The sequence below is a fragment of the Glandiceps talaboti genome, chromosome 7, assembly GCF_964340395.1.
Source record: "Glandiceps talaboti chromosome 7, keGlaTala1.1, whole genome shotgun sequence".
Taxonomy (NCBI): Eukaryota; Metazoa; Hemichordata; class Enteropneusta; family Spengelidae; genus Glandiceps; species Glandiceps talaboti.
The window spans coordinates 3,399,060-3,471,148 of NC_135555.1; the positions used below are offsets into that span (position 1 = coordinate 3,399,060).

At 35.6% G+C, this 72,089-nt stretch overlaps 6 protein-coding genes across 8 annotated transcripts in view; 2 read left to right on the forward strand and 4 right to left on the reverse strand.

The window, feature by feature from the left end:
* Positions 1-7,556: 7,556 nt before the first annotated feature.
* LOC144438194 (origin recognition complex subunit 6-like) lies at positions 7,557-11,931 on the reverse strand. Its single transcript, XM_078127238.1, has 7 exons — positions 11,867-11,931; positions 10,826-10,964; positions 10,264-10,427; positions 9,642-9,743; positions 9,008-9,120; positions 8,539-8,607; positions 7,557-7,669 (listed from the first exon to the last, which is right to left on the reverse strand). Exons 1-7 carry the CDS (start codon positions 11,929-11,931, stop codon positions 7,557-7,559), a joined length of 765 nt encoding a protein of 254 aa, XP_077983364.1.
* A 196-nt stretch (positions 11,932-12,127) lies between these two features.
* LOC144438191 (vacuolar protein sorting-associated protein 35-like) lies at positions 12,128-26,064 on the forward strand. Its single transcript, XM_078127234.1, has 17 exons — positions 12,128-12,151; positions 14,169-14,270; positions 14,525-14,621; positions 14,943-15,066; positions 15,783-15,959; positions 16,544-16,757; positions 17,043-17,126; positions 17,849-17,958; positions 18,328-18,424; positions 18,809-18,957; positions 19,792-20,065; positions 20,524-20,613; positions 21,133-21,255; positions 21,774-21,953; positions 22,440-22,679; positions 23,134-23,277; positions 24,230-26,064. Exons 1-17 carry the CDS (start codon positions 12,149-12,151, stop codon positions 24,407-24,409), a joined length of 2,388 nt encoding a protein of 795 aa, XP_077983360.1. The 5' UTR covers positions 12,128-12,148; the 3' UTR covers positions 24,410-26,064.
* A 1,138-nt stretch (positions 26,065-27,202) lies between these two features.
* Positions 27,203-42,371, forward strand: LOC144438193 (choline/ethanolaminephosphotransferase 1-like). The gene is made up of 9 exons (XM_078127237.1): positions 27,203-27,335; positions 28,624-28,864; positions 29,485-29,632; positions 36,421-36,556; positions 37,785-37,869; positions 38,467-38,589; positions 40,363-40,518; positions 41,092-41,217; positions 41,683-42,371. Exons 2-9 carry the CDS (start codon positions 28,637-28,639, stop codon positions 41,794-41,796), a joined length of 1,116 nt encoding a protein of 371 aa, XP_077983363.1. The 5' UTR covers positions 27,203-27,335; positions 28,624-28,636; the 3' UTR covers positions 41,797-42,371.
* Positions 42,372-44,710: 2,339 nt separating this feature from the next.
* Positions 44,711-46,882, reverse strand: LOC144438320 (uncharacterized). Its single transcript, XM_078127385.1, has 3 exons — positions 46,745-46,882; positions 45,531-45,647; positions 44,711-45,059 (listed from the first exon to the last, which is right to left on the reverse strand). The coding sequence occupies exons 1-3, from the start codon at positions 46,799-46,801 to the stop codon at positions 44,880-44,882; spliced, it is 354 nt and encodes a 117-aa protein (XP_077983511.1). The 5' UTR covers positions 46,802-46,882; the 3' UTR covers positions 44,711-44,879.
* Positions 46,883-49,180: 2,298 nt separating this feature from the next.
* On the reverse strand, positions 49,181-61,029 carry LOC144437721 (uncharacterized). 3 transcript variants are annotated; one of them, XM_078126728.1, is made up of 4 exons: positions 60,849-61,029; positions 57,732-57,860; positions 51,935-51,989; positions 49,181-51,297 (listed from the first exon to the last, which is right to left on the reverse strand). In XM_078126728.1, exons 1-4 carry the CDS (start codon positions 60,982-60,984, stop codon positions 49,848-49,850), a joined length of 1,770 nt encoding a protein of 589 aa, XP_077982854.1. In that variant the 5' UTR covers positions 60,985-61,029; the 3' UTR covers positions 49,181-49,847. The 3 variants fall into 3 exon arrangements, with proteins under 3 accessions (XP_077982854.1, XP_077982856.1, XP_077982855.1); XM_078126730.1 differs by lacking the exon at positions 60,849-61,029 and adding an exon at positions 58,123-58,217; XM_078126729.1 differs by lacking the exon at positions 60,849-61,029 and adding an exon at positions 57,962-57,981 and having other exon boundaries at positions 57,732-57,888.
* An 8,578-nt stretch (positions 61,030-69,607) lies between these two features.
* LOC144437176 (CCR4-NOT transcription complex subunit 10-like) overlaps positions 69,608-72,089 on the reverse strand; it is a 15,111-nt gene continuing 12,629 nt past the window's right edge. The window contains exon 14 of the mRNA XM_078126057.1: positions 69,608-71,502. Within this exon, the coding sequence (XP_077982183.1) occupies positions 71,354-71,502 (149 nt within the window). The 3' untranslated portion in view covers positions 69,608-71,353. The remainder of the gene's footprint in view (positions 71,503-72,089) is intronic.

Sequence of the window (72,089 nt, forward strand, 5' to 3'; positions counted from 1 at the left end):
AGATGTAACTATCTTTTTCTTTTTTGTTTGCCATGTTTTACTTTCTATGGTAACTAACCTGTAATTGTCTGCATGCTAAAATAGCCACGAGATGTATATTACACAATTTAAGTGCAGAGGCTTGCTTGAAAGTGTTGTTCACCAGAACCTACTCAAGCCTGTATGTATGTATGTGTTAAGTCAGATAGGCAAGTCTCTGGGCTATTAACATTTACACATTAAATTCTGCATATTATAGTTTCATACAAATATACTCCTGTGTTATAAAAGCTTTAATAGCTCAGTTCAACTTTGCCAGAATTAACTATAGACAAGATCCAGTAAAGCTGGAAATTTACACTAAAGACATATTTTGCTTATTTCTCTGGAAAACAAAAAATGCAAAAATAAGTAGTGAATGGAATGCCTTCATGTACATGAACACAATGTACTAGTCTGATTAGTGAAAATAAGTAGTGACTAAAATGCCTTCTTGTACATGAACACAATGTACCTGTCTGGTAATTAGTAAATATTAATCTTTCACAACTAACTGGTGAAGACTGTAAAATAGCAAAAAGATTTAGTTGCAAAAATATGTAGGTTTACAGTAACATTCAATACTGCAATACCATGTACATCAAATGAAGCCTTAAGGCTGTGTCAATCATAATACAGTTAGTCTTTTATAGTGTTGATAATAATACAGATAGAGTTGGTTAACTAATAACATCTGGAGTAAATAATCACAAAAACAACTTGAATCTTTTCACCAGTTTCATATCTCAGAAGATTTTTGAAAGAAGTTTTACCTGAATGACTATACTAGTACTAGCATATAATTTTAGTCTGTTGCCAAGATTCTATTTTGACAATTAATTCACAGATTGACACCTGTGGATCATTGTAGTGTGGAGCCGTGTTGTGTGATTTAGTTCACAAGGCCCTATTTTTTGAATTCTGAAATTCTAAGCTTTCAAAGTTATAATCCAGGTATAACATACCTGATATTTCAAACCACAGATAAATATGACGATGGGAATGGACTGACAGTTAATGCCAAGAGAAGACACAGAGACGATCATATGCTGCTGAAGTTGGGAGGGGGGTGTCATTAAAGTGTGGAGGGACTGTCTCTGTCATCTGGTAATCATCAAATTATCATTCATCTGTGTCCTTGGTCCAATGAATTAATTAATTACACTAGAGCACATCTTGCCTCTGTAAAATATTTCACAAGGATTGAACACAGGTCTTTTAACCACCAAAGGTAGCCTGTAATTGCAACACTTATGAGAGATCCAATGCTGTGGTATTAGATAAGAGTTCAGTAATTGACAAATATTAGTCTTCAAGTTTATACTTAGAAGAACAAATACCACAGTTAAACAATTTTACATCTGTTGGTTTAATGAACCAAAACTCATACATAAACAGCCTGTCATTGATGGCATTATTGATCAAATGATAATTGGTGTTCAGTAATTATGTATATTAACAATCTTCTTGCACATGCCTACACAAATAGGGTTATAAAACAGAAAATTCATGTTTAAGGTATATTCCAATTGAGGGTGCCAAAACAAAAACTGCAACACAGAGCAGTTTTTCATCAAATAATAACTTTAGGTCAAGCAAGTCAAATTTCTGGCAGACAAAAACATACAATGTGTATTTTTAATTCAATACAGCGGTATTTGAAGTGTTTGAAATTTTCAGTATTTTTTTCCCTTTCTTTTATAAAGAAATCTGTGGAGACACCTATAATGTGGCACTTTCAATTATTACATAGGTACCATAGATTACTTGCACTGGTGTGCACACAAACTAATGGTATTTTCACTGTAGTGCAATACTGAAAACATTATTGCATACCTGCATGCAAATGATATAAAAATGTGGACGCAATCGTTCGCTACATATGAAAGCATGTGATCGCACTGTATGATTTTTTTTTATTTTTATGGAAATTTGCCATTTCAGATAAACGTATGTAATAATAACAGAAGCCATGCCACGTGAGTTCCAGTGTGGGTACTCACAGATATTAGCAATCTGGGTTGCAGTGTTTTCTGCTGCACTTTCACTTGCTACGCTCGTGAAAGAACATGCGCAGAGAATACTGCAAGCACTCATGCAAATGTCCTGAGCACGCCACACTTGCACTCACGTGTCATTGGGTTCCGTCATATTATGTACCATTAGATGTGATAAGATTTTTATTTTGGAAATTTTCTGCGATCCAAATAAAAAAATCATTGAATGTGTTAGAACCCTATGAGGCCTACGACATTGTAACAGCTTTACAGAACTTCTTGTGCTATAATGTTTACATTTCTTTTATGTGTGTAATTGTAGCTCCACTCCATTGAACAATTATTCCAATTATAGAGTTGCTTTGTTCAAAATGGCAGGTTTCCCAAAGTGCATGTGTCAAGTCATCAAAGTAGAAAACCTGTAATGGTATGATATGTTCCACTTACGTTCCAATCAGTATCAATGTATTCATGCTCCGGTAAACATACTAAATATCAAAAATGCAACAACAAAAAGACCCTCATTCCCAGTTAGCCTGCCACTTTCCTAACAATACTAGAAACGATGCCACTTTGCTGACCAAGTAAAGTTGTAGTGCTTTTCAGAACTGTATCCCTGTTGAATCAGTTTGAAATTAGACAGCCCTTTCAGAGTCTGTTTTGCAACAATACATGATAATACTACGTCATGTTAAATGCCCTTTGCATGGTAGTCTTTTCAACAGTCTTTTCATATAAAGAATAGATCAAAATTATACTTAATGAACTCCTTATGCAAGACATTCTTCGTATAGTGTATTTATACTAATAAAATATATTGCATATTATTCAGTACATTACAAGTAGCATTTTAACACTAATTGAACATATCTTACTTCAGTTTATTGCATGCAATGTTTGAAGTTACCCCAGAAACACAGATACAGAGTGTAGGTGAGGTTTTTTTTATACTTATATTGATGTTAAGTATATAACTTATAAGCCTGTCGGTTATATTTCTGAAACAGGAGCTCTCCACTCTTGTAAGCTCTAAATGTATGTACAAATCTTTGGAATAACACAAACTATCAAGATTCTCATGTTAAAAAGTCCAAAAGATAAAATATTGAATACAATTATGATCCTTTTACTTTTAGCACTCATTTTAATAGTGTACAGTTTTGTTTTATTGTATGTTACCATTTTTTGAAATTTTGGGACAGGGACCAATTGGATGTGAATGTGGTTTTTAGTGATGAAAGTGTATCATATTGCCTAATAAATTTTAGTTCACATTTCATTTTCACATTATTAATGTGAATTCTTCTGATAATTGAATTAGCTCAGTAAATCACACAGTTAAGTAATTATATTACTTTACTGGTGAGGTAGCTGCAAGTCAAATGTGTGTTGTGTGAGTTATATCTCAAAGTCATGTATTTTGTTGCAGTCCACATTATGTCCTTCACTTGATGAACCACTCTAGCTCTAAAGGTAAATCTGAACAAATTCTCATGGTTAGCTGGAACTAACCTCACAAATCAAGTCGTAATTTTAAAGGAAATGTTCCGAATTTTACCAAATTCCCTTCTCTGTTGCCATGGCTCTAAAAACCTGACAAAGGCAATAACACAATGTTTTAAGGGTGCTATTATTATAAGTACAATCTACCCTGAGCTTCCTATCTACTTTACCAGGGTTGCTCACCCAAAAAATCAAGTTTTGCAAGTTTTCTCCCCTCCTGTTTACAGGGGTCTCAAATTTTAGCAAATACACTGTAACATATTAGATACTCAAAATTTATGAATCTGTGACGAATTTTAGCATTTCATATAATAAGGGAGGCATGAGATTCTTAGGATCTGCATGTACAATTTTCATGATTTACCAGGTTTTTCCATCTAAAAAAATATACAACTACATAAATTTCACCAAATTTTCACTCTAACATCACAGAGTTTTAGAACCATTAGGGGGGGAAAGGTGCTGATATGTTGACTATGCATGCTTTGCTGTTACTTGGTAACACCTAGCAACTGTTTTCAAAATACAAATAAATAATTCCTAGCTATACATCTCCTAACCTAAACGTGAAAGAACCCCAATGTTCGATACAGTATGTACTTTCTACAAGTAAAGAAATGCATGTATAAGGACTTCATTGCGAAACTTCTGATTCTTTTAAAAACTACAATGAGCATGATAAACGAACATGTGCTCTTCTTACTGTTCAAAATCATACAGAAGTATCGTAAGTTTTGCAATGAAACTGCCTAAAGTATACATTTGCACTTTTGAACGAGTACAAATTTCCATTATTAATAAATGTGGGCTTTTTTCATGTTATTAATGGAGATGCATTTATCAGAACTTTATATCAAAACAAATGAATGAAGCACATTGACAACAAAAGTATGCTTTTTATAAATTTTAAGATTATTTCAATGAAAAAATTTTGTTTGTTGGAGAAGCATTTAACAAATACTGGTATTTAAGAAATGATATACTAGTACAAGTTACTGTTAATATAATTTAAAACAAAGAAAAAGTAAATTCTCGTAAAATTTCGGTCTATTGCAGAGTTTTTTGTGTATTGACAGTATATATCCATGATAACGTACAAACCTGAGGACAGAGCGAGAGTATCTTCAGACAAAGACGGTGCTAAGCATTGTAACGTTGTATACTACTTGTAGCAGACGACATTTGCCGCTCTAAAACCCCTACTCGTCAGATGCCAAATTATAATGAAATGTGACTATTAGTTTCACGGGACCTTTAAAATATTTACAAATTCACAGAAAGTCTGTTTACAGTAGAAGTATCGTATAATCGACAAGGCTGGAATACTTGGCAAGTAACACAGAGTAATTTCGCGTGGTGTTCAGACACAGCCAAAATGGCTTTTCTGTTACGGCTGTATTAAACTTTTAATATTCTTAGTCTTACTGAAAACGTCATTGATAGTGGGTTAAAATATTCATTCTACATCGACAACTAAATGTGACAAAATAAAAGCGAACAAAGAGTCAAATCACACCACATCGTGAAATGTAGTCCTAAATTTGTGTCATTCATACTCACCGTTGTTCCGAATTTTGGCGCGATCATGGCTGGCGGAACATCCCATGTCGGAATTTCGGTTACTTTTAGCAACAATATTTTCTGACGATCTGTTTTCTTCACAAGTATCAATGGCTCTATGTTTAAACAAAGATGACACAGAAACTGTACATCGCCCAGGTGGTCTCTTGGTAGTTGTTTAAACGGAAGAAATTTGGGTTCGTATCGATCAGGCATATGCGCGGCCAGTCATCATCATCATCGCCTGGCCGTTGGAAGACCAAAGAAACAACACAAAATATTTGGACGGCTCTACTTTGAAACGTGCTCTTAAATTTAAGTTTCGAGTCGTTTTTCACGTAATCTCCATTTCTCCATGTACGTATACTCAACTAAATACGGTTAGCACTGGTCTGGGAAGACAAAAAGTTACGTCCCATTTCCAAGATGTTTTTCTGCCGAATTGATTTTTGTAGATCAGATTTAACGCATGCGCATAAAAGTTCAGGAAAAGAGAATCGATTACCGGAAGAGTTGCCAGGGAAACACGGGAAGCTATGCTGAAGGATGCCTGGCACCTGACATCGCAAATTAATTTGCAAACTATACCCATTCCTAATGGCTAGGACGACAACGAAGGCTTCTAATAATTGAGAATGAATACGTGTATTTACAGTGGATAGACGGAGCCTCCAGCACAAACCTGGCAAACATTTTACACACACACATCACTTATATCGAGATTATAGCTTTTATTGTCCACATATTTTTGAAGAAAATTTGTGTGAATAACAGCATAGAAGGGGAAGTAGTATAAATGAAATCAGTAGATTTTCAACACATCAACATTGTTATTTGATGGAATTTTTGACAGATTTTACAGGCCCATAATCAATGTAGAAAGACAGAACTGTTGATTGCCTGCCATGGAATTCACCTACTCTGACACGATTTCACTTTAGAGGGTTCAACACATAATTGTGCAAGTAGTTTTATTTTTGTCGTTGCTGTCTTTTGATGTTCCGCTTTTGTTTGCTTATTTCCACTCCTCTATACTCTCACCAAACACTGTCTACAGGCATAGGTTTTTCTCCCTCAAAATTATCCACAGCAAATATTTTTCTTTCCAATTTTTTAAAAGCATATTCTTGTGAAATGCTTTACGGTATTTTCAACTACCATCCACTTGAGACTCCCCTCCCCTTCAAAAACTACCCAAAAAGACATGTATCAAATGTTGTCTATATTTTGGTAGCAAGTCCTGAATCAATTTGATTAAATCATACAATTTTTGATATTGTACACACAGAGCTTTAGTTAACAGTATCACATGAGTTTACTTGATATTGTGTTAAGTGTCATTGTTTTGAATTCTTACATTGAGAAACCATGTGTTGAACTAAATTTGACATGACTGATATACTCAGTAAACATTTGCCTGAGATTACACAGATCTGGGTTCACATGACTCTTCAACTTTATGTGCCACAAGATGAATTTAACTTGTTGACAAAAACGTTCAAATAGGCCTACATGTAGTTCCTTTCATGTCAGTTGTTTAAATTGATACTGACTAAGTACACACACACACACTACTAGATTCAACAAGCTATCAACAACAATCAACATACTTTTCTCTGAAATGCATGAACCCAGTACATAACAATAACTATAGTCTGGCGCCCTCTGGTGTTAGTAACATACCTTTATACATTTTCTTCTCCTGGCAGATGAAACAAGGGGTGCTGGCAGGATAAAAGCCTTGTTTAAAGCTGTTAGCAAGTCTGTTCAAGACACTGGAGCAATGACTACACTAGCTCTCATAGGTAGACAAAAGTTAGCACTCTCATAGCTCCAGCAGCTTTCAGATGAAACAAGGGGTGCTGGCAAGATAAAAGATGTTTTCAAAAGTCTGTCCTCGACGCTGGAGCAATGACTACACTAACTCTCATAGGTAGACAAAAGTTAGCACTCTCACAGCTCCAGCAGCTTTCAGATGAAACAAGGGGTGCTGGCAAGATAAAAGCTGTTTTTAAAGGTCTGTTCAAGACACTGGAGCAATGACTACACTAGCTCTCATAGGTAGACAAAAGTTAGCATTCTCATAGCTCCAGCAGCTTTCATCCTAAACTCACCCAAGGTTCAGCTATGTATCACACAACACTAAAACTACAAACAAAAACATGTAATATACACAACACAACAAATTACATATATCATTACTTTTCATTATAAATAAGTCTATAAAAGTTTTATTTCAATATAACTCCTGACACTAAAATCACAACAATAAAATAGTAAAATTTGAAAATTCCATTTTATAAAGAGCAGGAAAACACTACAAGCTTAATTAAAAATTCTCTAAATCTCTTAAAATCAAAATCGTTATTTTCTCAAAAGTAGAATTAGTAGAATGATTTGGCATGAGGACGTGAACAAATGAATGAAATTTCAGAAGTATACATAATTATTATGGATAAAAACATTTCTAGAATTGTATCATGAGGTTGCTGCAGTAGCACTTTCTAATATTTTTCTTTTCCAGTCTTCAAAATCGTCATCTTTCGATTTCTTCCTAGGTGATCTACTTTCCTCAGCAACCTTATCTGTTTCTTCTCCTGAAATGATACAATTAGGTGTATTGTGTTATGCCCCCCATGCACATAGCAGTATTACAATACCATATCATTACACTCTCTCACTGGCTTTGCTAGATTGTCCATTTCTACATTTATTTTGTTTGTGCTGAGTCTTCTGTATAAAATGATGACTGAGCACCTAGACTCTCTCACAGCCCTTGGAGCTTCGCTTTACTAAAATTAAAGCTAAATGAATTATTATGTGTGTACCGATACCAGCTATATAACCATACTCGAATATCCTTGTACTGTGCGCCCTCATCGACCATGATAGAGATAACCATTCGTTGACGTGTGACTGTGGCGCTCCTTGTTTTCTGCTTCGCGAAAACAAGAAGCATCGCAGTCACACGTCAACGAATAGTTATCTCTATGTGGTCGATGAGGGCGCACAGTACAAGGATATTTGAGTACGGTCATGGAGTACGTTATGGAGATGGTATCGGTACAAACAAAATAATTCAGTTAGTGTTAATTTTAGTAAAACGAAGGTCCGAGGACTGTGAGAGAGTCTAGGTGCTCACCATACTAGAGGATTGGACAAGTTGCTCAGTGAAACTATGTGATGTAAAAACAAGCAATTTAATGAAGCCAGCGGTGGCTATGAGATTTGTTGGAAACGACAAGTGATTTGTTGGAAACACATCTGTCTAAATTCCAAGTGATAGAAGATACTCTGTGTCTCAAGAAACTTTGATTTTTATAAAGACAATATACAGTTCCACTTAATTTTTCTGTCTTGTGAATTTCTTTTATTAGTAATATTGACTCAAGGTCAAAGGTCAAGGAATCTGACTTCCTTCTGAAATGGAATTACATTTTTAAAGTTGTATAGGTATTACCTTCAATAGACTTGTCCAAATCGTCCAACCAATGATGTTGTCTTTTACCATTTAGAACTTTTTTACTTTCTGAAAATAACATTTTAAAAAATGGTCAAATAAATACAAGCAGAAATTGTACTTTAAAGATTATTAGAAAGGATGTCATAAATAACTAGTGAAGATTTAAAATGAGAAAAACATTCACTTTCACTTGTCCATTGTACAAATGTACATTTTCACTCTGAGAATAGCCTACTTTTTATATCAAAGTATGAGTTATCAGAACATTTACACTGTAGTACTTTACAAGCAGTGTTGTTATTATGAACAGACAGACAGACAGACAGACAGACAGTGTATGAATAAAATAGAGCTGGATGGATGAATGAATGAATGAATGAATGAATGAATGAATGAATGAATGAATGAATGAATGAATGGACTGATGGATGGATGGATGAAATGGATGAATATAGGCATACAGTACCTAACAGTTTCTTTGTATGTATTTCCATTGCTGCTGATAACTTGTCAAAGGTACTTCTTTTAACTCCAGCAATTCCTACTAATTTGCTCTTGTCAATTTTAGTTTTAGAACACCTGAAAGACAATTAAATCAAATACTTTTATTTCTCATCTGTTATTTCCTCCAATGAAAATGTCAAATCTTCTACTCTATTAAAATTATCACACAATAAATCATAGAGATACACTAGCACCTAGTAAAGTAATGTAAAAAATGTTACATTAATGGTTTCTGTTTATTTTAATAGTCACAGATACACTAGCATTGCTATCACATTATAATGTACAATATTGGTTTTTGTTTATGTCAATCCTACTATCTCCACGGTAGTATCATTTGTAGAGCAATGAGTTCAGTCAGATGAAAAGATTTAAAATACAATTAGATACATCATTTCCAAATATTTTTTCATTCACCAGAGGAAAATACAAGTCACATAGTGGATCTTGTCACTATGAATAGATGTAGTGATAAAACCTTTATGTATAGAAACATTCTGTAAAGTACAATGACGTAACATAGAATGACCATTAAATGCCGTATTTTCTGTTTGAATGTGTACAACTTGGTTTGCGTATAATACATTGATTTTTACCTGCATGCCGTATAAATGGCAGCTGATGGGTACATTGGATTACTCATATCTATTGAGTCATCTTCATCTTTTAGTTGCATCTTCTGTAACTCTGTCTCATATCTGAAATAATAAAATTCACACAAAAAATAAAATGCTGAAAATACAGAGGATGTGTCTACAATATTGAACTTGTTGCTATTTTAGCCAAGAAAACTAATAGTGATCAGTGGTGCTGTAGACACTTTTCTTATCAAGGTATGAAGAGTAGAAAGTTAGAAAACCAACATTGAAAAATTACTAGTGTTAACTTGACTGTATCACTTATTACCCTAGAGACATGCAAAATTTGTATAACCAAATGTGTATTTACAAATTAACTAATATTTTCTGCTTTTAAAAGTTTAATATTAAATATTATCTTTACGTTGTTTTATCCCTAAGGAAACACCGGAATTACATCGTAAAGTTCCTGTTGTAATGGAACATTTTAGGGAATGATAGCCTTCTGGTGTATGGGAAAAATGCATGGCCATGAACAGCCGTATAGTGCAATCGTTATAGTAGACTTTCATCAAAGGATTCACAATACAAACATTGTCTGGTGTAGTTTTAAAATTCAAATGAATAAAGTAAAACTTACATTTTAAGGGTCTGCTGTGCCAATGATGTTGCCTGAACACAACCAAACTGAACAGCTAAATCTCTTACTGTCAGTTTAGGCTGTAGATCTAATGCATTTTCAAGGGTCTTCAAAGTCAGGTTGTATGTTTTCTTTTGAATTCCAGATAACTTGATAGCAATGTCCTGAATAAAACAAAGTAAAATCCATAAATTGTGAAAAATTGGTTAACTTGTCATTTACATGAATGAGTCACAAATATTACAAACATGAAGCTTGTAGCAATAGATGAATGCTAGAAATATTACAACTGCTGTACTTTAGTTTCCAGTCAGTAACAGGGCATATAGTAATATGTGTCAAATGTCTAGCTCTGAAGTTTGTATGCAACACAGTAACACCTGAGGCTGTGATCTGAGTTTGCCACTGGGGGATGAAATATACTCCAGTATTAACCAAACGACATTAACTAGCCTTACAGAAGAAGAAAGTTACAGTTTCTGAAACTTTTATGAAATTATCCATGATTGAACAAAAGAATGATGGTAGATGTACCTAATCTTGAACATAATATCATAACTACCTTGTGTATAGGTTGGTCTAAACTTGAAGCTGCGAGCTCTAAGCACATGACTGCTTTACAAGATCCAGTCATATTCATTGCTGCAAAATTACTGGAACTCAGACGAATTTCACACAATCTCATCAGTTCTTGTGCCTTCCTGTAACAAGACATTGAGAGATCTTGTCTTTTGATAAAAATCAACAAACAGTTCTATTTTATACCTTCGAAATTATTTCTAGTTTTTTCTATCTCTAATGACCAAAGAAATGATATGACTGAGTCCATGTACCTGAAGACTTGGTATAGTTTGGTTTGATGCATAATATCATTAGTTATCATATTGTCATTTGATATCAACCAATCAATCAATCAAATGATAATATCCATTAACCCATTCATTGATCAATTACTTGAATGATTTATTGATAAATTACATATAAGTATAGTCAATCAATGTTTACAACAGCTAAATTTCTTTAGCATAAGTAAAGAAAGCTCAGCATGTTTAGTTTACAGGTGAAAAACTCAACATATACCCACTGTTACAGAATCATAAAACACACCGAGATGCAGTACAAATATAAACATTGGTCACTTTGTATGCTGATGTCCAGCAATAATCAGGTGGTTTGGTTTGGTGTTTGTTGTTGTTGTTGTTTTGTTTTTTTGTTTTTTGGGGGGTATTTATTTATTTATAGTTTTATACATGATACATAGTCATTGTGTAATGTCATCTATTGTTTACCTGTTGCAATGCATGACATGAAAGATTATGTGTCTGGAGGCCTGGGGTTTTCATTTTTCTTCTTTTTTGTGCGTTTATTTTTAGATCTTTATTTTGTAATGAAACGGCTCGATTCTGACTCTAATTACGTAATCCCGTCCGTTTTAGAAAACAACTGCGATAATCAAGTTTAAGGGCAATTTGTGAGTACATTGAAGTTATGTAGGTCATGATCTGGAAACCAGGAAAAGCATCACAAGTACACGACAATTTCAACTTCAAGGACAATATCGACAAATTATAGTTGCAATCGAATGCTCAATTGATACACCCACCTCAATATTTTACTGGAACGTATACCAAGCTTTGGAGCGAGACCTTGTAAGACTTTAGCGTCCATCTCTTAGAACTTAGAAAAAAGAGCTCTGTACAGCAACACCCAGAAACTATTTTCGACGTCAAAATGTCAAGAAATGGAGAATAATGTGATCTGTTCGCGCCAATATGACGTATTGTCTGATTGACCAATCATTGATGCGGGTTGATCGTAACCCGGAAGTAATGATAAACCAATCATAAATAACTTCTGAAAAGTCTGTCACGTGAAAGGAAAGAAAATGGTGAGTACCCTAATCGTCAGTTTTTTTCTGATTTTTTGACAATCACAAACTGATCAAGTCTTCAACAGAAGATCACATATCCCCAGACTTATGCAACTGATATATTTAGTTGTAAAAATGTAGTTTGTAGTATGGTGTTGGGTTCTAGGTTGCTCTGTCCCCTCCCCTCTCGCTGAGCATGAAATCCAATATGGCGGCGGTATGGCTTCTGGATGTTGTCGTCGTCATTCATAGTAATTACTGTTACTTTTTACGATAACCCACATATCCCGTCATCACGAAGAATCGATGTATAACATTCGTAGTTATCATAAATATTTTCCAGCAAAGAACGTTTGTCTTTACCTGTTATAATCAATGGTTACAAGAACGTAAAATAGTGCATCCGTTGGTTGACCGACCGGTGACATCGATTGGGGTCGTGAGGTGTTTCCAACTGTAATTATTTCTTAGTTAACAATAACATTTCTGACATCTCCATTTTAGTAGAATATAAGCGTTGGGTCACGCCTTAAGTTTACTTTGTTGTCGTCTACGATTATTTATTATCAGGGTGTCGTATTAATTCAATATATGTCACATGACAGACCAAATCAAAGTGAAAATACACAATCTGTAATAACAACTAATATGAATACGTGTATACAGTTAGTACATGCATTATGTTTTTCATTGTAAAAGAATATTGTATGTTTCCATCAATTTTACAAAAAGTGTTCCAGTGGAAAATGTCAATTCATTGTACAATCATTACAGGTACATGTTATTATGATTGTTAGCATTTCAAAAAATTGGAAATCTTTCCTTCCAAACAGAATTATCATGGTAATTGTGTTCCTTCAATATTGACATCACAAATTATACTGTCTGTCAGCCATGACTGCCCCCCCCCCTCCAACTCCACCTCTCCCCATCATATCTGATCCTTCACAATCACTATTCTATGTTCTTTTATCTTGCACACATGGTGAACTTTTCCTGTAAGTAGCTCATATCTATAATCTATCTTGACTTTCTGTCTGGTGTATGGTGTATTGTACATGCCTGATGAATACTGGTTCTAAACACATTCTTTAAAAAAAAAAGCAAACATGCAACATCCTTCAATGTATAAACTATGATGGATTAATCGATATACATATGATGTACATCAACATACATGTACTTGCATGTATATATCCATCCATTCATATACGTACATATGCATATGCACACACACACACACACATGCATGTGTACCCTTGTTTCGTACACTTTATTCTCTAATTTAATCTTGCAAAGTTGCATATCTTCAAGCATAGTCTATATGGACATTATGTCAATAGCATTTGCCCATTTGATTTGATCTTGCAACATAATGTCATTATAATTATGGTAACTATTTTTGGTTCAAGAAAGTTTATTTTGGTTATTTTCTGAAGAAAAAAATTAAAACATCATGGGTTACAGTTGCTTTGAATTGAAGTTTCTAGATAATCCTCACTTAATTAGAGGGAGGGGTTTCATTGAATCGCCTTTCTAGTCTCAGGGACATGTGTTATAATCTGTATGAGTAATTTATGCTAAAGTCTTCATGTTGTCTCTCAGTTATGTAGGAGGGAATATGATATATGTTATTTTCATTACAATAGCAGACTGCTATTAAACATCAAAACCCAGTTCAATACTACTCTGCATTAAACAATAAGAAAAAACTGAATTTCAAGTTTTAAAAAAAGTGATGATGTAACACATTTGAAAAAGAAGATAATTTGCTGTTCAGACACCACCTTAAGTAATTCTTTACACTGTTAAGTAAAAACATACTTTGATTTCCGACAGTAAATCTTGAATATTGATCTTCATACAAAAATAAGTGATAGTTTTGCAAATGAAAATCTTTGAGAGAAAGATGATGTTTTTCTGTTTGTTGTGTACTAAAGTTTCATACTACTGACTGATAAGGCTCTGGTAACTAGGGTTCATGTACCCACTAACCACCTTGAATAAAAACACAGCTTTTGATTGATATTTTCAGCCACAGACACACCAACTGTCTCCTCAGGAGGAGCAAGAAAAGCTCCTGGATGAGGCAATGCAAGTTGTTAAAGTCCAGTCATTTCAGATGAAAAGATGTCTGGTAAGTTGAAATTTATAGATATGTCCAAATTATTGTATTGCTCTTCTGTACTTTAAAATTATTAGGCACTCTTGCCAGTAGATATCCAATCTTGCTTATTCATCATTTTTATTTGAGATACTAACCAAACTGTTAAAAGATGGAGAATATATTGTTCATGATTTCAAGAGTCAGTCATTTCTAATTTAGCCCAGTGACCTACTGTATCTTTTAATTATTTGAACCCATGCATGACTGGTTTCTCTAATCCACAGGATAAAGCTAAACTGATGGATGGACTGAAACATGCCTCTAATATGTTGAGTGAGTTGAGGACATCATTGTTGTCACCCAAAAGTTACTATGAACTTTGTATCCTTTCATCTATGGTCTCACTCAGATAAAAAGATAATCAGAAGTGTTATTGTTATCTATCTGTACAAAGTAATCCAATTTGATCCATGGTACCCACTTGTGTGAAACTTTGTTGATAACACACACACACACACACACACACACACACACACACACACTTTGAATTCAGCCATGCATGTTATCAGAAAATCACACAAATATGACCCTGAACCCTGATTGCCTTTTGAGTCAAATAAATTACCTACTTGTTGAATAGTCTATGAATGGTAAGTGTAAACTAATATGGATGTTTGAGCTCCTTGACTGATAACTTGATAGACATGGCAATCTGTGATGAACTACGGCACTTAGAACAATACTTGTATGATGAGTTCCAGAAGGGCCATAAAGTGGCAGATTTATATGAACTGGTGCAGTATGCAGGGAATATTATACCAAGGATGTAAGTACTCTCAACAATTATGTCCTTCTAACAGTTATAAGATGATCAAGAAACTCTGTGGTTGGGATGTGAAGGCTAATTTAAAAACTACCTTATTATTTACCTGTACACACATTCAGTCTTGGTAATGTTTCATGTAGAAACACATAGGATAGAGACAAGTGAAGCTTATTCCACAGACAACATTCACAAAAAAGTAGTATCAGCACATAAATTTCAAATTTTGGCAATCTAATCAGATGAAAATCTTAAATCTGTGAACGTAGCTAGAGATGGTTGAATAATGATGATGATGGAAGGCCTTATAGTTTATGATAGATGCATTTATTGTTTAACCGTTTCTTACTGATTTCGTTGCATGTAAATGTTGATGTATTTTTGACATGAAATATCTGATTCTATTACAGTAAACAAACATGCAGTAGAATTGACCAGAACACCTACAACTAGAATGATAAAATATGAGTTATCACAAATTGAATATTTGATATGTTTTTGTTTGTACAGGAAATCTGAGTGTTATATGAATTTTGTTATTATTTGTTTATTCATAACTAATGGTCACTGGTCAAAATGTATATAGTAAATAAACTAAACAGATCCCTAGAAAATAAAATATGTAAAGATAAGAACAAAAAAAGAAAATTCACATGTCAGAGTTTCTACCATAGTTGTAGCTTCTCTTAATTTTGAGATTTTTTTGTTGATTGTACTAGGTATCTGTTGGTAACAGTAGGAGTGGTGTATATCAAAACCCATGATGCAAACAGAAAAGATATTATTAAAGATATGGTTGAGATGTGTAGAGGTGTTCAACATCCTCTGAGAGGACTCTTCCTGCGTAATTATTTGTTACAGTGTACAAGGAATATACTACCAGATTGTGAGGACCCGTAAGTACAAATAACTAGAACACCTTATTTTCCCACTGACTCTCAGAGATGCTTTACAGTGAATAAGTCTTTAGAGGAACTGTAAAATTGTGTGATGGATTACAATGATTCACCCAAAGTACAACCAATATATGTTAAATACAATTGGAATGTTTATTTATTTGTTTTGTTTCTGTTGTTTGTTTTTGTGTTATTTTGGGGGTAGGTAATTACGATTGGGGTATATATAAGGACAACAAACCCAACAGTTTCAATTCTTACAATGAGATATCACACACCTGTTGCAGGGTTACTTATAAGTTTTGAATTCAACTTTGACATCTTGTTTGGGTTTTAAGACATGATTTGAGTTATAAGAAAGTTACATAATGAATTATTTGTACATTTTGCGTCATTGATGGTTGATATTTCATGCCCATATTCAGTGATTACCTTGGCATACTCAAGTAAGCAGAACTCCTTATAGATTTTCATATGATATTCAAATAATTTGGAAACTGTCCAGTACCATACTGTACTGCGCGAAATGACTGACAGGAATGATATGGCTGTTAATATAGTTTATCGTCATCTTTGTCTTCCAGTGAGGAAATTGGAGGTAACATTAAGGATTCCATTGATTTTATTCTGCTGAACTTCTCTGAGATGAATAAACTGTGGGTGAGAATGCAACATCAAGGACACACACGTGATAGAGAAAAGAGAGAGAAAGAAAGAATGGAATTAAGGATTCTGGTGGGCACTAATCTCGTACGACTTAGTCAGCTGGATTCTATGACACAGGAATTCTACAAAAAGGCAAGTAATAATACAGTACAATTTAGAATTGAAATCAAAAGATCAAGAAGACTTGCTTCAAGAAATTTACATAAATTTGAAGACATTCAGAGATATTGGTCTATAGATTCAACAGTTATATTGCTAAAACAACATTTGTCAAATCTCAGTGTGAATGGTATCTAATGAAGATGGTAGCTCTATCACTCTCTCCTTATCTTTTAAATCGAAGTAATCAGCCTACAAACATAAGTGTAACCACAACAATAATTATATTACATGTTTTCATATACTATTTTACTGCAGAATGTCCTCCCAGGGGTGTTAGAACAAGTCGTCAGTTGCCGTGACTACATTGCACAAGAATATCTGATGGAGTGTATCATACAGGTGAAGTAAACAATTCATAGCTCTGTGTGTTTTGACCAACACAATTACATTTGTACCATGCAATAAACAATTCAACTAGAGAGTTAAGATAGTGGCTTGTCAGGGTTTAAGACAAGGATAGACACTGTACAGTACATTGATTGTATTTGGATTGCATCACAGTCAACCAATGGTCCACTCTTCTACATGTCCTCCAATCTAAAATAAAGTATCAACTTATGTACATACCGGTCTCTTGTATCAACATTTGACATTACAAAGGAGAAGAATAGACATATCTATGTAATAGATAAGTTGCTGTCAGTGGCCAAGAGACTTTGGATTCTTCCTTCAACCATAGTTTCCATCTAAGTTGCTAATGTGGCGTTTTGTTGACATCCTCTGGTACTACTTTAAATGGAGGGGGGGGGGGGGGCTATTTCTTCTGTCATGCTCATCAATAATATACTCATTGTATTTAAAAAGCAATATTTATTTATTATTTATTTATTTAGTACACATAATATATCCCATGGGATTATTAAAGGTACAGTAAAATGAAATAAAGAAAAAGATAAACAGAATTGAGCTACACAACAAAAACTATTGATAAAACACAGACTAAATATACCATGCTGACCATTTCGTGTAAGAATACAGACATGAACGTACAACATGCTTTAAAATAATCCTTCTTCCATCCCGTCTTCAATTCTGAACACATGTTTATTTGACATTTGTAGGTGTTTCCAGATGAATTCCACCTACAAACACTCAACAATTTTCTGAGAGCTTGTGCCGAACTCCATAAACAAGTCAATGTTAAAAATATAATCATTGCGTTGATTGACAGGTAAGTTGAATACACTTTAGGAAAATTTCAAAACTATTTTAATATTTTAAAATGCCTTAAAGGGGAATACCATTCAACGAAATAAAGGTGTTTTCATAAAATTATGGTTCTGTAGAGTCATTTCATGATTTTACATCACAGAATTTTTATTCAATTACCAAGAAACACAAAATTGAAAGTCTTTTTTCACCTCTATTCTTTAACATATGGAGGGCTCTGTGGTAAAGCGACCATATTATAGTTGAGAGGACTACCTTCTTTAAATAAGTTAAATAAATTAGATAAATTATTTTCTACTTCATTTTCCTCTGATGAGCAAAGAGTGATAGTCAAAGGCTAGTTGAACAAATGTTTTTATCTCTTCCATAGGCTTGCCATGTTTGCACACCGTGATGATGGTACAGGTATCCCCAATGACATCAAACTGTTTGACATCTTTTCACAGCAAGTGGCTACAGTTATTCAGGTAAGTCATCTACTGAACTGTTGTCATAATATACACTTATTGTAGAGTATATATTTACACTAGAATCCCCCCCCCCCACATACATACCTGCACATGCATGCATACACACATATCTTGTCATACTCGAAACCCCAATATACACACATGTGTGTGTATTGTCATTCAATAAGCCCAACATGCACACACACACACACACACACACACACACCCAGCCAGCCAGCCATCCAGCTATCTATCCCTGAAAGAGACATGCACACATCACCACCACTATCTTCACCTCTCGAGATCTGATATTGTTGACATCTTTTGAGTGTCGTATCTAACATGCTTTAGTAATAGATGGCTAGAAATCATAATATATTTTGAAATATCTCTTGTTGACAGGCCAGGGAAGATATGCCAACTGAAGACATTGTATCTTTACAAGTATCTCTGATAAATCTGGCATTGAAATGCTATCCAGACAGAGTAGACTATGTGGATAAAGTATTGGAAACTACAGTTGACATCTTCAATAGGCTCAATCTTCAACGGTGAGTATGTTTATTGCTGTATATCGCCCTCTAGTGGCTAATCATGTCATTTAAGTCTCATAGCTATCCGAAAGCTACTAGATGACAGCATGTGAGCTATCAAAAGTGATTAAGCAAAATAATTTAGTGATGAGATTAAATTCCTAAGTCTCCTAAAAAGAAGACAAGTTAACCCTTCTGAAAAGAAGACAAGTTAATACTGTTGTGTGATGTCATAGTGTACTCGACTATACCCAAAACTTAGGAATTTTTGTACAGTGTATGATTCTACTAAACCCCAAATCAAACTCTCTAGCTTGATAACAAAGGCATACAACTCTGTTGACAAGATTGTACAAGGCCTTGTAGCCATTCCTGCCGACATGCTATTTTCATTTAACACTAGACCATCTAGGCAATCACATTCAAAGGCAATTAAAATACCTATGTGTAAAACTGAAACAAGCAAACATTCATTCATACCATTAACTATTGTAGACTGGAATCAGTTACTGGAAAACATTGTCACTAGCAACACAACAGAACAATTTAAGACTGCACTAGCAGCCCACAGGGACTAATGACTGAGCGCACTCACTTACCCTGGAAAAATTTTGCTCAGTAGTGAGCAAGTTTCCAGTATTTATACAGATACAGATACAGATTTGATCTGGGTCCACAAAATAACTCAAATGTGAAGATCAAATGTTCTCCGTTCAACAAAGTTACAAATAGCTGATGTCTCAGGAGTTAGTTAAGTGCCAGAAATCCTACTTGGTCAGAAAAGGTCCAAATGGCAAACTACTTCATACTACAGCATTACTGACACAACATTCCGTCTGTCATCTTTCACAGCTTGGAAAGCAGCAGTGCTGTTAACAAGGAACTAGCCAGACTTCTGAAGATACCGGTTGATGTCTACAACAATCTCCTGACTGTTCTTCAGTTAGATCATTTCTCACCTCTCTTTGAGTACTTTGACTATGAGTCCAGGAAGTCTATGACGGCATATGTCATCAATAATGCATTAGATAACAACATGTATATTCCAACTCAGAAACAAGTAGATGCTATACTGACGTTGGTGTCACCGTTAATTCAGGATCAAAACGATCAACCACAGGAGGAGGTAAGGCAGTATTTTGACTAGGATAAAATAATACAGGGGCACTGAATCCCATGATGTCTGATCACCCTATGTATACGTTGATGATGTCACATAAAAAACATTTAGTTATTGTCAAAATAGTATCAAAATAATATCACTAGACTCTAAATAGCCATCATTTTGATATCCAGAGAAGGAACTTCAACCTTCATGACATTTTACATGTAGGACTACTTAGGACACCATCTTTATGATAATATTATGTAATTATGACCACCTTGACCTGACAGAGTTTGGCATAGTTAGATAAGTAAATACTAGTTGTGGAAACTATTTATTTGTCAACCTATACTGAGTGGTCTTTTTACAAACTCCTGTTGTGTTTTCAATTCCTGTTACTGACTTCAGATGTTATTAAAGGTACTGAGAATTCATAAGAGTCCCTGATTAATTGTGTCATGATCTTTCCTGACCAATAGGAGGATCCTGAAGATTTTGCAGAGGAACAAACCATGATGGGAAGATTTATTAATTTGTTGTTTTCAGAAGACCCAGACCAACAATACCTGGTAAGTTATCAGTTGACGGCATGTGTAAACAAAGACAGTGTTATAATCTTGCTAATTTTACTCTAAACTTTTCTAAACTTGACACATGTTAAGATTGCTGAACACCAGAATGTTACAGGAATACTTGAATTTGATGGTGTACATTCTGATCCGAGCCAGGGGTAATAATTGTAAAGTGCTTTGAGCATGGCGTGGGAAAGCGCTATATAAGAACCCAACATTATTATTATTATTTATTATTATTATTACTTTGCACCATAGAGGTGGAACTGAAGTTTTGGTAACTTGAGCGTTCTACCATAAGTATGTAAGTTTGATAACTTGAGAGTTTTACTATATGTAAGCTTCGATAACGTTAAAGTTTTACCATAGATATGTAAGCTTGATGTTGTATTGTTGTAGGTACAATCTCAGCTTGTATCAATGAAACAATTTTTTTTTATATGTTAATTAGTAGTTGTGATACTTCTACGTTGAAATCGCTGTAGTATGTCTAACATTTTTACCGTTAATTTGCAGATTTTAACATCAGCCAGGAATCATTTTGGTAATGGTGGTAACAAGAGGATAAAATATACTTTACCTCCCTTGGTTTTCAATGCATTTAAACTATCATACAGGTATAAAGAAGTAGGAGAAGAGGTAAGTAAAGGGTATAGAGTGTGGTTTATGAATGCCGAGTTGTATTTCCTACTAATACCACATGTACCACCTTTGTGGTGATGACCTGATGATAATTGTAGTAGTCATAGTAGTAGTAGCAGTAGTAGCAGTAGTAGTAGTAGCAGCAGCAGCAGCAGCAGCAGCAGCAGCAGCAGTAGCAGCAGTAGTAGTAGTAGTAGTAGTAGTAGTAGTAGTAGTAGTAGTCATAGCAGCAGTACCGATAATAGTTATGAATCTTGTTTTTGAAGCGACTATGTAGTTTTCGTCTGAATCACTGAGACATCATCAGCGAAATCTGGTCAAACTTGACTAGGTTTCCATTCCCTGTACAGTAATTTTGGGAAAGAATTCCTGTGAAATACCCTTTGATCTCTGATAGATTTACCTGTTTAAAGCCAGTAAGACTAGAGAATGTATTCCTGTATAAGAAAGATTATAACTTGTGTAAACAGTATTGTTATTTTTTAATTGGTCATTATGTCTTTATATTTCTATAGGATGATAAATGGGAGAAGAAATGCCAAAAAATCTTTAAATTTTGTCACCAAACCATTGGTGCTTTGATAAAAGCAGAGTATGCCGAGTTGTCACTGAGATTGTTCCTACAGGGAGGTCTTGCAGCTGGTGAAATTGGTTTTGAAAATCATGAAACTGTTGCGTATGAGTTCATGTCACAGGTACGGTACACAGAAAATATCATTCTGTGGGTTAGAGTATTCACATTTTTTAAAATAAGAAAATCATAAAATCTGAATTTGCTATGTTTAAAAACTCTACTGTGCTACCTCAAGAATTGTTAAAACATTAGTTTATGAAAGATTGAGCTTAAATTGCAAACTATTTTGCACTTCGTCATCCATGTAATTATTACCCAGTTATCATCATGTACTCAGGTGCCCTGTAGTGTTACAAATGAGATATTCATAAACAGATATTTAAACGATTTTGAAGTATGGTGGCCCATAACTTTTTATGCTTGAACCAGTGTTAGATACCTCATGTCACTCCACCCTTACCGACCTCTCTATTCATGAAAGGGGGTGACTGATCTGTAAGGGCGTCCCGTCATGGCACACCATACAGACTATACCTACCTGGAATAAAATCCAATTTGTTTATATAAGTTATAGACTAAATAAAGACATGTTGTTTTTTTCCCTCAGGCATTTTCTTTGTATGAGGATGAAATCAGTGACTCTAAAGCCCAACTAGCAGCTATCACACTTATCATTGCCACGTTTGAAAGAATGAGTTGTTTTGGTGAAGAGAATCATGAACCACTACGTACACAGTGTGCACTAGCAGCTTCTAAACTATTGAAAAAACCTGACCAATGTAGGGGTGTCAGTGTCTGTTCACATCTTTTCTGGTCTGGTAAAACTGTGGAAAGTGATGGCAAAGAGGCGAGTACAAATTCCAATGAATTCAGATTATAATAATATACAACATATTCCTTTTCTTTTGTTTTCACATTGTGAGTTATTACTAGTATTTATCCTGCTTGTTTTAATAACGCTAACAATTTAGGCATCAGTTTTAATAAAAACAAATGTCTGTTTGTGTAATGCTGAGTTGATAACTCTGATGCAAAAAAAAATCATACCTATAAGTTAAAGAGTTCGATAAAAATGCATGTCAATATAAAAGTGAACATGTCTGAAACTTTTGGAAACCCATAAGTCGAGTTTTGTTGAGACCATTCACTTTTCATTTGTTAGATATATTATGTAGTAATTCCACAATTTGACAAAAGGTACAAGGGAGAGAGTGATATTGTATTGAAGGTGCCATAAGATTTGACCTTAAAGCTGTAGGTCATGGCAATGACATTCGTGTATCATGTTTTTCTAACTGTAGATAAGAGACGGCAAGAGAGTGATGGAATGTTTAAAAAAATCTCTTCGTATTGCCAACCAGTGTATGGATAATTCAGTGCAAGTTCAGTTGTTTGTAGAAATTCTTAACAGATATATTTACTTCTATGAAAGAGGCAACGATCAGGTGAGTGGGATTGATGTTATCTATAACCAAGACAATATCAAAAAGTATCAAGTCTTGTCATGATGACGTCCTTAAATATGTTCATCAAGTCGGTAAAACATAGTAACAATTAGTCCTTATATCACAACCAGGGTTCTTATTACTTATGAGTAACATTTCACCAGTTCAAACTGCCTGTTCTACTCAAACTCGCTGTTCGAACTTTAATTTAAACCCTCACTATGGCAAAGATATTTGGATGACACCTTGGAGGAAATAAAGAAAGGGGAAGTGGACAATTTATCGTTACATCTCAACTAAATGATTCAACTAACAGCATTAAAATTCATGGATGAGCTCAAATGAGACGGGCAGACTCCATTCAAGACACAGTCATATTACTGGTGAATTGCAAGAAAACACTGATAGACTAGTATGTAAACTTCACATGATACCATCCATTAGATCAGAAACTGTGAATCATCAGAATGCTGGCAATTCTACTCCATAGTTATGGCTACTGGGCCTTTTCAATGATTGTACATATTTGGCATGTATGGGAATTAGCAAGTATTTCAAATATGAGCTAATAGTAATACAAGAAAAATGAAGGACCTGTGTATTGGAGACTCAGCGATGAGACACGTACCAACCTGTTTCATGTTAGTGTTAACTGGCGCTGTTTGATAGAACCATGCAGAAACCAATAAGAAACTACACATTCTACATTTTGTGTAAATGAAATAAACCATTTAAGCACACAGCAAATAGATGCAGAAACATGGATGCCAATGTTTTGATGTCTGCATTGTGGTATATCTTTTAGACAAAATGCATTCATTCAATATTGCTACCTTAAAGTGTAGCAGTTCCTTACTAGTTTCTGCATGGTTGTATTAAACAGAACCAGTGAACACTAAAATGAAACAGGCTGTATATTTTACCTTGACAATGTGCTTCCATCCTGTTACAGGTAACAATTCAAGTTCTCAATCAACTCATAGAAAAGATCCGTGATGATCTTCCCAACCTTGATGGCAATGAAGAAACAGAACAGATCAACAAACACTTCCAGAATACAATAGAACACCTTCGAATGAAACAGGAATCACCAGAACCCGATGGACCAACATATGAAGGCCTCGTCATGTAGCAATCTTGTACATATGTAGCAAAAAAAACCAGACAAATAGCTATCTAGAATTCAAGCTTACTTTTTTTTGTGTTTATATATCAGTTTTTAAGTTAGGTGCTAATGGTATGATCTATAATAGTGAACCCAGGATGTAGAATTTTAGATTTATTTTACTACTTGCATTATACTTCAGAAATTGGCATTTCCAGAATATTGGAAAAATATGATAAATTAGGACTTGGCATTTTTAGATAATGGGGGAAAAAATAACAAATTATACCTGTTATTTCCAAATAATGGGGGAAAATAACAAATTATAAATTGGACTTTTCCTGATAAAGAGAAAAAATAAATTGTGATGTGGCATTTTGAGAGAATGGAAAAAGTACTCTCTTTGCTTTGCTCTTGCTGATCTCAAGTTTACAGTTTCCATCCTATAGAAATCCCACCACCATTGAGCAAAAACAACAATCATAAAAATGTTTGTTTAGACATATGTGATTAGTACAATGTAATATCAACCAAGCTATAATCTTAATGATAAAATGAGATCTTTACCATGTGTTTAGACAGCCATTATGTCATGTAGTTGCTGTATAGATTATTTCAAGCCAGAGACATATAAAGAAAACAATGTTGTGGTTATATCATTACCAACTAATTTATCATTAGGATAATCATTTCCATTTGTCAGTTAAAACTGACTTTTCATGTCTTGTCAAGCAGATTCAGCAGTGACAACAACATGAAGTTGAGTAGGCTGATAGGATCTCTGCGTAGAAATAAGAAAGAGAGTGTGTATGGCATAATTAAGTTTCAGAAATTTGTAATTTATTCAACTGGAAAAGTGAAGTCCAGATATAAAGTGAAGGAAACCATGTCAGAGACTATGTTATTATAATAGCCACACCCCTCATTTCATTATTATAAAATCAGACAATTATCTCTATGGTTGTCTGTGTTATAACCTACTAGCCACACTGTTTACTTTACTGTGTGATTTTAATCCTAAGCACTAACACAATACTTCTTGTACTCCAAGTTGTGTGAAATGGAAATTACACTAACGTTTCTTTTGTTCTGTCAGTACTTATAGTATGGCACTATTATGCATTACTTGTCTCTCTCTATTAGAAATGGGTATGTACAGGTTTGTTTATTTCGCCACACACGTTTTGTGAAATGTTCAATGCCTCTAGTTCAGGAAAAGATTGGTATGAACTTGGTGCAGTATTGTTCTTGACCATGATTATCATTTACTGAACGTGACAACGTTCCTGAATATTAATACATGTAGTATTAAAGTGTATTGTATTATTTTCAAACAGTCGTATACAATTAAATATGAATGTAGTATGCTGACGAGTTGTGATATTTTTTCTAAAAACCCAGATTTCAAATATTATCAAATGATCTAAAAGAGTGTCCACATTTCTAAATCCAATTTGAGATGATTGTTAATTTGCCAAAGTTACATAAAAAGGCATGTTAGAATACTTGCATTGTATCAGCTCCAAGTCAGACTAATGAAAAATAAAATAACAAAGCACGTTAGAATATTTTCATAGTATTGACTACAAGTCATAGAAATTGTATTATTATGCTCTTCTTCCCTCTCTCCCTCTCTCTCATCAATGTATGTGCCACCCCTAATGTGTGGATTATATCAATCTCATGAAATAAAAAATGAAAAGTGAAATATCTTGTTTTAATGCGAGATTTATTTTCCTTAAAAACCCTGTATACTGGACTACTGTGACTATGATAGCCTGTATACTGGACTGACTGTGATTATGATAGCCTGTGTACTGGACTGACTATGATAGCCTGTGTATTGGACTGTGACCATATCCTTCATCCAATCTCAAGATCTCTCTTAAGTCGAGTGCTGTCCTTCATCCAATCTCGAGATCTCTCTTTAGTCTAGTCCTTCATCCAATCTCAAGATTTCTCTTTAGTCTAGTGCTATCCTTCATCCAATCTCAAGATCTCTCTTTAGTCTAGCGTTATCCTCCTTCAAATCTCAGCTACCAAAGTGTACAGCTGGCCGAGTAGCATATACATACATTTATATTCCACCCAGATACACGTATTCCTGTAAAATCCAGGTGTACCTGCTTGTAGGACTTCATAGATATGCATACATGTGTCATGAATACTGCCATAGAGGGCGGTGTACAAGCCTACCGATGACCTTGATCCCCGCCTTGGTCAATTGTTTGCGTTACATGTACATAAAATGACAACGATTGTCCTAGTATGTATGTTGTATGATGCTATGTATTGTCTCAGTTTTAGTGTAACAGGTACTTGGACGACGTAACACCCAGTTTGCTTCCTTCTGCAACAACCAAATCGTGACAAGTTACTGCATACTGGTTAGTGGTAAGATGTCCGTCTCATACTACAGTAGTTACACGTACACGTGGTGTCGACTAGCTGCAATAATTGTAGCGTCTTGTTGCGGTTTTGTGGGTTTTTTCGTCTGTTTTGGTGACTTTTTAAGTTTTAGTGTTTAACCCGCACTAAAACTTAAAAAGTCACCAAAACAGACGAAAAAACCCACAGAACCGCAACAAGACGCTACAATTATTGCAGCTAGGTGTCGACATATTGTGACGCTGACAGTTTAAAATGTACATATTGTAATTTAGACTAGTCTAGTTTGACGGCCCTCTATGGCAGTATTACGGTGAAAGTATGAAGTCAACGTAATACGATCCGTCAGGAAATAGACTTTTGAACTTGTCATTTTTTATAGGAGCTTGCACACACGACGATGGATCTGTAGCGGAGAGCGACCTGGCGAACCCGCTACAGTACTGCATCTACTTCCTATTTTGCCAGCTCTGTTAGTATTTTGCTAGCTCTGTAGTGTTACTAATGACATATAAGGATATAATATACGGAGAAACAACGACTGGATCTTGCAGGCTACATATGTGTATGTAAATGATTGAAAATTCTGTGTGCGCATAATGAGCCATGGGAATATAATGATCCATGATTTAACTTGGGAGTGATCCATGATTTAAGTGAAAACATCATTTACCAATGACAATATTTATAGCAGAAAGATGTTCCTTATGATTTGCATGTTTAACTTTTTATTATCCAAGTACTTACTAGTACTGTGATTGTCCAATCACAATCTTCATCTCCCTCAGGGTCGGAGGTAGTCTGTAAGATACAGACATTCATTCCATGCTATCAGCCACTGCCACTTCTGCACTCACCAGCATCAGTACTATTCTATGGGATTATGCCTGGTTACTGATGTTGGAAATTACATGGTTAAATTGGGTAGATTAGTACTGTTGTGGTTAAGAAGCCTGATAGGGCTGAACAACATGACATATCTTACAGTCTAGGTTGGATGCATTATTTTTGTAGGTGTATAATTGCCACATTTATCACAACACAGTGGACTAGCCATTTGACATCACCAGTTGCACTTGATAGAGGGTCTGACCACATTTTCACCCAAACTTACTCTAAATGTAACTCCATAGCTTGGTCGCAAGTTACAAGATGTTCCAGCAAACTACAGCTTCACCAGGAACTCAAATGTTCAACTTTGATATTCTTGAGGATTCTCGGTAAACCAACATGTCACTAACAAGTAATTCAATGGTCATATTATCAGTCAAGGGGATGTCAGCAGGTCAAAGGTCATTGTAGGGACAGTGCACAGTGAATTATAAATATCTAACTTGGTGACAACAACAAAATGTATTTATGAAGATACTATGGATAATTATGCAATACAGTGTCCTGTCTGTATTTACCTTGGTCATTTAATTACTGTAACATCCCAGCAGACACAGATAGTATTTTGGCTCCAAAAAAAGGCGATGAAACTTATTTCCATCATGAATTATCTGTAAGTCTAGCATAAATTTAAGTGGAAATCTGTGCGGAGAAATAGTGAAAGTACCTGAGACAATCATCTTCGTTGTTTTTTTTTCGTATAACTGTCTTTTTGTCTATAACATTCTGATAAACAAATCTATGGGTAAGGTTGCTATGTTTGTTAACTTTTAGAACATGTAATTTGTGGTAGCTAGGAGGATAACTGACAAAAAAATACATAATTTTCTGTGCATGCAAAAATAGATATTTCTTGAGTATGTCTGAAGAATCATAATTTATTTTATCCTTCTACAACAATGGTAATTTTAGTATGTTCTCTATTTCACAAGTTTATGTAAACCTATTTTTTCCATTTACAGAAAAATACCAGCAATGTATCAGATTCTCACCATAGCACAACTCAAACAGTTGGATAGATATGAGCATAATGCAGCCGGAAAAACATTCCTTGAGAACGTTTTCCTGGATCATTACTGGAATTGGTTGGTCAAAAAAGTGCCACTGTGGCTATCTCCTAACCTTATGACTCTCCTTGGCTTAGTTCTGAATATTTTCATTGTCACTGTTATGCTGCACTTCTGTCCTACTGGTACAGAACAGGTAATTTACATATTAATAATATTCAAATCATAGTAATCTTATAGATTCTTTACTTTATGGCATCCATTCAATGATTTGTGTCATATTATCTCATTTTAGCCCAAAAAGGTAAATTCATTTCATTAGAATTTGGGGTTTTAGTGTAATTCAGAAAGAGAATTTTGTGTTTGGTTGTTTTATACTTATGGAAAATTTACACCTCAAATCCCTCTCCCCTTCCCCCTAAAAAATAATAATAATAATAAAATGTAATTGAAGAATACCTGGTCTTCAAACGCAATATGTCTTCACATTATCTTCCATGTACATCCCTCCGTAGTCACCATTTTAAGGTAAATTTAATGTGAGCATAATGTGATGTAATGCAATATGATGTGGTGCAATATAAATTAATAATAATATGCTGTAATGTTATGTAATTTGAATTTGAATTTAAATTTATTTAGTAAAAGTTTATACAAGTACTATTAAAATACAAGGTATATGAAATCACAGCAGATAAAACAAAAGTATTTTTAAAAACACATTTGAATGTAGTCCTCGTATTTGACCTTTAAGGAAAGGAGAATTGAAGTTTGGTGTATTTATTTTTAACATTGTGTCTTGTTGATCTTGTACAGGCACCTCGGTGGGCTTATCTGGTCTGCTTTGTTGCATATTTTGCATTTCAAAGTCTGGATGGAATAGATGGTAAACAAGCAAGGAGAACAAATACGTCATCAGCACTGGGTGAATTGTTAGACCATGGTTGTGATACATTTAGCTTGAGTAAGTTTGCCAAGTGTTTTACTACCCTACCACCCCTAACTACATGTAATAATCTAACCCATCCAGATACTGATGATAAGACTATACCAAGTACGATATGACATGGGGTAAAGGGTAAGGTTGTGTAAAGGCTACAAGAACCATAGTGCAATGTCATGCAATCATTATTTGAAAATTTAGTTGTTCTAGAAAAAATATTCTTTCTTGGTAGTGTCTTAGCCCACTTCTCTTTCACATGGCATTTAGTTGAATTATTTTGATTCTTACATAAGTACTCACTCCCTGAAAAAAATAAAGCTACACTGGACCACATTTCAATGAGAAATGGCACCAGGGATGTTCACCTTGTGCAGGGGCATATGGGTTTTCGTGTGAAATGCATGTTAATTTTATGAAACATATATGGTTACGTTCATTATAGGACCACATATAAAAAAATACATGTTGGCAATTTTTATCTTCAAAATTAGTCTGAGGGGGCTAAAATAAAATTTGGCCCCAAGACCCTATTCTTAACCATTGGTTAAGCAATGAAAACCCATGAATCCATGATTATAGTCAACTTCCATTGATATGGCCTTAGCAACAGCCAACAATGCCAGTATATTTTGCAAAGATAACAACATTTTTGGTTAGTCAGGCAAAAAAAAATATCAAAACATGTATGCAAATATGCCTATCAACAAGACCATGTCCATAGCAACAGTCAGAACTTTATGTATATTGTAAAGATAACAACAGTAATTGGTAGGTATATGTAAGGGCAGCCTTAATTCTGTTTCTCATGACCCAAACGACCCTAAATGTCTTCAATCAGATGAAAACAATTAAATTGACGCCCTCTATGGCAGGGTTAGGAAACCCATGAGTGCGTATCTGAAAGAAAATTATTGTTTATCGCTGAAATTTGGGCAAATTCAATAAAACAAACAGTTCAAATGTTCCTTCTGACTTTACTTGCCATTTCTAAGTCATTCAGAATGTTAAAATATGATTATAAATTGAAAATATCACCAACAAGTACTCATAAACTTACCATTTTTTAAAAAAAATTATTTTTAATTTTTAACAGACTCACAGACCAATCAATTTAAAGGTTTTTACATAGAATTAAGGGCCATATGTGGATAAACATACAAAAATGGACAATGTTACATATGCCTGGCCCTAGCAACAAGGCCACACCCATAGCAACTTCCAAATGAGGATATATATTACAAAGATAATAACAGGGATGGTTAGGCAAGTGGATAAACATTTTAAAGGGACATACATATGTGTCTAGTAATAAGACCATGCCAATAACAACAGTAAAATTGTGTATATGTGAAAAATAACAATTGGGATGGATATATATATAGGCAAGTGGATGAACATTCAAATCTTAACACAGAGATGCCTAGCAACAAGACCGTGTCCATAACAACAACCAAATGGATAAGGGTGTAGATGTACAATTCAAAGATAACAACATGGACGGTTAGGCATTCGGAGTAACGCTTTACAAGTTAATACATACACTGTGGAGTTGTACTACAACTAAAGTTGTGTATAAATTATTTACACATTTGTAAAGTCAAAATCTAGGTCATTCAATAGTGACACCAGGCTGTATATATACTATATTAGTTTCTACAAATGAACTTCAGTCTACCAAGTGATCTCTTATACAAATCTATGACTGTTTAAATACCGGTATGTATGGAACTTTAGAAAATGAAACATTGTATAAATTTAATGACGTGTGTGTATCTTAAATTTGTATTTTCCAAATCTATAATTAAAAATAGCACCAATGGCATTGTAGCGTTTTTAAATGTTTATCCACACATCTGATCCATGCTATGTATAGGTGTTCATTTGCAGAATGTTTATCCAGTTACCTATCCAACCCTATTGTTATCCTTTGCAATATTAATGAGTTATTTACATAATTAATGGTTTTGCAGTAATTAGGCTATATCTTAAGAATGCACACTTTAAATTAAATGTAATTTAGTACATACATTAATGATAACAAGGTGCATGTGTCATCAAGTTTGAGAATACCGTATAGCTTGTAATTGTAATTAGTTATTTGCATAATTAGTGATTTTCAGTAATTAGGCTAGATCTTAAGAATGCACACTTAAAGATGCACTCATCCTCTGGTGTTATATGGATGTGTGAGCTGATTAAAAATATGCACTTCTGATCGCAATAGATATATTACTTAATCGATAAAATAGAGAAAATATCATTGTATACTAGTAGTAGTACATGTATATTTTTGCATGTCATACCTCTCAGTATCGAAACAATAAACGGTTCATGCATATATTCGGAACAGGTAACCTGTGGGGGTCAGCTATGAAACAGTGATGCGAAGCCCAGGGTTAGTCGAATCTCCACTAAATCTACACCAAGCTGTACGACATTAATACACATACAATTACTGAAATTTAACTAGCAAATTACATTTACCATCTGTGAAACAAGTGAATATATCCATCGCCCTTTTGTAATAAAACTTGACGAATCTCATAGGGTGAACAGATTACACTAACCTAGATCGTGGTGGTGTCTGTGGATGGTAGGCTGGTAGCCTGAATGAGAATGAATGGGTACTCTTAGGTAGGTTTTATTTAAGTAGACGTGGTAACAAGGACAAAAATAGTTGACAAAACAACTACTTGAGTGGTAGACCTGATTGATATTTTTTTTCAAAATTATTGCCTAGTATTAAATTGATTTTACTGACACGAAAGAAGAGATTCAGTTGAGGTTAACTATACGAAAAGTCAAATTTACCCACCTTTACCCAACCTTTACCCTACCTGTGACCCACCTAACTACCATCTCTGTCAAGGGATACTACGAGACAAAGTGATACTTCTGACTCCACAGTCCCAGGGGAGAGGTCACCGGAGGTGAATTAAGTCAAAGGTGTCACTTCGTCTCATACTCACCACATTTACACATCCTCTGCTAAAGATTTACCCCGGTGGAGCGTATAGTGAACTAAACTCTAGTGAAAGTTACAGTGGGTTGAAAATACAGCAAACTCAACTTTTACAGAAGAGGATATGAACAATGAGTTCCAAAGCTACATTTTATTTATTGATGTAGTAACTAATGGATATGCAATATCATGTCTGGTAGCGCAGAATTTTTCTTTCGACAAGGCGTGAAGGAGCAACAATGCAAAGTTTTGCCTTTACTGAGGCATTCAGTTTACACCTGGTATAAACATATTTTTGATCAATAGCATAGCATCAATTGAATCATAACTATACAAAGTTATGTATTCGAGTGAATAGACCCAATTATTCTTATTTAAAACTATCGTCTAGTCTCTCACTCACGCCATTATGTCGTATGCATTGTCTACATTTCTACTAGTATAGCTATTTGGTTGGCATTACATGTCAATTCATAGGAACAACATGAATAGACGTGTTCTCCACTGTTACATTTGATTACGTTATTTCTTCGAAATTCTAAAATAAAACAGAATAAAGGACAATGTAGTATAAAATAAAGATGATAAATTCAGTATCTGAAGAATATCTTTTATAATATTTCAAAGGAACAATATGAATATATGCATATTTAGTTTAGTTATTCAGCGTGAAGGCACTCTTACATTCGATTATGCAACGAACTTCCTCTTGGTCAGTCATGAATAAAGGTTGAAAGTAACAGCAGAGACACATTCTAATGTACCACCCAACCCCAACCACCAACCCACCAGAAAAAAGTATCTTAAATCAAATTTTATTGCGCTGTTAGCTATTATTCCACGTGTTTTAGTACTCAAAGAAAATCTGACATTCAAATCCTCGATGTAAACAACATGGAATGTACCCTTCTACATCTTTTGGTAATTCTCATACACAAATAACCTTCATTGCTGGGAATAAGTAGTCACATGCCAACTTCATGACTAAGTCTATCTCATTTTGACACCATTGCAAAGTGGGAAATTAATAAGCACTCATGAAATGCCTTTAACAACGATTCATTTACTTTTTAACATGATATTTCTACAGAACATAGAGGGAGAACTGCATACAGAACAAATAACAAAAACGTTTTAAAGTAGCTGCCATATTGAATTTTTCCATTGCTCTAGAAAGTATCTCAATTGGTCAAAAGTGGGGGTGAAACATTCTGAAGGTTTCTAAAGGTGTTTTACTGAGTGATGTTTCTTTTCTATCTAATATTTGCAGGAGGTCCAAATTATGTAACTTGTATGCTAATATTGAGAGGTAAAATTTCAAATTTTGTGTAGACCTAAACGTGGACTCTATATCCTGTGTAGAATGTACCTGTCCAGAATTCAATATTACATGTGTAGATACGTATTAAAACCAGATGCCAGATCTGAAAAGGAATATTTTTAATGTGTGTATGTACACTTGATAACAAGCCACACCAATATGCCGAAATTGGTCAAAAGGACAGATAATTTGGCAAGGGTCGTTCTATGCAATAAATGAATGCCTTTATTTTTTTACGATGCATGTACCCATGAATGTACATGGGCAAGGAAGCCACTGAGGCTTTTATTAGACCCCTTACTGTTCTGAGGTGTTATCAATGCACACTTTAAAATGATTAATTGATGTAGTCACAATAACCCTTTCTGGTAAACTGTTCCAAATGTCTATAACATATTGACTGGAAAAATATTTACGTATATCCAATCTGGATTAAAATAATTACTAAGTAATCACAATGATTTAATTGGTGTAGTAATAACAATAACCCTTTCTCGTAAACTGTTCCAAATGTTTACAACATGTTGACTGAAAATATATTTTGGTATATCCAATCTGGATCAGTCTTTAAATCATTTCAATCTATATCCCCTTGTTGTCGAAGTAGATACTTTGATAAATACAGCTGGATCAAGGAGAATGTGTAAATGGAAAAGTTTATACACTTCCAGCTTCAGACTCGGTGACCAAGTACTTTTTGAGATATAAGTTTTTGACCAAAAATCAACATTTTTACACCTAATTTGCATATCACTCATGGAATCATGGTATGCTTAATATTTCTTTGTCCATACATCCCTAGATACATTCCCATTAAATTTCAGCCCAATCTGCTCAGTAGTTTTGGAATTATAGATTTTTAACCAAAAAGACACATTTTTAGCCCTAATTTGCATATCACTGATGGAATCATCCCGTCATGGACAAATCTTACTTTACATCCCCTTAAGAATGTTCCCACCAAATTTCGCACCAATCTGCCCAGTAGTTTCTGAGTTTAAGTTTTTTGACCAAAAATCACATTTTTTGACCAAAATCACACATCTGTGATGCGATCATTTTGATTTGAACAATTTCCCAACTAGACACCCAAGGTAATGGACCCACCAAATATCATGGCAATCGGTTCAGCAGTTTTTGAGTTTAAGTTGTTTACACACATACACACACACACACACACACACACACAGACAGACAGACAGACAGACAGACAGACAGACGCCGGGCGATCCCTATAGCACTACTGAACCTCAGTTCAGTTGTGCTAATAAAAACCAACCAGAGTATTCATAGTAACTGAAATAATTCATGGTTGGCGTACATTTTTGAAAGAATAGCAATCAGCAACATCAAACAATACAGGAAATCAAATAAACCGGAAGCATCATACATAACATGCAAATGATATGCAAATAAAGAAGCCAGAATTTATAATATTGTGATTAAAATGCAAAATTATATAACAGTCTACAAGTTTATAGTCTACAGGATACCCATAAGTACATTTATACAGATATAAAGTAATCGTACAGTTCACATATTTTAATTTGCCATCAATATACAGAAAAACCATGATTTTACATCATTTATGAAATTGCTGCAAACATTACCCTTAATATTGAAATAAAAATTGCCAACATATATTTTTTAATTGCTCAGATGATGGGGAACACAATGAGATATGTTGGCAAAAATTAACATGAATTTCACACGAAACCCAAAAATCTGCCATATGCCCCCGCACCGGTAGTGACAAATATGCACGTTACTGGTACTCTCTTATATATTGCCCTCTGGTATTCATGCTCTGAGATTGTGTAGGGATGGTTTGACAACTCTAACCTTTTTGGAGCAAAGTTGTGATAGTGTACTGTAAACCTAGATATTTTCACCACTAGAGAATTTTGCACAACTACATTCTTCGACATTTTCAAATACTAATTTTTATGAATTGCTAAGCCAAGTGCACTGTTTATCAACAAAAGAGGTGTTTTAGTCACTACTTATTTTCATATTTTTTTTTCCAGCAAAATAAGTGAAAGTAAATCTTTAGTGAATATGTCCAGGTTTACAGGTATATTTACAGATATTATTTGCCAAAAATTACTATGTATGAGTATGACATTGGAAGATATAGGGGAAATGAAATTCTACTATATATACATATCGTCATTAGGACTACATATACATATTGTCAAGACAGTGATGCTTTTCACAGTGTGTTGTTGCTTAGCTGAACATGAGACTACAAACTTATCAATCATTGAGTTCTGGTCTTTATTACTTGAACAAGATGATCTTTTTTCTTAAACCATATAATACCAGTGTCATTGCATATCATCTCCCATATCCTGCTAAGTATTGGTGCATATTTTGGATACTGATGTACAGGCCCTTACATTGAAAGAAAGGAAAACTTGAATATGTAACCCTGAATATACAGACCCTTAAACGTATATTTCTGACATATTCTTGACAATGCATACTGGGAAATTCTATTGTGACCTTCAACCCCTTTCTTTTCAGTTACAGCTACAATATCTGCATGTCTGGCACTACAGTTAGGATCCTTCAGTTATGTTATTGTTATTATGTATGGTGTCTTTGAACAATTTTTTTCACGATGGCAAAATGTCGTCACTGGAACCAGAGAATTTGGCCTGTAAGTGTGATTTCTTTAATTAGTAACAGCAGCAAGAGGAAGTGATCAACTTATCTTTTCACATTTGTGAACACACTAAAGCATGACAAAATTAAGTGTGAAAAACAAGGACTTTCAGAGGTAGACGTAGACTAAATGACTGAACAAGATTTGTTTATCTAAATTCTGCACATCATTATGTATTTTGATATTTTAGTCAATGATCCTGATAGTGGTCTGAATTTAATGAATGTTATCAAATTCATTCCATACAATTGTTAGCTTTGAACGCCAACCTATGTAATCTATATGATTGTTAGCTTTGAACTCTGTGCTCTACCGTACGACTGTCAGCTTTGAACGCCAACCTATGTAATCTATATGATTGTTAGCTTTGAACTCTGTGCTCTACCGTACGACTGTCAGCTTTGAACGCCAACCTATGTAATCTATATGATTGTTAGCTTTGAACTCTGTGCTCTACCGTACGACTGTCAGCTTTGAACTCCAACCTGTGTAATCTATATGATTGTTAGCTTTGAACTCTGTGCTCTACCGTACGACTGTCAGCTTTGAACTCCAACCTGTGTAGTCCATGCCATTGTTAGCTTTGAACTCCAAGCTCTACCGTACGACTGTTAGCTTTGAACGCCAAGCTCTGTAGACAGATATTGTTGAGCTGACAACAAACTCACATTTATTACATCAGCTGTGTCTGCATCAACATGGAATGTTTGAAATACTATTAGTCCCGTAGTTCAAGAACAGTAACCGCTGGTTAACAACACTAGCTTGCCGAATGGCTGATATCCTTAGTGGGATAGCAAGCACAATTGGACAGTTTTAGAAAGCCTGTCAACTGGAACATGTGTGCATCGTAGCTGGCAGGTAATCAAACTACACCAGTACCAAGCTGGGACAATACTTAGAAACTGTTTCCAATAAAAAGCAAAACCCTAAAAAATGAACTTTTCTTCCACATGCTTTCTTAGACTAATATAAAGTATTTCTACCTATCTCGATTGCTACAAACAGTAGTATTATGTAGACTTTCCTGGTGTTTAGCAAAATTACTGATTCAGTAATCCATATTCTTGGTTGGTAGAACCAAAATATGGATGTCTTAGTACAAAAATATAGGCATAGAATTGACAAAAAGTGTATGGAGGGTTTTTAAGTCTAGCTGTCTGTAATAATCACCAAAATTGTTTCACTTGGCAAAAATTAACTTTGTGTTAATTTCTTTTAGGGTTGACCATGTGGAAATTGAAGTATACACAATGTTTATATTTCTACTACCCGGCCTATTTGGAGGTCATGTGTGGAATGTGCAGGTAATATATTGCTCTACAATAACTTTGGTGTACAACAAATGCAGTTGGGGGCTATGTCTTCTATAAAGGCTTGTTATGTATGTAGTATACATGGAAAACAGCCAAGTGATGTACTAAAGTTGCTGTTTTGTCTCCAGTTCTTATTAAATCAAATAAAATTGTCAGAATATATAACATCGTAATTTGTATTGTCTATCATTGCCAGTCAAATGAATAAACCACTTGCCTCATAACCACTTGTCCATTTGGTGTCTTACTACTTCATTTGTGGTTTAAACCAAGCCGAAGGCTTCTTGTCAATCAGACTGACTCCAGCGAACAACATAGATTTTCGTTGCACACTCTAACACTAGCCCCATCCTCACTGGACTTCTTGAGAGACAAGTTGATAAAATGTAAAGAACTATCAGAATCTGTGTTAGTAAACCATAGTATTGAATTTAACTTTTGTGCTGGGACAAAAGTTAAATTCAATACTATATCAGTTTGTGTTTAGGAGAAATGGATGGAAGGTCACTCAGTAGAAATCTGTTACTTTAATAAAAACATACCAACTTGTTAATTAAACTATTGTTTTGTCAATATTCTTGATACCAGATTCCATTGATTGGCCTACAGCTGAAGATGTTAGCTGTCAGTGTGTACTTCTGCTTTACAACATTTGCATGCAGTCGTTACTTGTCCATTTTGGTGTCGGAGGGATTCAAGATGAAGACAAGGGTAAGTCCCTATGAAATCAGTCTCAACTATCTAAGATGAAGGCAAGGGTAAGTCCCTATGAAATCAGTCGAAACTATCCAAGTTGAAAGCAAGGGTAAGTCCCTATGAAATCAGTCGAAACTATCCAAGATGAAGGCAAGGGTAAGTCCCTATGGAATCAGTCGAAACTATCCAAGATGAAGGCAAGGGTAAGTCCCTATGGAATCAGTCGAAACTATCCAAGATGAAGGCAAGGGTAAGTCCCTATGGAATCAGTCGAAACTATCCAAGATGAAGGCAAGGGTAAGTCCCTATGGAATCAGTCTCAACTATCCAAGATGAAGGCAAGGGTAAGTCCCTATGAAATCAGTCGAAACTATCCAAGATGAAGGCAAGGGTAAGTCCCTATGAAATCAGTCGAAACTATCCAAGATGAAGGCAAGGGTAAGTCCCTATGAAATCAGTCGAAACTATCCAAGATGAAGGCAAGGGTAAGTCCCTATGAAATCAGTCGAAACTATCCAAGATGAAGGCAAGGGTAAGTCCCTATGAAATCAGTCGAAACTATCCAAGATGAAGGCAAGGGTAAGTCCCTATGGAATCAGTCGAAACTATCCAAGATGAAGGCAAGGGTAAGTCCCTATGAAATCAGTCGAAACTATCCAAGATGAAGGCAAGGGTAAGTCCCTATGAAATCAGTCGAAACTATCCAAGATGAAGGCAAGGGTAAGTCCCTATGAAATCAGTCACAACTATGATAGTTTCATTAAGGCCATACTTTAAAAAGGAAAAGTCCAGTCAGACTTATTTCTGCCTTTAGTACACTTGTATTGATTACTGCTATCAAATTAAAGGAAAAGTCCAGTCAGACTTATTTCTACCTTTAGTACACTTGTATTGATTACTGCTATCAACTTGAAGGAAAAGTCCAGTCAGACTTATTTCTGCCTTTAGTACACTTGTATTGATTACTGCTATCAAATTAAAGGAAAAGTCCAGTCAGACTTATTTCTACCTTTAGTACACTTGTATTGATTACTGCTATCAAATTAAAGGAAAAGTCCAGTCAGACTTATTTCTGCCTTTAGTACACTTGTATTGATTACTGCTATCAACTTAAAGGAAAAGTCCAGTCAGACTTATTTCTGCCTTTAGTACACTTGTATTGATTACTGCTATCAAATTAAAGGAAAAGTCCAGTCAGACTTATTTCTGCCTTTAGTACACTTGTATTGATTACTGCTATCAAATTAAAGGAAAAGTCCAGTCAGACTTATTTCTGCCTTTAGTACACTTGTATTGGTTACTGCTATCAAATTAAAGGAAAAGTCCAGTCAGACTTATTTCTGCCTTTAGTACACTTGTATTGATTACTGCTATCAAATTAAAGGAAAAGTCCAGTCAGACTTATTTCTGCCTTTAGTACACTTGTATTGATTACTGCTATCAAATTAAAGGAAAAGTCCAGTCAGACTTATTTCTACCTTTAGTACACTTGTATTGGTTACTGCTATCAAATTAAAGGAAAAGTCCAGTCAGACTTATTTCTGCCCTTAGTACACTTGTATTGATTACTGCTATCAATTTAAAGGAAAAGTCCAGTCAGACTTATTTCTACCTTTAGTACACTTGCATTGATTACTGCTATCAACTTATACATATGATTTTAAATGGTAAAATTAAAAAAAAAAAATGTGTATATTTCATTGATAAATAAGCTAATGTGTATATTTCATTGATAAATAAGCTAATGTGTATATTTCATTGATAAATAAGCTAATATTTGTTTTACAGAGAGCTGTGTTAACACCTGTACTGTCTATGTTACCTGTGGCATTGCTAACAGGACTAATCTGCAGGTTATCAGACAATACATTATTGATGTCATATCCAGGACTGTACCTACTGCTACTGGGTAATGTTGCCACTAAGGTCTTGAACAAACAATTGGTAGGTATTTAATAAAACTTCTTGTTTTGTATACTAATGTTCACACCTGACTTCTACTGGCTTTTAGCACTCTTTCAAATTATGAAAAGTTGAAATTTCTGAATCAAGCTAGAAACACAGCAAAAGTCATAGAAAATGTCTTCCGTAGAAGGAAATACAGTGGCATACTATAAACATAGTTAAGAATATGTTTTACTTTTGACACTTTATTTTTTACATATTTATCTAACACCTATATTTTTCTATGAGTTGATGTTCAATATAACATACAAGGTGTAGACCACTGGGCTGAGAGGTTTTCCATTTACTTTTTAGAGAATGAAACCTATTTGAATTTACTTCTTCACTATTATAAATAAATTATATATGTATATATAATGATGTAATGTTAAAACTCACAATTGTCCAAAATATTAACCTAATTGTGTGAGTTTTGATAATCTTAGCAAAATAACCAATTACATCTATTACAAAAACCTAGGAATAACCCTTGCATGTAGCTATATGGTACTGTTTAGTTTTATTTTAGAATCAAATTGTGACTTTTCCAATTCGGTTGTCTATCTTCTACAGATTTCCCTTTTAGTACAAGCTGATGTCGACTTACTAGACTGGATACTACTTTGGCCAATGCTCATGTTACTCAACCTGTGTCTACATAACATTGTAAGAGAGACGATTGCCCTTGGTACATGTCTGGTAAGTATCAGGTAAAGTGACAACTAAATTAGTTATGACTGGTAAGTCGCTGTTAACAACTGAATTAGTTATGACTGGTAAGTCACTGTTAACAACTGAATTAGTTATGACTAGTAAGTTAAAACGTTCAAAATTGTCATTACTTATCTCAATTTTTCTTTGATATTACTGGCACTGGTATAATTATGTTATTCTCCAATATTTTTCTTCATTCAGCAGGAAAATACTTGTCCAGCAACTCTTAGTGACAAAGTTCCCTTAAATCACTCATATTTTCTTTGGCTGAACAAAGATAAATATTAGGGAATAACATCTAAATACTAGTATAGAATTACTATTCTGATTACAATGAGTTAGAAATATTATGTAATAGTTGTTGAATCATTTTTTTATTTCATATTATTATTTAATTGGTAATTTGAAGTTAGATTTTCTTATTTCTCAATATTCTGCTTATTTTGTCAGGTTTTAACATCACTAGATGTTGGCACAACTTCTGGATTTATTATAAAACAGATGTGTGATTACCTAGGGGTTGATTTCCTGTGTATCTCTAAGAGACTGGTCAAGAAAGGCTGATTCAAAGAACCTGACATATACAGAGCCAGTACAGAAATACAATGATGGGTTTTATAAGATTTGTCACTGCATACATTTTACATTTAATAATGCCAGCAGGGAACTAAAATATTGAGTCAAGCTGTTTATGCATATGTCTATCTCTGTCTGCCAGGAGAGCTTCTTCTACCAAAATCAAGCTAATCACTGTCAGACCTCTCTCAAAATGATGAGATAGAACTGATGATGAGAAACAAAGATTTATTGCTTATCAGATTTTATTGATAGTTATTTATCTTAATTTCAACATATTCCAGCCTACAGTAATAAGTACTGGACAACTAAAAAAAAGTTTTACAAAAATCAACTTAAGTATCAAAATATTATGAAATTGATGCAGACTATTGTGCTGAATTTTATTTCTGAATGTATATTGGAGATTCGGAAAGCCAGGCTTGGAAACTATGAAATGTATACCGGTTTAAAAGTGACCATATGATGAGGATTGGGCATTTGGGGGGATTTTCAATTTATTAAACAATTTTTTCATGACGTGCTTCTTGAAAAATCAATGTGAAACAACACAGACCAATTCTAAATTGCAACAGACTGATAAATGTGTAAAATGTTAGTTATTGTATGTACAATAACAAACTTTTTTACACATTTTGTAGCTTTTTGCTCTGTATTGACTTACAAACACAGATTTGGTCTATGTTGTTTCACATTGATTTTTTCAAGTCGGAAGCCATGATAAATTTCTTTTAGAAATTAAAAATAAAAAATGTATACCCAATCCACATCCATATGGCCACTTTATAGTTTAGTTGCTATTCATATAGTCATTCTGTATGATCTCTTTCTCACTCGGTGGAGACGATTGTAGTACAAATAGGGACAAGACTAGATAGAGGTTGGTCTGCTTATGTATATTGTTGTCGGTGGCCGAGTGGTTGGCTCAAACGCCTCTTACCTCTGCAGCCTGGGTTCGAACCCGCCAGTCGGCTCGGCTCGGTTTGATTAAATTTACCACGCTGTAAGTAAAAAGAGTGTCGTTCAGTTTGACTCTACCGAACAACGCAGGTTTTCCCGGGTACTCCGGTTTCCTCCTGCATTAACACTGAACTTTCCTCCTGTTATTGGGCAATGCCTGTTGGATGGTTAAGAAATAAACAAATAAACTAATATTAATTATTCGCTACCAGGTTGAAGCATAAAACATGAGTGGAAAGAGTGACAGATCTTTCAGGCGATGAAATGTATTATTGGTCTTCAAATTAGACATTTATCTTCAATTTTGTGCTATATGCTAGCTAACCATGTACCTTCAATTTGCCTTTTTTTATCAACAGAAAACATTGAAATATCTGAAAAATCTTCAAACCTTGAACACTTTTTTTAAAATGTGGTGCTTAAATTCAGTTTTTATGTGTAATCTTTTATTTTTGGAAAATTTGTAAAAGTAACTGAGTGATAGCTCAGACGAGATTTACCATCATGTTTCCAAGATGTAAGTCGTTAGAAATTCACAAGAATATAATGCACACTTTGATATCTCTTGGATTTTTATAATCAGATAGTTTGGAAAACATTAATCTAGAAAAAGTGCATCGAGAATGAAAATTTTAAAACAAATTGAGATACACCGTTTTGTACGTTGTAATATATTAACTGTTTATTTGTTCCTACATTTTATTACATATGTACCAGAGATTACTTGCACTGGTTTTCGTGCATACTAGTGGTATTTTCACTGCAGTGCAATACTGAAAACATTATTGCATACCTGCATTGAAATGAGGATGCGATTATTTGCAACACACAAAATCACATGATCACACTGTATGATTTTTGTGGAAACTTGCCATAAACATATGTAACAATAACAGAACCCCATGCCACGTGAGTTCCAGTTTGGGTACTCGGGTATTTGCATGAGTTCTTGCAGTATTTTCTGCACCAGTGTATTAGTTTTAAAAAGCCAATTTTCACTTAAGAGTCTGAAGGTATGACAGAATTATTATGGTATTTTCCATTTATTGCAAATTGTCAAAAGAATTTGAAGCTTGCCTTTTTTTTTTCTTTTAATGAATATATATCAGAGACTGAATGTCATTGAGGAATATTTGACTGCATGTATAGAATTGTACACAAACTAGACACCAAGTTGGTAGACAAACCGTTCAACCCATTTAGCTGTGATATTGCCATTGAGGAATATTGTATAGAACTAATATATAAACTATATAAACTAGCAAGTTGGTAGACAAACCACTCGATCCAGAGAGTTTAAGTGATATAGGGTTATACTGTTGCTGAGTGTTGTTTATCCTGCTAACATGCCTCAACAGGCTCATTTTATGATAGCTGTACATACTCTGACTGTAAATATCGTATTTGTTTATTGCTAGCTAGCTTCAGTTTAAACACCTTCATCGTTTGAACAACTCGGATTTTGTTGATATATATTTTATGAAGGAAATAAAACATTAACACGCACTTAAAATTTACCGACGTCTTTGTTTATGCATGCATGTTTGTACATGTGTGTGTGTATGAGTACTTCCCTCCTTCCTGTAGTGAACTTCAACTCACCACCCTGATATATATATGTATATTCTCTCTCTCTCTCTCTCTCTCTCTCTCTCTCTCTCTCTCTCTCTCTCTCTCTCTCTCTCTCTCTCTCTCTCTCTCTCTCTCTCTCTCTCTCTCTCTCTCTCTCTCTCTCTCTCTCTCTCTCTCTCTCTCTCTCTCTCTCTCTCTCTCTCTCTCTCTCTCTCTCTCTCTCTCTCTCTCTCTCTGTGCCAAACCCAAACATCCCGCTGGTGGCGCTCTTCTAACTAACTGACAAGTACTAGTATCCCGCACCCATACAACTGCTAGTGTATTTGCATATGTTTTTACTATCATCCCAGAGACGTTGCTCTTCCGTGAGTGTAAGTTAATCAACATACGTCCATAGATATATGTATATCAATGATAGCTTGAACATGTTACAACAAGTACGACTTGTGTTTTAGTTTTAATTTGTTGTGTCTTTAATAGTTTGCCTATAACTTAATTCCGTAGAAAGTTATTGATACGTTTATTCCAAATGATTCCAGTCAGTTTTCCAGACTTTTCTTCCCAAGTGGTATGTTAGATCCATTGGCTCTATAGAAGTCCATATCTGCGATAACTGCCTCACGCTTGTATTTCTTATCCGAAGTATCACGTACCCCCGAGGTATCGAGATATTTGCCGAAGTACGAATTAGACAAAACGGGTATCGGTCGCCCCTTCTCCTGTAAATCGTATAAATGCAGAAAAACAACTTAAAGTTACATTTCTTATTTGGTGGCTATGTACCCACTTTGTCTATTTTCGTCGATATCGAATAACCATTGTCTTTGACGAAACAACCTATGAATAACATGTCGTCGTCGTCGTCGTCACCATGCGTCATCACAGCCGCCATCATCATCACCTCTCTGTGTCTGTCTCTGTCTCTGTCTCGGTCTTTTTGTCTGTCTCTGTGTCTCTGTGTGTCTCCAAGGGGGGGGGGGCTTTAGTAGCATTTTGATGGTCCACAGGGGGCATAAAATATTTCCCTTGCGATTGAACCACAGATACTTGAGACCCGAGATATGTTTCACAACATAATGAAATATCGATATGTAAAAAGGGGCAAAATAACATGTCAGTCCACACACCGCTTATATTAGTTACATGATTAATCGCTCTTTCTCTCAATCCGTTTCTTCTCCCCTACTCACCTCAGCACCGACTGCCAGGTTGAAGGCAGACATTCTGTCATCTCTCCGTCGTTTATTTTCATATCCATCAGGATTTCCAGAATGAAACATTCGATCATAAAGTAATCTGTGTGTATGCTATGTAAAAAAAAAAAGAGAATATACCAGCTTATTGAATTTACAGTTTTAATTTTAGCTCCCGAATGGAAACTCGAGTGATACTGGGCGTCTGTCTGTCTTTCTGTCTCTCTGTCGCTCTGTCTTTCTGTCTCTCTGTCCGTATGTCTGTCTGTATCACTAATATAATTTCAGGATACCCTGGTTATTTAAACGAGATTTGGTATAGACATTCTGTGATCTAATGGGGAGGTTTTGGTAAACACCCTTAGAATAGTACATTGGGCAAAAATAAAAAATTTTGGTAAAATAAGAAACAATTCTAGATTATGATGAAATTTTAAGGGAACGTAATATGTCAAGTGCTTTGCCAAGTGATTTGCGACAGTAATAGTTAATAATATGAGAAAGAAGTGCACAAATAGCGATGTTGGTGAAACAGAAATAAACCGTTGACATTGGTCGTACACAACGCTAGTGAACTTTATCATGTTATGTGGAAAGGCTAGGTAATTTGACCAGCACATACGGATGATTTCGTCCGAAGGAAATGGATAGGCTATTGCCATGGTTACAAAGAAGCCTCGTCCACCTGCCTCTAAATAACGGTCAACTACATGCTTCAAAAGATCATTGAAAATCGGGTTCGTATGCTGGCAACATATTCAAATAACACGGAAATATACTTAATTATTCATCATAAATGTCTACCGCTGTAATTCTGTTCCGTAAAAATGTGTGGATTGGTTCGGAAATGACGTCAAAAGCTTTCACATGCGCCTATGATCAGTATATCTTAGATATCACTGAATATTCTTTTCGTTGCGTTGTTACTGGTTTGATTAGTTGTTTTGCGTATGATTTGTAGTTTTTTTGGCAAGTTTTAAAAAAAATTATCGGTAAGCAAAATGAAAGTTGAACTATTCATCTGCATAAAAATAGTAATCAACATTCTAAATAATTACTATTTATAGATAGGCGACATAAGTGAGGTTTATTTCGATCATTTTCCTAGTGTAAATTAACGACCACAAGAAAATTGTGTCGTGATTTCCATGAAATGTATTTTTTGCGAAATAAATAAATAAAGTAAAAAAACAACTTTTTGAAACGATTACCTGTTTAGTACAGCTATAATAGTTGAAGGACGAAGCTCTGTGGTGTAGTTCGTCCATGTTCAGTAACACTCTGATTTCTGTGGTCTTCCTGTGTAAACGGGAATACGATGAAACCTAGCTATATGTGATGCTTGGCTTGTCGACTATTTATTTCTCCTGTATCTTGGAGCAACTTGCTTTGCGTTTTCTTCAACCCGACATAGTCCATTTTTCAAAGAGGTACGTCAATTTAGAAATGAGACGTACACTAGTTTATAACTCCACTATTTGAATGCTTTCTTTCTAGTTAATGATGTATTAAAGGTTTCTGTATATCGCATTTGAATTAATGTTATCAGACTTATATTGATGACGTCTGTCAGACGATACCGAGTATGAACTCTTACTTAACTTGTTTAACCCCCACCCCCACCCCTACCCCCCGGACTAACCTTAGGTTTGGAATCGATCGTTCTTGGCAACTAATAATATACAGAGAATCGCAGGTGCAGCCTTAATGATAATAATATATACTTTATAGACATGCGCACTGGAAATAAATACATATACATATATTACCTACTATATACATACCAGTACCAAATATGAAATGATTCAGAAATACATTACTAGTAATTTGAGCTGTACAAAGCAGCGAAATTAGTGACTAAAAGGCTATCAATAACATTGTGTTAAACCCTCTCCCGTACCCAACACCCCACCCCCACAAGCTAGTCATCAACCACCAGTCAGACGGATGTACGGACCGTTTATTGTCATGACGTTATCAAACTTTTTTTGTAACATTTCAACTATATACCTGTAAAGAATATGTTTCCAAACAACTTCAAGGAGGGATTAATTCCAGTGCCATTCATATAAACTTCTTACATTATACTAAGTGCCCCATACATATTGTTTATGGTTTAATGAGATCAATAAAAAATAATTTCTGTACACTCCTATCTGCTCCTGTGATATTTCACCAAAAATTACTGTTTTTAGCCCTAATTTCCATATCGCATCATGTAATTAATATCACTTGATCTGTACATCCCCAGAAACGTCCCTGTGAAATTTAAGCCAAATCAGTACTCTTGGAATTACAGATTTTTCACCAAAACGACACATTTTTTATCCCAAATTTGCATACCGCTGATGGGATCATCATATCATGAACAACTCTCAGTCTACACACCTATAAGAACGTTCCCGCCAAATTTCAGATCAATCTGCGCAGTATTTTTTGAGTTTCAATTTGTTGACCAAAAATCACCCAAATCACACACCGATGGTATGATCATTTTGATTTGGATGGTAATTTCCCAACTGGACACCCAAGGTGATAAACCCACCAAATATCATGGTAATCGGCCCAGCGGTTTGTTTATACACACAGAGAGACAGAGAGAGACAGCCCCGGGAAGACAGCCGGCCAGCCAGCCAGACAGACAGACAGACAGACAGACAGACAGACAGACACTTTTCGATGTCTAAGCTTATAGTACTACTGAACCGTATCAGTTCAGTTGTGCTAAAAATGAGCGTCCCATACTACATTCACAGATTGCTGTCCTCAGTCATTGAAGTCTGTACAACGCATAACACCGAAGTAAACATTTTCTGTATGTACCACAATTGTTTACAACATCCATATCAAGTGTAAATGTATACTGTTTCATTTGCTAATTGACCACATTAGAAAGGCCAAATACCAGGCTTGTAAATAAACCAATTAAAACAGTATACATTTACACTTGATATGAATGCTATAAATGAGTGTAGCACATAGAGAAAGTTCTTTACTCAGTGTTATTCATAATATGAATGCTATAAACGAGTATATAGTACGTAGAGAAAGTGCTTTACTTCAGTGTTATTAGTTGTAATAGTTGTAATAATCCTACCGTCCACTTACAGTATATATGTTGTTCACAATTTCGGGGACTTCTAAAATTGTACCTTACCACACTCTCTGGTTGTGTGTGTAGCGTAATAAAGATTGATTATTTGATTGATTGATTGATTATGACTATTGCAGTTTAACACCCACCCAATCTGGATTCGCTGCTGTTGGCGCTCACAGGCATAAGCTATTAGCTAGCTACACAACCAACGAGTAATGGAGGAAGTTGTACCCCCAGGAATGTATACCTAACTACAACTCTTTCAGTCTACCCCCCCCCCCTCCCAACTAATGTAGTTTATATGCGTACTATGGCCATTTTGATCATCTCCAGAGATTGCATAAAACGAAAACGACCACGTAAATTAACTAGACTACCCCTTCTCTCTCTCTCCCCTCTCTCTCTCTCTCTCTCCCTCTCTCTCTCTCTCTCTCTCTCTCTCTCTCTCTCTCTCCCTACAGAGACACATTCAAGGAAAATTAAGACACTACTTGTACATATGTTATTGAACAGTATTATAAGTCAATACTTTATTTCAAAATGCATCAAATACATCAGCATCCGTATCATTGTATAGCAGTATTTAGCATTAAATAAATTGTCTGTGACTAAAGTAAGAAAGTTTGGCACATGGATTCCATATTGACACCGTCTCACTTTGTGAGTATAAAGCGAGAGGGGTGGCGGCATTGTAATCAATGGGGGGAAACAACACAAAATATAATACAAATGCAGAAATACAACCCGGCAGTGGAATCAAGTCAGACGTTACTATTGTCATTTTATACATTATTCGACTTATTTATTCGCCACGGCGGATTTAATGTGTAGTTGCTTTTGACGTCACTAATATCACAATAAGAACGAATACATGAAAGAAACGAAGACTTCTGTCAAAAATTCGAAGAAAAATAAAAACGAAATAAACGATCTCGCAAAATTTGGAAGCGAATAAGTCACAAAATAGTATTCTACTGATGATTTCCACTGCTAATATCCTAACTACGATAACTGAGTTGGTTTGTGGACATGTATTCCAAAACATTGTCTACTACCGTAGAGGGCGCACCATAATATATTTCTGTATACGTCCTTTTCTGCAATATTCAAACGATATTGGCATATTATTTTCAAAGGAACCCTATTCTACAAATTAAACTAAATGTACAAAATAACAATTGCAATAATGTTCGGTATCATTCACAATTTTCTTTTCTTTAGAGTTTAACGACATCGTAAAACCCATGGCATGCCTGACTGCAATTCCCCTTCCATAGAAAACTTACTGTTCTTGTCTGTTTCTGTTCGACCTTTCTTGGCAGCTTATCTTCCGTTAGACTTTCGGAGGAATTAGGATTGCGTTCTGTTGCCTTGGTTATCGGTTTTGGGTCTTTGGGAGGTGACTTTGACTTTGTAGACAAATCTAGAGGGGTGGATTCTTGGATATCGCTAGTGGGTACATCGGCAACGTGAGTCGATTCTTGCGCTTGCAAAGGAGAAGTCGATAAGGAGCGAATAGAAGAGGGACGAGGCTGAGACACCTTTTCTGGGTGTTCAGAATATGGCATCTGCGCATAAATCTGTCCATCTCTCATGATAATATGAGGAGGGATGCAAAACTCTGCTGCCACGTCAGGCGATATCAAACCATTCCTGATACCACCATTCAAGTTTGGTATTATTCTGTGGTATACCGCGTCCTTCAAATTCGCAACACCATCGACGTGGAAATTATTGTCTATAACATTTTGCATTGCTCTAGACAGCTGGCCATTTTCAAATCTTCTTTGCCAGTTCAACGGGATATCTTTAGGGCTTCTTTGCTTGTTCTTTGACGAATCACTATCACTTTGTTGGGCCCAATTTGAAACATGTTCATAGAAGTTTCTAAGTGTCATTTGCCGGACAAGTTCGGCATGGTAAGTGTCAAGGTCATGTGCGCCACTCTTCTCGTAAATACGGTGGTTCTTAAAGTCATCGTAGTCATCCATTTTTTCTTCTTTGATTTTAATTCCGACTGGAAAGTTCAAAGGCAATTCTTTCTGTACAAACTGCGTCTGTAAACCCTCTTCTTGTCTTGCCAACGCTTCCTCGTTTTGATGCTTGAGGTTCATTGCTTCTGCCAATCCTTCTATACGGTGTTTCCGCGGTTCGTAGTCTTTCCTGGAACTCTTGCCGGGAAACTTTCTTTTCGGACGTGCAACGGGAGAAGGGGCTCTGTTTGTCGATGTCGAGGAACAGCGGGATTGCGAGAACTCACTCATCATCTCAGGAGACGTTTCATTCTCTGACTTCGTTCGTTCGTGTGGATCTTTATCGTAGATGGCGCCCTCCCCCATTTCGTCCTCCACGAAATCGTTAGCTGACTCGTCGATAACCATTTCCGTGCTGTCATCATCTTCATCATCATAATCATCATCAGCGCCCTCATCCTGTGATTCTTTGTCTATTTCGCCTCGTCCGAAAAGTCTTCTTTCCTGAACTTTTCTTTTGTTTTCTCTACGATCTCGTGCTCGTCGGTTTTGAAACCAAACTTTAATTTGGCGCTCAGTCAGGCCAAGCTGTCTCGCGAGATATCGCTTTTTCTCGATGGTGATAAATCCCCAGTTCTGGATATAAGCAGTTTCAAGGATCCCCTTTTGTACGTCAGAATATGGAGTTCTGTACCTGTAATATAAAAAAAAGAAGAGAATAGATATCGCTCAAAATATCGAATGATTTACATATGTATTGTGTGCATCTAACATTGTAATGAGCGGAGCAGACATTTTTTTTGAGGTAATAGTTCTTAAAATCTCGGCTCATTTAATAAACTCTCCCATTTTCTTTTTCTTTAGGTTCAAAGGGTATGCGATATAAAAGTGTGCGAGTAAATTCGACAAGTGTAATATTTAAGCACCGGGGTATTCATGTATATTATGAATTTTCCGATCGATGAAAAGTATACGCTCTAACTCAAAACACCACGTTGTTATAGAAAATGTCATATTCATTCATTAACAATAAATCCAACCCGTTGTTTTATGACGGAAATAATAAAATTTATATCCATCACACATTGACTAAAATAACAAATAAAACGTGATCATACTCTATGTAAATTATCTATCTGTGACAACATACCACGGTCTCCAACTGGTCGACATAACGAATTTGCTGCACTCGGTTTGTTTACTCACGACAACTGTCATCAAAATGTCGAAGTTGTTATTACTTAACTCCTTTTTTTATTTATCTCCTTATTTAGTTTGACACATTCTTTGGGGAGCAAAGAGACAACGAGTAACAAATAATTAAGTTGTACCTGTTTGTAACAGCTCGAACATAGCCACTTTTACTCTGTCTGCTTCCACCGTGATCTATAAAACAATAAATGTAAACAATTCAGATTAAAATCATATCATTTATCACAAAGTGTGCATCACAGACACTTCATGTACCTGGTACGGGGACGAAGCAATAATGATGGGTGTGGTAATACATCCACGACACTTCTCTATTTTTAGAACCGTTTATGACCCGAGACGAGCACGCCATGGAACACAGAGGAACATAAACCACCAAAGTGTAACAAAGTCCATCAAAATAAACGAAAAATTTAAGTTACTGATAAAAAAAAATTGAAACATGACGATGACACTATAATAGAATTAAGTTGTCATCGCATTACGTTTTTAGTGACAGTAAATAGCCATCAAGAAATCACACCATTTGCTCTCCTCTTTCAGTTATTTTACTTCGGGGCCCGTTTCATTTTGGTGTACTAGCATCTTTGAATGCCATACTACGTACTGTACAATACACGTTCAGTATTTCTTGCTGTCTGAGACAATATTTGTATTGATTTCAAAAATTAGCAAATCGTATTTTTTTAAACAAGTTGTAGGAATCAATTTATTATCATTGTCATCGATAAACAACAAGGTATGACATCTATCCTACAGTTTGTGGATGACGTGTGTTCTCGATAATAACAGCTTAGTTGCCAGTAGTTAGGGTCGAAACCCAATATTCAAAATAGCTTAACTAAACATATCTAACAATAATAAAGTTTTATTGACGCCTGATCATGCACGCCTCAAATATTTGTTTTCATAATTTACTATAGTAATATGTTGAAAAATATTTAATTACTGTATTAATGAATAGTTAAAATAAGTGACAATCACGTGTCGAAAACAAAATACATAATCTAGCTACGCTGGTGTGTACACAAAGTAATATCATTGAAACACAGATTGTGCGACCAAAAAATAATACTTAAGACAAACTGTACATTAGAGATTTTGAATTGCATTGTAGCGATATTTACTCGTCTTTGTTGTTGTTTACTATGTGGTACTTATCACCTAGTTACTAAGAATGTGTTATTTCCCGTATTATTATCTAAAAGGACAAAATAAACTTAAGAAAAAAGTCCTGAAGAAACGGTGATCAGGTGAGTGTAACTGCAGTAACTCTAGCGATTTTCTGCTCCTCCTTGATTTTGTTGATGCTGTTTTGGGGTTTGTTTGTTGTTGTTTGTTTGGTTTGTTTTTGTTTGGATTTTTGTGGGGGCAATTCTCGACAGAAAATAAACAGTAATAAGAAAATGTCCAGAAACTCTAAATTATGTGGAAAAAGTGATAATAACATTGCAAACAAAACCAAGGCTACATTATTACTGCTAAGATGATTGTAGAAGCGGTTCTCAATCAAAAAGCCTACATTACGTAAGTGGTGTTCAATTACAGATTTTGCTACGAGTCGACGGTCCCCCAGAAAGGCGACGTACCGAAATTAACATTTATAGGAATGCCAGAGTCCTCGTGGTTCGAAACAGACACCGGTAGATCACGATGGGGTTTATCATGTCAGAAGACACAAGTCTAATAATTTATCATGATTAACGCACTATATTTTACAGTCCAAAATATTATCTTTAAAATCTTACTGTAACACTAATAAGTTACCAATATTTTTCTGTTAAATAAACAGAGCACGCTTTCTGACAGATACAAATGTTTAAAATTTTATTAATTCTAACTAGTCGTGATTGGCGCCTTCTGCACAATACCATTCAATGAACCTTCCTATTAATTATGAACCATGAAATGATACGGCAATGAAATTCAAAACCAGCCGATAGAATTATAAAATGTACCGGGTCAATTTAATATTCGAAATATCATGTATCAGTACGGTACGCATGTGTATGAAAATATCTACAGGTCAGAAGATAGTACAACTTGTTTGCACAACTGTACACTTAGCAAAGTGTCGTTTTTATTGATCTTCTTTAGGTATCTATCTTATCTTGACCTTGACCTTTCACCTTTGCGACGACAGACAAGTGTTTGTTCTAAATGTTCGTTTGAGAATCACATATCGTGATTTGTCAAGTCCTACGTGTTAGGCTTGTGGCGGGACAGGTTTATGACTGTTGACATTGTAGGGGTTATATCCCATAAATTCAGGCCATCAAAGACAACAACCCTAATAACATATGCAACTCGATACATACAGCATTACAGTGTTCGAAAGGACACGCTACATCCGTCAAGTTAAAATATATTTGAGATCGAGTTCTCGTCTGTTAGTAATAATACATGTAATCATCATAACTCTATCATTTGCTTATCTAGTAAAGTTCAGTTTAATCTAGTCAATGTATTTTCGCTGTTTGTGTTGAGTGCCGAGAAATATGTTTTTATCGTTCATCGTTGAAATATTTATAGCATAACTTCGTTGTTGACGTGCATGATAGTTTTTACGTAAAGGGAGAAACACAGTGGGTGATAAGATGGGTGATAAAAGGATACGGTTATGGGTATGTTGGTGTCACTGACTATTGGAGATGGAGAATGAGATGGCGAGACCATGATGAATTGATGATGATGATGATGATGATGATGATGGTGGTGGTGGTGGTGGTGGTGATGATGATGATGATGATAATGATGATAATGATAATGATGACGACGATGATGATTATGGGTTCATGTTCATGTTGATGACGATGATGTTGGTGGTGATTTTTTTTTAGAAAAGGGAAGAAGATGGAGATACAAACAATGTAATGATGAAGCCAACCCCCGTGGTTTACATCTTCATCAAGTAGTAGCATCACGTTGTTTACATTATGCACAGAATATCAAACGACAAAAGACAGTACCATCTACTTTAATAGGGTATCCTATTGTTGGCTTGTGTCATCGAACTGAGTGGGTCTGTCAATTGAAGGCCAGTACAATATTGCAAAATCAAAATGTCAACCCAAAAAATTAACAACACAAATGATCTGTTAGCTTATACTTGACTTTCACGTTTGTAAATGCTGTTCGCCTGTGTCGAGTTGAACGGGACAGTCAAAGGCCAACTTCTCGGGGATGGTGTAAACCGAGAGCCTGTAAACATTAAATGTTACATAGAAATATAGATACGTACATGTACTTGCACAATCCTCAACGCGCTACACGTGTGTGGCGATACTCGTAAACGATGACGTAATACTCGCAATACGATGACGTAGCACTCTAAACTAACACTGGTATACAGTCGTGTGTCGTTGGTAACGAGGTAAAGTTTGTATCTAACCATACATTCGAACAGAATATTAACAGGACAATATGGATTTATTACAGGATAGTATAAATCATATTGCAATATTTTCCATGTGTTTATAGCCTGGAATGTCGCAATTTTTGTTCCAACTGCGGACGAAATTAAATGTAGAAATGCTTTTGGTCTAGTTGCCGCAAAAAGGTGTGGTCGTTTTATGATGGTGATTAAGACAGTATCATATCATATAATAGAATACTGTATATGTCAGGGTGTTATTCTTACAGAAATACTAGTTGCCACGTCAATGAGGACTTCCAATTCGATCTATAACTCGCATAGCTGTTTAGGAATATAACATATATGTTTGAATTTGAATTTTACTGTTGACACATTTAGTCAACGTTTGTGTGTTGTTCATTGGGAGTCGGTCAGTCTATGTATGTATGTATAGATAGATAGATAGATAGATAGATAGATAGATAGATAGATAGATAGATAGATAGATAGATAGCCTGATTTTCACCATGTCCTCTCAACACTGTTGAGACTGTTAGCTATATGTATGTTGAGAAGACATTGGCGACCAGACTATTAAAGGCCCACTTCGGATTAGATTTTAAATTTTAGGTGTGAAACACAGCTGTCTGGCGGAGTAATAGAAAAATTCGGCCCAGGACAAAAGAATAATCATGTGTTGGCTTTATGGCTCCATTGCTAAGATAACACTAATGTGAGAACCTGGCACTGAAACTTTGGCCTTTTTATAGATGAACCTCAAAACAGAGTTACTTTTTAGAAAATACCTAGATTTTTCATGTTATTTGCACACACACACACACACGCACTCGCACGCATGCACAAACACACACACACACATGCACACCCAAACACACAGTATACATGTATTCACATACCACACATACATACACATAATATCTAATGAAATAGAGAAAAAAGTGACAGGGGTACATAATACACACACACACACACACACACACACACACACACACACACATATATATATATATATATACACACACTTAATTCAAAAGAATAAGGATGTAATAAGTAATATATATATATATATACACTTAATTCAAAAGAATAAGGATGTAATAAGTGTGTGTGTGTGTGTGTGTGTGTGTATATATATATTAAATATTAAATATTACACATACAATTGCGTGTATGTTTTATGCTTTATATAATATATGTTTCCCCTTACAGCTACAGTTGATGGGTAAGCAAAGATGAAAAATGTTGAAAACTGCTACATAAATTTGATACATTAAAAGCTTACTGTCTGTCATATAACTTTAAATGGACAATAATTTCTATGCCCTAGAACCATACTGGTTTTATTTTTACAATCTTTCACATGATTTGATTTCTAAATTTTGGCTGCTTGAGTGTTTTGTAATGAAAAAGTTCAATAACTGCTTAGGCAAAGTTAACACGATGGTACAATGTTGTTTTTGTATGTTGATACATTACATAGTCATATTCAGTGTGGTAATCTGACATCTTAATTACCGCTAACTGTCTCTAATTATATCATTAACAGAAGGAATTGAAATTTGAAAAAGAATAGAAAACCACGAATTTGAATAGTAAAGAAAGAAATGTGACAGAGAGAACGAACATAGCTGTAAGGAAATGAGTGAGTTCCCTCCTAGTGAATAGGAAATACAAAGGACTGCCAAAGTTCTTCGGGCACCTGGTTATGACGATTTGTAACAGGTGAAATAACAGCTGTTCTGTCACTCTTTGGCCGACTAAACAAAATGAAACATCTCAAACAAAAACGTTCACAGACATAAATACTTCTCTCTCGAAGGTGCAACAAGTTGCATTGTCTAGAGAGAGAGAAAGGTGAATGCCCGAGGGTACGTCTTGGGTTCATTTCAATGAGACGTGCAACTTACTCCCAAATGTCGTATTGACTGCACTTTATTCAAACGATTCATCGTGAGTCTCTCCGCACCCAAACAAACGTCCAGTTAGTCCCACTATGCACCAAACAATTAATTAATGTGAACTTGATCACATCGTGTACCAATAACACAAAGCTTGTCACTGATTTTACAAAACCAGGTTGATAGTACAGAGCTGAACGGTGTTAACTGAGGGCCCAGATTTCAGCGATTTCTTTTAATAGTGCCGAAACTATTTCATGTTACCGAAGTCGGTCTGCTTTGGTGTGAAACTAGATAGAAATCCCGGTCGTTTTTGCACTCCATTACTACACGGATTAGAAAGACAAACATCTTCGTCACGTTTCCACGTCAAACACGTTGTTGAGAGGGGGGGAGTTCCTACGATGCAGTCCTCCATATAACAAACACATTCTTTATAACCCTTCAGCGCACACCACATTCATCTTAAAATGTTATCCGTTTTGTTTATTTTGTACGGTCACATTTGACACCAGAGTTATATAAAATGGCAGATGTGAGCCTCAAATCAGATGTTTAATGTATATATCAGTGTCACATTGGAAATATAAAAGACCAGGTTTTGAGAGTAGAGAATATTACAGTGTACAGTATAGTTCTTACCGTAATCCATTTCTGCTAGGTTGAGGAGTTGTTCGTCTGTTGTCGCCGCTGTGACTAAAGGCACTGCGTATGGTTGGTCCGCTCTGCGTAAAAGGCTTAATCCGTTGGATGTGCACTTACTATAGTCCACTGAAAGAGAAGAAAAGACCCAGCACAACTGAAATAACTATGTAAACACTCTGTCGAGACCTAAAAAAGAAAGTGTTATGTTAACTGAACGAACTGACAACCTGCGACATAGCACTCTGTCGGTGTGTCCCAAAACAATAGATTCACTGAAATACGCATTTTAGTCCCGACAAGAATATTTCCAGAATAAATTGTATAACCCTTGCAGTAACGGCTCCATTAAGTAGAATGTATATTTAGAAAGTGAATAGAGTCTATGTACCAGTAAATGTATCCACCACTCTGGCGTACACTTTCCAACTAGAAATGTGAATTACTACCACGACTGTCTACTGGTCTAGGACGGGGCGTTTTCTTTTATACCGACACACGGCAAAGTGCAAGTGTTGCTTCCCGACTCAATTTTATATTGCCACATTAAAAGCTCCAAAGCGAGAACAGTGCCTGGTGAAGGACATTCACCCCGCAACTCACAAACAAAAAATTCACGATTTTAACAGTCATAAAAATAACATCGTAACTTTCATTAGCGTTGTTCTCGGGTGTACAGCACACATACGGTTCGGGATGTGATTGGCCAGCCATGCCAACCAAATTCACATTGCGAAACTTTTATGAATCGTTATACCGTTTATTACCCTAAGCCAGCCACTTTACGTCAGAGCTTCACTTTTATTGCGAATTCATTTTATGGCGGCCACTCCAAACAACGAGCATGGGACAAGCAGGCTTTGGCAATAAAATGTGTTTAGTAAGAGGGGAAGTGGGCTTTTATATACCATTGGATTACAGACCTAGGTAATTTTACCAATTGTCTTTAATGGTGGAATGGTGTATTGCGGTCTGTGTTTTTAAGGTCAGCGGTGTAATTTGACCGCGCAACAAAGCCCTGCCTTCGACAAAGTCCTAAGAATATTTTTTATTGCCACTGGTGTAAAATCCCATCATCATTGCCAGATTTATTCACGTCCTAGAAATCACACCTATATGACTACTTCGGCCGCGCCTTAGTGATAACTGGCCGTACCAGGGGCGGGTATCGCATTATATTGCGTAACAATATTTGAGTCTGCTCTGTCTTCTCCGTTACCTTGGAAGCATAAGTTCGCGGGCAATTGTAGCGCCTCGCCTAGGGAGCCCTGTAGAATCTTAAAGTTCAACATCCCTTCTCAATCTGTGTATATATTGTATTTTAGGCTCCATTATAACCACTTTACTTACACAGCAGGAGATGCGAATACACATACTAAATTTATGATGTAACTGTCTAACTTCCGTCTGCGCAATAAACTTTCAGCGTTGAACATCTAAATTACCAAGCCGTGTACACTCTGACAAGCCGTATCAAATTACTTTTTTCATGATCAGATGATCAGTAATTGCCTGGAGTCTGGACCGTACTATACAGCGCGACCTTACATAGGATGTGTACAAGGGGTCCCGAATAGTGTCGTTTAGTTTTATGGTTTAGGCATACAGCATTGGAGAAGCTAAATTTTTATTGCACTGTAATGGTTCTCACCCAGGTTTTAAGGATGCCACCTCGACTGCTTTACAACCCACTTTCAATTTTACTATTCAATGAAGGCTGTCTGAAAATTACCCGACTGTAGTACTTTTAGGGTGTCATTAAAAACCTCAAAACAACATCCATCGCCAATATCTGACAACCTAAATGTGATTTTCGGTTTCACATTACGCGCCTATTTTTGTTGTCCACTGGAGGGATAATAAACGGAGAAAACGGAGCATATCCCCGATGAAAAATTCCGTGGATTGTTTTTCAGTCGACTTCGCTCACATTGCTGTTTGAAATCTTCGAACTGATTTGATAGATCGGTATCTAGACAATTGTAATCGGTAACGCACAGTGAAACAGATTTAGAAAATCATAGAATAAATACGCGTCAATTTGCGGCTAATTGTGCCAATTTATACACAAATATAAATCTAGGTCTATTTGTACTTGGTGGTAAAAAAAGGGGGCAAACATCCCATGGCGGCCCTCAAAACACACTAACTAAACATCATTAAGAGTGTACAGTCATAACGTAATAAAAGGCGAGGCAATTAAGCTCGGAATGTTGTGCGTAATAAAACAAACATACACAAATACCATTGAACGAGTACCATTACGCGTGAGGCTTTGAATTACGGTGATATTTTATGTCAAGTTTCCCTTTGGTGGTGGGTGAGTTGACGTATAGGTGAGTAAGTGCAATATATGTCGTCGTAATGGCGGCAATATTTGTGTGGCCATGGTCCAGGCAGAAATCAAACAAGGCTACTTTATTGCCAGTACAAACACCACTAATACATTGACCTTTGCTCCCTGCCATATCGGGTTTTATGACTCATCAGAAGACTACGTTTACATATGGATATTGCTCCCAGCAGTCGACAAGTAATATATACAGCCCTTTCCATCAAAGTCACCACAATAAAGACGTACTTTCGTAGGGCAGACAGCGCATTCCAAGCGAAACCCGCATTTCTCAGAGAATTAAAAACTCTTCGCCATTAATAGTCTCTTTGGTGATGAGACATATTTACGACAAAATATTACATAAATCTTCTGTGACAGACTGATGTCTATCTATACAACGTGTGCTTCAGGAGGCTGACACAAATTGACAGATAGGCTAGCACGAAATCTTTTTTAAAGTTACTTACTTATATCAGGTCGCACAGAAAGTGAATCTGACGGCCGGAGAAGTACACCGCTTGTATCAGCTCACGTACTCGGAGCCAAAAAAAACTTGAGAGATAAAATCTGTCGATGTCGGTTGAATAATTAGAGTGTATGCCGTTAGCCAGATAAGGAGATAGACAAACATTCGACACCCAACATGTAAAATAAAGTCAATACCGGGTACATAATTAATTTGCTTTTTGTTTACAGATGTTTTTAAGTCCACCGTTCCAATATCACCATTAACAATGCAATGTATTTGTTAGTTGACTAAAAAAATGGTGTAAAAATCTTACCGGTCTCCGAGTTCGGTAACCTGATCATCGGTACCTTTAGCCGTTCGGTGTTTCTCAGCGATGTCGTGGTTTCTTCTTGGTTTGCAGATGGCATCGCAGATAACGCCGTGTCGTCTTTTACAACCCACCTATACATGTCTACAGTGATAAAGTATCTCCTGTTCGTGACTGCTGCTGCTCCGCTACAACCAAGAGAGCGCCAGCTGTCTCAATCGAACCCCCTAGCTCACCAATCTTAAAAGAATTATCAAAGCAGGAAGTTTTTACGCAACACGTTTTTATACGCCCCTCCGCCCAATTAGAAACTATAAGATAACAAGAAGCTAATTAAAAGGATGGGCTAGGGAACAACTGGTAATAAACGAAACGGTAATGTGACTATTACACAATGGCTGACTGGTGTGGTGCACTTGTTTATGATATTCAAACGGTAAAATACCAGAATGGTTACCCGCATAATTCAAATCATTGCGTTTGATACTAATTTTAGGAGCTGAAAACTTACAGTACAGTACAGTTGTACATATTAAATGAGACGATACCTCGCCAGATTCTAACAAAGATCTTTAGTATTATATAAACAATGGATACATACAAAAGATAAAACAGGATACCAAACAGCTGACCAATTTCCGTTGAGGTATATTGTTGTATTGTCTATAATATACTGACCTGACGTTAAACTATTAAATGTGTATATAGTGTACTGGCTTCTAGTCAGTGTACTTGTTATTTCAATACTTTATTACACTACGAAAAATAATAACAATAAATGCATAAAAAGGGGGACACGCTTTACCCGTATTTGTCGCCTGTTTTGACAGTTGTAACAAAACGTGTAGTGAGAGATGTATTTGTCAACACTCGAATTATACAAACAACAATTGACTTTTCATATATCCTTTTGTCGAGTTTTGAAATGCTGTTTCCGGGGTACTATTAAAATATAAAAAAAAAACATTGGGGCAATTTGATATGAGCTCATTTTAATATCCTGTTGTTATTGATACCAAACCGGATCGAAATTTGACCGTGGAAATTACCCCGAGGCTATAATGGTGGAGTACCGTTCGTTTTTATAACTATAGTTGTAATAGGAGAGATGGATACGAGTTTCGTTATGTTTGTCAACCATGAAAAAAACACAGAGGTCTTCAAACCTACTCTTGGGGCCCCATGATTCAATTTACCCATTCTATTACATGTAACTCACAGCATGGAGGTATTCCCTTATACCTCCATGCTTAGAGTATAGTTATGAATGTTCTTCACAAACATCAGAAGCCCTAAAATCGTGGGTTATTACATAATACCATCTGTTCGTGATTGCCCCCTGCGAGGGCAAAATAAGATTGGTAGGCTTTGAGGTGTAAGTCTGTACACTTGGGGGTGTTGTTTTATCTACAGGGATCCTGACGAATAAACGAAACGAGATACTTGTGATTATCCTGGGTGATTAGCAATCACATGCTAATAGTCTTATCTTTTCAGCATTTTTGTGTGAATAATTCAACTGATTACGGTGGCAATAACCTTGGAAATTGCAGAGAATAGGTATAACATGGGCTGTAAAATAGGTACAAGTTTAAGTTTTTAAAGAGAGAAGTTTTCAAAAACACGACATTTGACAGATGTAGTAGTATTCAGTAGGTGAGAGAACTCTTCGAAAAGTACATTCCACGTGTACAGCTGGAGTAGAACACTGAAAATGGAAAGTAAACAATACAGAGTAGAATTAGTCACAATCTGTTAAAAATTAACTTATAATTTATCTTTGAATAATAACACGTTATAACGTAACCAAGGTTACCACGGTAATACTCTTCTTTAAGAAAAATAACCTACGTGTCACTGACCCCGCTGTATGTGCAATCGTTCTCCTTTATATGTTCACTTCCCTCTCCCCTTTCTCAATCCCTTTATTTCTTCCCATCCGCTGCCTATTATTATCTTACACCACCCTCTCTCATTCTATCCCGGGATTCTACCCCCGTCCCCATCTTTCTCAAGTCCCTCAATACGCATTGAAGCTTTTCATGACTTAGTTGACCATAATCAATTACACAAAATAATTACATGATGCCATCAACAGTTCATGGTACGACTGTTTCGTTTCTTAGCTGTAAAGTACTTGGTGATTTGTTACAAGTAACTACAATCACAGCATCTTTGGTTGTCATCCACGATGCGTGTGTTACTTTTGGCGGTGTTAGAATTATACCGCAGCACAGAACATGCAGAGAGGCCAATGTGGATACTGATAATAGAAAATTGCGCAATATTGATTTCCGGTGCAGCTTTTCCCGCCAAAATATACTTGCGCAAGGTTTTCTTTTCACGGTATGATGTAGTCCAGTTCCTATACGGTATCGTTACAATTTACACCTTCACTCACTTCTCGTGGTTTAGTTAGAAACCATGTTGGTATGATGACTTTGGGGCAATATATATTTTCAGATTAGACTTACAAAACCAATCTCTTTCCATTGACGTAAAGTTTAATCGTATCTACATAAATCATCAAATTATGTCTTTTCATTATTCGAACGATTATTGATATGACAGGATGGGTGTGACCCGGGGGTGTGACGTCCAAGCCCTTGATATCAAGCAAAGCATCAACACATTTGTTATAAAAATCTCATCAATATATTTATCTACAATGATTGTACCTCAGATCCTTAGGAAGATTAAGAAGCATAGATCAGCATAACTTTTTTCTGAAAACAGGCTGGTGATACAAAATGGGACAAAGAAATAAGCGCAAAGTCAGTGCTCCTTACGGCAGTTTGAATCCCCCTTTACATGTAATCACAACTCTGAAGTATTTGGCTATTATACTTTTCCTTCACAGAGGTTGGAAGTCTATGGTAATAATCATAACCTAGGAATAATATTGAAAACTTTTTTTTTTGGCAGGCTGTAAAGGTCAACATTTTCTAAACTCGCATAAATGAGTGCATGTATGGATTCGATGTGTTTTTCAATCAGCAAATAAAACGTATTGCTCGGCTATGAGTGCATGCATTCTACGATACCCCGCAGACTCTTTTCCTCAACATCGTAAACTACAGCCTCTTTTACGGCACCGTCCGACACGTCCATATTTCGTTGTTTCAGCAGAACTGTACGTGTGATCTGTCTTGTGAGAATGCTTTTCCTGGTCTGTGGATATCCCAGGAATGGTTTTTATTAACCTTTATAACGACAAGGAAAAATAGGAAGATGTAGGTGATAAGATAAATAAGGCATCATAAAATTTGGGTTCTGGAGTACTATTTCATGGTTCACACCACCTACATTACGCACGATTTAGAAAAAATAATTTCAACTTGTGCCTCGTTTGCGTATTTTTACTGCGGCCACATTGCGTCATGGGAGTCAGCAGAAATGCATATGTATTAGGTGAACAATGAATATTCATGAAGTTTTCATTGAAGGTAATACGCACTTAGTAGTCTTACAATTAATACTAGTATCAACAGCAAAATTCCACAAATGTCGCATAACTTCAAATTGATGTTTCTCTAAAATTCCGTGTATTAATATTATGTAGATGATGTAAAATCATTTAATTAATTTACAAACGTTTATAAAAATGCATTTACTTCCTGGAGTGGCGTTCCCCTTTGAATAGTATACAATATGACATGTGAATTTTAGTTTTGATTATTCTGTTTTCTGTTTTCACATAAAATACAATATGGACTCCTCATGTCTGTCAGCCTGTATGTATATACATCGTACATGGTTATCGACTTGGAGATACCTACTGCCATGGGGCCGGGGGAATGTGTGTTGAAATGAATATGCCGTTGATTAAGGGCTCTAATTAGGAAGATAATCGAATATTGCCACCAGAGCCATGACGAACTGGAAGGAAATGTTGTTGTTTATTATAGTAGATAAGGCATGAAATAAACCAGGGACGTCTTGTGAAAGTTGATCACTGTTTTAATTAACACGCGGTAATTAGTTAGAGATGTAGATATCTAATGACGACATAACTTTGGAACACTCACTTGTACGGTAATTATGTGGATGGTGGGTGTAATTTTAAGTACCGTGTGAAAGCTGGTTTTGACACGTCACAGAAATCAACATACACGGGGGAGGAGGGAAGGAATAGAAATGTGAAAGAAGCTTAAAATCTCTTTAAAGGGTTTATGTGCAATTTTGGGCGAGATATAAAATGTCGCCCAAAAACGCACATAAACCCCAGCCTTTAAAAGCGATTTTAATAAATAGAATACTGTGAGTGACTTTTAAATACACAATGTAATACACTGCGTATATGTAACTGTCACTTACAACTGACAACTCAAACCTGGTATTAAGATGTAACATGTAAACCACCCGATGACGTAATTTCCATACGTATCAAAATATGTTCCTATATGTACTCCTGCATAATCATGATAGAGAGTCTGTCCAAAATCATTGGCAAATAAAGTGAAAGAGAAAGAGAGATAAGACACTACCTTGCTGAACTAAGTACATGGACTATAAAACTGTTTGAATTATAAAATTACTAGATTTAGTGTTACTCCCGGTTTGTTAAACAATAGTAGTATATGAAAAATTAGTATGTTGGTACAGGGAGCCCAGGAATCGTGTTACAGACAGACAGACAGACAGACAGACAGACAGACAGACAGACAGACAGACAGACAGACAGACAGACAGACAGACAGACAGACAGACAGACAGACAGACAGACAGACAGACAGACAGACCGACAGACAGACAGACAGACAGACAGACAGACAGACAGACAGACAGACAGACAGACAGACAGACAGACAGACAGACAGACAGACAGACAGGCAGGCAGGCAGGCAGGCAGGCAGGCAGGCAGGCAGGCAGACAGACAGACAGACACACACACACACACACACACACACACACACACACACACACACACACACACACATGCACACATTCTATATACTGGACCATACATGTATATACAAGCCTGTACAAAACTACGCAACTGTGTTTCTATGCCGGACCATACATGTAGACATAGGCCTGTACTAAAAGTATGTCATTATGTACGGAACCATACATGTATATGCAGGGCTATACTAAAATATATCACTGTGTTTCTATGTACCAAGTCATATACAATACGTGTATATACAAGCCTGTAATAAAAACTATGACATTATGTTTCTATATACTGAGCATACATCTATATACAGGCCTGTACTAAACTGCGTCCCTATGTTTCTATATATTACTGAACCATACAAAATTTATAGTTGTTGTGATCGTTCTGTCATTAGTCCCTTCGGTTCGTACCAAGAACTTCCATGTCCAAACTTTACAAAATATCCCCCCATAACTTTTTGGCACACAGGAGACTAGACTGACAAGACAGAAATGTTTTTTTTTCTTCTGCAAGGTTCAACATTATACTATTTATTTAGAGTATAATACATACTTTCTGAACATCAACGAACATTCTCATAATAAAGTCTAAAATTATGTCTCGTTTGACTAATACTGAAAAGATTGCCATTCCATTTAACTACATAAGCAGTTCAAAACTATATATATATATATATATTTATTACATGTTAGTATCTATATACACACACACGAGACATTTTTAATTACCATCCATCAATTAGCATTGGGTCATAACACCCAGAACTGCCGATGCGCCATCACAGAGTATCGCGGATTCCCTGTTATTTTTGCAGATATTGCATTATTGTATTATCATGAATGTTTGGACGACAAACGCTCAATTCATCAATTCTTTGTGTCAGTTAACAATATATTACTATAAAATTCTATAGTTGTCCGTGTGTTGCATCGCATCACCAACTTACAGCACGTACTTTAACATCATAATGACACGTGTCCGCTGTTTATCGTACCAAAGTCCGTACCAGTTTTTAACAATCGTAGCTCTGTCCTGTATATGTGTTGATAATAACTGACTGAATTAGACTGTTACGTGTAAACTTAAATTATACCTTATATGAGGTCGGCAATAACTCAAGAAGACTTATTCGTTTCTGGAAAGCGAAATGATATCAGGGGTGATCTCCTACACACATTCATGCCATCAATAGTACTGTTATAGCACAAATATTCAAATTCTGATTTGAAATGATCGAAACTACTAAGATATTGGGTAGCTAGATAAACATTTCTTCATTTATTGCTGCTTTTTGTTTTACACGTTTGAAATACTAGTAATTAAACGGTTATCAGCCAGCTTGTTCAACCCATCCCCCTGATTGTTGATAGCACGTCTTTACTGGTATCCAAACACTTCCAATCACATTTGTACCATCACCGTCTCATTATAAATGGCTAAAGTCATTGAGCAAGATATGAACCATGATTATACCCCAATCAATTCAGTTGTATAATTGGGGACCTGATAGGATAGCGCTTGCTACATGTATGCTTTAATCCTATGTACTTATAGCCGAGTTTGTAATGGATTGTATGCTCTCAAGGGAATTGGGAAAATTGTTTAGCGTCGTTGTGCCGATATAGGTCCGTGTCGGCGGTAATAATTGTACAGTGCTATGACCACAGCGCCCATTTTGGAAGGCGATTTATAAACAGTTGCTATTTTTATCCTTATTTTTTCATAATTCATACGTATTCATATCTGGGGTCTCTTTACCCACAGGTATCCACCGAATCAACACTGTACATATTCTAAATCGTATCCCATGACAAAGATATCATATTTATAGCTATCCAATAAGAATCTCTATCGAATATATCATATCGAAACTTGTAATATCATAGATAATGTTTATGACTATATTCATCCATGCTGTCAATGTATAATATTTTATTTTCAACAAATAATAATTTGGTAAAAAATACGTGATGGTTTGTGCGTAATGATTGACACCGTGACGTGATTTAGTGCAAAAATTAGCTCCATTGTATTTTTTTTCTGAAACTAACATTTCAGGGAAGCTAACTATTTCAGGATGTTCTGTGTCAGCGAGGATTATTTTTGAGAATTTTTGGGAAGTTGCTACTAAATATCTCTCAGACTATGATGTATAAAAAAATTGACAAGACTTGTTACTTGCAAAACATAACATAATTTTAACACCTGCTTCATTACCTATAGATTTTGTCCAGGGCATCAAAAATTGAATGTATAAATTTAACAGGTAAAACATACATGATGGTTGGTGAGTCATATTGTCACGTGACTTAGTTCTAATTCTTGTAGTTACACGTAGAGTTATAATAGTTAAATTCTACAGTGTAGTCATAAATACAAAATATATTTGAACAGACTGGAAGGCACGTCGTTGTGGATGGGGCAATTAAAAAGGGTGCCTCCAAAGACGGAATGTTTGAATAGAATGTAAACTCCAACTGTGGGCGATGGTGCATGGTGGTGCGTAGTCTATCAGCTAGCCCTCGGATGTTCTTCCGATAAAATACGACACACAGCCGAACAAGCCCACACATGCGAACTTCGTTCGCTTATAGTTATAGCATCGAAAGAAAGCCCGAACGTCTAGCAGCAAGACAAGGTGCTAGGTGGTGCGCCGACAGTCACACATTACACTATCAGGGCGCCACCAACGGATGCATTATACAATTCAATGTTTCAACTGCTGTACAAAAATTGCTCAAGTCTCCGGGTTTTTTTCGCTTTTTTTTTAAATGGAAACAATTTTGTTTTAAAAAAACACAACTGTGTTCTTTTGTGTGAATTGATAACCTGACCTGGGTGAGGTATTGTGAAACAAGTCCAGTGGATGCCTAAATCCTAGTAACATGGAAAAATATATAAAAACATTGAAGAACAAACTCAAAACACTGACTTGAAGATTATAAAACATCAAAAAATCTCACAAGGGACTGGTGCCAGTCAACCAATGTAACCGATTGTACAGCTATTATGCATGTGTATTATATTTATTCAGTATAATCTATTAGTCCAATAGAGATTTAAGTTGTAATAATTAAATCCTTCACATAGTAACCTCTATCCTACCAGGTTCCCAATTATACAGCTGGTTGACTCGATAACAATTGTGGGTCATGTCTTGCTGAAGGTCTGTAGTCTGTTTAAGACACAAATGGCAGCTATGAAGTTCTAACCAACAACTTGCAGATTTGAAACAGGCCACTCTAACATACATATACAATCATGATTGCAGTTTCCACCAATACTCAGGACAGGTGAAGCAAGGTTAGGTTTGAAAATACTGGACAGCACATATACCAAGCTAGGGTCTACCATATCCAGTTACACACATAAAAGAAAAAAAATCAAACAACTTTATTATCATGTATTCACAAACTCATCACTTCACAATTCTTATTTTATTATACAATGTAATTCAGTGTAGCTTGTGTTTTTAATAAAGTTCAATAATAAACACCCCAGTTCAAAACTCTTGCCCCCAAAATTTAGTTTGGCCCTTTTAGATCGTAATCTATACTCTCATTTGCATAAGGTTGACCATTCCATGAACTGGGCAAAGTTACATTGCACATTTCATTCACGTTTCACGGACTGGGTGTAATTTATATATGGATGGCTATTTCTCCCCCATTCTACATCACTAGTATGAATACCTTGCCATGAGATCTACATTCAGTAAAGTACAAATTAAACAAACCAACATACTGGATATAATAGGACAGTACACAACAAAACACACTTCACAGGTCTCTTTTCATTACACCAACTTCAATGGGCAACTTTATTTGCTTGCATTGCAAAAAAAATAATCCAAATTTAAGTTTCTTCCACAAAAAATTAATTCAATCATTTTTGAAGGGTAAAAAGAGTAAATTATTTTAGTGAAATACTCTTGCAAATTAACTCTGCAAGTATGTTAATTCAAATTTACCTCACAGATTTATGGCATACATGTTATCAGCATGTCTCCACTTATACTGTAACTCGCTTTTGTGTCTCCAATTAACCAAATAGCTGGCTATGTGTGGTTTTGAGATTATATAACATATTTTACATGTAAATAATTCTTCAAATAATTTTCAATGTGTGGAAATGTTACTACATGTACTGGAGAAAGCCTTTGCAAAACTACTCTGTGAATTTTTTTTTAAAAAGGCGCCCTCTATTGACATGTCTTTGACAGTCTTCTCTGTCATTTTCCTCCATCACAAAACAAACTCCGTCATCACCTTTCTAGATCATCATCACTAAAAACAATATTTTTAGAAGCATGTATGAAAAGTATCCAGCTTGAGAGCATGATTAGAGTCAGCTCTGGTAATTTAACTATTTACTTCAAGTTAGTTGGATGTTGGACATGGAAAAATAACCTGCATAGTGAAAGATCTCTATAATTGTTTATACGATTTTTGTGAGTATGATGAGGTAACACTTGTGTGAAAACAATGATTTACAGTGTTCCCTTCATGATGTCATTGTATGATCTGTTTTCAGTTTCTATGGCTCTGAATGGATGTTTGTGGATGTGTAAAGTACAGCAAACAACTGCTATAAACTCACTTCATATAGGAATGGACATTTCACATACGACTTCAATGTTCATCCCTCTCAACTAAACATCATACTCAAGTGTCTATTTCCCAACAAAGCTTGAAACAGAAAGTAAAGTACTTAAAATATACTTCTCACATCTGATGAAACACTGACACAATACTAGTAGTTTGACATATCACACTGCAACCATATTTTGGAACTGATTGGCAACTGTTCAAAATGATTTATCTCGAAGCTGCCAAAATAGTGATGATTTAACATTTTGTTCAGAGAGTTAGATACAGATAAGTGATTACATTATACAACTACTACATGACTTGATTTTCACACTTTGCACATTTACAGTCACCAACATTCCTGCCACATATCATAATTTTTTTCCAATATCAATTTTTTGTAGACTATACAACTCTTCCATTCAACATTTCACATTGTGAATTATGCATAACATTGCATGCAGTAGATATAAAAATACCAGGTTACTGGTCATATTAGCGTAGAGTTCAGTTATATGGGGATTATTAGCTCTCATCTTTCCCTACCTACCTAGCATTTCATTAATGGTTTTTTACTTAATGAAGTTTCAGACTGAAAGCAAGCGCAAATCCCTACTGATTTTTTTTTTCGGCTATGAGATGACATCAATAGCATCACTTTGTGATAAGCGCCAACTTAGACAGTTGGATAGATTTCATGCTGAATGTAGACCTATATAAGTGGGGTTCAACATCACTGCATAAAATTATACTTTAATGTTAGGTTTGAACGTGTGGCTGTTAGCGAAATGCTAGGCAGGTAGAGAATGGCAAAAATCAAAAATGGCCACACGACTGGACTCTATGCAATGATTAAATCACTGTCATGCTAACTGTCATTCTTTCATATTACCCACCAGAAAACTGTTCATAAATAACATACTACAACAGGTACACTTTATAGACAACTTGAAATAGGTCTGACCAGATCTAACTATATCAGATTTATTTGGATTACTGGTACATCATACTACTTGGTTAAATTATTTGCGTATTTTTCTACCAATGGGTGCCTGTACTGTACCAACTGCCACAGTTGGGGTACTTGAAATACTGTGCCTTGACTCTGATATCTTGACATAGGGCAATAGTTGGTTCTTCTTTATCATTTGCAAAGCTAGTGGTGTGTTGCCTGCAGTGGAATAAAATAAAAAGGCTACATTAAATTCTAAATATTACAGAATGAAAATTTGTGTTGGCAACAAAATACATCAAATACAAGAGTTTTGGAGACCTTTCAAATACAAGTGTTTTGGAGACCTTTCAAATACAAGTGTTTTGGAGACCTTTCAAATACAAGTGTTTGGTGACCTTTCAATGGAGCCTTCATTCATTTGAGAAAGGATGCCTCTTCAGTAGGTGCTTCATGTTTCTTATGTGGGCAAACTGATTTTACACTTTGGGTACCTAACGTCTATGCAATTATATTAAAGTGAGTGCCTCATGTCTATACAGTGGGTACCTTACATTTATAAAGTGAGTGCTTCATGTTTATACAGTGGGTGCCTCGAGTCTATAAAATGGGTGCCCTGTGTCTATAAAGTAAGTGCCTCATGTCTCTATGCAGTGGGTGCCTCATGTCTATACAGTGGATATCTCGCATCTATACTGTGAATGCCTCAGGCCCTCACATCTATATAGTGAGTGTCTCTCAAGTTCACAGTGGGTGACTCACATCTATACAGTAAGTGTCTCATGTCTATACAGTCACAGTGGGTA

Coding starts and splice junctions, on each gene's coding strand:
- LOC144438320 (XM_078127385.1), bottom strand. CDS start 46,801: ATGGACGAACTACACCACAGAGCTTCGTCCTTCAACTATTATAGCTGT. Junction 45,648..46,744: donor ATTATAGCTGTACTAAACAG/GTAATCGTTTCA, acceptor TTTTTTACATAG/CATACACACAGATTACTTTA. Junction 45,060..45,530: donor ACCTGGCAGTCGGTGCTGAG/GTGAGTAGGGGA, acceptor TACGATTTACAG/GAGAAGGGGCGACCGATACC.
- LOC144438194 (XM_078127238.1), bottom strand. CDS start 11,931: ATGGACGCTAAAGTCTTACAAGGTCTCGCTCCAAAGCTTGGTATACGT. Junction 10,428..10,825: donor TAGACCAACCTATACACAAG/GTAGTTATGATA, acceptor TGTTTTATTCAG/GACATTGCTATCAAGTTATC. Junction 9,744..10,263: donor GCACAGCAGACCCTTAAAAT/GTAAGTTTTACT, acceptor TTATTATTTCAG/ATATGAGACAGAGTTACAGA.
- LOC144438193 (XM_078127237.1), top strand. CDS start 28,637: ATGTATCAGATTCTCACCATAGCACAACTCAAACAGTTGGATAGATAT. Junction 29,633..36,420: donor TTGTGATACATTTAGCTTGA/GTAAGTTTGCCA, acceptor CTTTCTTTTCAG/TTACAGCTACAATATCTGCA. Junction 36,557..37,784: donor GGAACCAGAGAATTTGGCCT/GTAAGTGTGATT, acceptor AATTTCTTTTAG/GGTTGACCATGTGGAAATTG.
- LOC144437721 (XM_078126728.1), bottom strand. CDS start 60,984: ATGTATAGGTGGGTTGTAAAAGACGACACGGCGTTATCTGCGATGCCA. Junction 57,861..60,848: donor GTTACCGAACTCGGAGACCG/GTAAGATTTTTA, acceptor CTTCTCTTTCAG/TGGACTATAGTAAGTGCACA. Junction 51,298..51,934: donor GTTCGAGCTGTTACAAACAG/GTACAACTTAAT, acceptor TTTATATTACAG/GTACAGAACTCCATATTCTG.
- LOC144438191 (XM_078127234.1), top strand. Junction 20,614..21,132: donor ACCCAGACCAACAATACCTG/GTAAGTTATCAG, acceptor GTTAATTTGCAG/ATTTTAACATCAGCCAGGAA. Junction 21,954..22,439: donor CGTATGAGTTCATGTCACAG/GTACGGTACACA, acceptor TTTTTCCCTCAG/GCATTTTCTTTGTATGAGGA.